This window comes from Tasmannia lanceolata, unplaced genomic scaffold (genome assembly GCF_043159265.1).
Source record: "Tasmannia lanceolata isolate RefF3 unplaced genomic scaffold, GAP_Taslan_0.1 ptg000007l, whole genome shotgun sequence".
NCBI lineage: Eukaryota > Viridiplantae > Streptophyta > Magnoliopsida > Canellales > Winteraceae > Tasmannia > Tasmannia lanceolata.
The window spans coordinates 25,712,087-25,784,175 of record NW_027518684.1 but is presented as its reverse complement, the minus strand read 5'-3'; the positions used below and the strand labels follow the sequence as shown (position 1 = coordinate 25,784,175).

At 39.7% G+C, this 72,089-nt stretch overlaps 2 protein-coding genes across 3 annotated transcripts; one reads left to right on the top strand and one right to left on the bottom strand.

Moving 5' to 3' along the window:
• Nucleotides 1–28,854: 28,854 nt before the first annotated feature.
• On the top strand, nt 28,855–39,943 carry LOC143882330 (plant/protein (DUF668)). Of its 2 annotated transcripts, none has more exons than XM_077385870.1 (2): nt 28,855–31,631; nt 39,739–39,943. In XM_077385870.1, the coding sequence occupies exon 1, from the start codon at nt 29,699–29,701 to the stop codon at nt 31,478–31,480; it is 1,782 nt and encodes a 593-aa protein (XP_077241985.1). In that variant the 5' UTR covers nt 28,855–29,698; the 3' UTR covers nt 31,481–31,631; nt 39,739–39,943. The 2 variants fall into 2 exon arrangements, with proteins under 2 accessions (XP_077241985.1, XP_077241984.1); XM_077385869.1 differs by having other exon boundaries at nt 39,726–39,943.
• Nucleotides 39,944–43,099: 3,156 nt separating this feature from the next.
• Nucleotides 43,100–68,876, bottom strand: LOC143881180 (ARM repeat superfamily protein). The gene is made up of 7 exons (XM_077384165.1): nt 68,549–68,876; nt 51,032–51,165; nt 50,694–50,929; nt 50,419–50,557; nt 44,112–44,238; nt 43,507–43,625; nt 43,100–43,419 (listed from the first exon to the last, which is right to left on the bottom strand). The coding sequence occupies exons 1-7, from the start codon at nt 68,703–68,705 to the stop codon at nt 43,390–43,392; spliced, it is 942 nt and encodes a 313-aa protein (XP_077240280.1). The 5' UTR covers nt 68,706–68,876; the 3' UTR covers nt 43,100–43,389.
• Between the last annotated feature and the right edge of the window lie 3,213 nt (nt 68,877–72,089).

Below are 72,089 nucleotides of genomic sequence, written 5' to 3'. Positions count from 1 at the left end.
AGGTGGTTGTGGAGAGGCTCGGTGGTGGTGGTGGTGGAGAAAATGGGTGTGGTGGCTGATGGTGGTGGAGAAAATGGGTGCGGTGGCTGATGGTGGTGGTGGGTTTGGTGGATTTGGGGATTTTGGGTGGCTGCGATGGTGGAAGTTGCGGCAGGTGGAAGTGGTGGCTCGGTGGAGTGGGTTCGATGGCTGTGAAATGGGTTTGATGTGGTGGAGATGATGGTGGTTGAGAAGAGGGTTTAATGGAGGAGTGGCCGGAGGTGGAAGAAGGTGGTGGTTGTGGGTTTCCCTCTCCTCTGCTTCTCTCTCTCTGTTTTCTTTCCAACGAAAATGCCCTCCTCCCTATTTTCTTTTTTTGTTTGGGTTTTTTATAACTAGGGTTAGGGACCTAGTTCTAATCCTCAGCATCCATTTCACTTTTGATCCCATGGTCTCTGTTCGATGCTTGCAAGACAAGCCAAAATGATAAATTCGGCCCCCCTCTTCTTGCCCTGGACAGACCTATCTAGTATTTATGTCTATTCTCAAACCCCACAAGGGGGTGGTCCAAGTACAAACCAGGGGAGGATAAAAAGGTGTTATATTTGCCTTCTTTTTTATTCTTTTGGGAAATTGGGGCTAGGTCAAAATGGGGTGTCTACAGATGCCCCTCTTTGGCAGAGTGTGCATCGCACGAATGCCAAAGCCGAGCAGACAACACATTTTGACTGGCCCAATGCTTTAAACAAAAGGGATGCAAGGGGGTGACGAGATGGATTGATGAGACAGATTCTCATCAAGAAGGAATGATGAGGTGAATTGACGAGACAGATTCTCGAAAAGAAAACTGAGATGGGCTCTCGAGGGATAGTGAGAATATAAAGCGGAATGATTAGACAGTCATCATGATCAAACCTAATTTAGGATCTAAGAAGACAGCATCTTGACAGATCAACAAAGCGGAATGATTAGACAGTTATCATGATCATTCCTAAATTGGGATCTGAGAAGACAGCCTCTTGACATATGAACAAAGCAGAATGATTAGACAGCATCATGATCAAACCTAAATTGGGATCTGAGAAGACAGCATCTTGACAGATGAACAAAGCGGAATGATTAGACAGCATCATGATCAAACCTAAATTGGGATCTGAGAAGACAGCATCTTGACAGATCAACAAAGCGGAATGATTAGACAGCATCATGATCAAACCTAAATTGGGATCTGAGAAGACAGCATCTTGACAGATGAACAAAGCAGAATGATTAGACAGCATCATGATCAAACCTAAATTGGGATCTGAGAAGACAGCATCTTGACAGATGAACAAAACGGAATGATTAGACAGCATCATGATCAAACCTAAATTGGGATCTGGGAAGACAGCATCTTGACAGATGAACGAAGCGGAATGATTAGACAGCATCATGATCAAACCTAAATTGGGATCTGGGAAGACAGTATCTTGACAGATGAACAAAGCGGAATGATTAGACAGCATCATGATCAAACCTAAATTGGGATCTGAGAAGACAGCATCTTGACTGATGAACAAAGCGGAATGATTAGACAGCATCATGATCAAACCTAAATTGGGATCTGAGAAGATAACATCTTGACAGATGAACAAAGCGGAATGATTAGATAACATCATGATCAAACCTAAATTGGGATCTGAGAAGACAGCATCTTGACAGATGAACAAAGCGGAATGATTAGACAGCATCATGATCAAACCTAAATTGGGATATGAGAAGACAGCATCTTGACAGATGAACAAAGCGGAATGATAAGACAGTTATCCTGATCAAACCACTCTAGGAATCAAGAACACGAAACTCAAGAAGGAACAATTTTGATTCAAGAAATCGAGATTTTGATCGATTCCATTACAGGATTGACTGTCTCTTGCCAAGAACTTTAGGAGTGCGCGATCTCTGTTGAGAACCAGACACAGGTAACTTGCTGAGGTTTTGAGTATTGACCATTTTTTCTGAGAGAGCTGAATTTTGCCGGGGATTGAAGGCTGCGCGAGCAAATTCTAGACTCCGTTAGGGAAACTGATTTTCTTGGAGACTTGACTCTTCTGAAGAGTGGACTCGACTGAGGAGTTTAGAGGTTTGGCTTGAGATGCGCTCGTACCCTTCTTATCTTAACTTGTTGGAGATATTGTTACTGATTGCCTTTGTGTGCTTGACATCTTTTATGACGCAAGTCATACAAGATGCCCCTAGTATATTGTGTTTTCATGACAGGAGTTTTAAGGAGGCAGGACAATGATGGTTGAAGAGAAGATGAATCGCTTCATGAAGGCTTAAGGTTGCACATTTTTTTTGTGGAGAGAGTAGGACAATCACCATGATGGCTGAGTCTGAGAATCCCTTCTTTCGCATTGCTCACTTTTGGAGGCTTAAGGTCTCTGGTAGGTTTGAACAAGATGTCTCTCGCCCCTTCTGATACCTAAACCAGGATTTACTTTGAATTTTCTTCGTATTTCAAAGGACACACTCCCATTCTTCCAGCACCCGACAATTTGGACTTTGCAAGGAAAGAGAACACAAATATTAAGGAGGAACATATTTCCAATGACTCAATCAAAGAAGATTCTTATTGTTCGAAGGACTCGACTCACTTTCGACTCATTCTTGGATCTGATGTGTCATTTTTTAAGGGTATGGCTTAGCCACTCTTAGAGTATTTCGAAGACCGTGTCAAGAGGCACTACTCTCCTCTTTCGGTGTTTATGTCATGATTATTATCCCTTTTCGGATTGCTCGGTTTCAATGCCCCTAGTTTAGAGGAATGTTAAAGTAAGCTTGTTGGCACTACTTAGACTCCAAGATTTTACCCTGGTTGAAGACTGTTTCTCCATCTCAATGATTCGCTTTTTGTTGGAAGTCATTGCCATTGACCAGATTGCCTTTCCAGGTTTTCAATCGGCGGACCGCTTGCCCTAACTTTTGCCTGGTTCGCCCTTTCGGGTTTTCAATCCAGCGGGCTTGATACCCTAACTTTTGCCTAAGCCGACTTTTCAGCTGTCAACTTAGCGGGTGAATGACCCTAAATTTTGCCTAGACCGCCCTCTCGGGTTTTCAGCCTAGCGGGTCTTCAGACTCCATCGTTTTTTCTTCTTGACTTTGAACCTCTGCTTGTTCTCCAGAAGGACTTTCTAGGCGGGCTTGGGTTCAAATTGGTTGAATATTTCTTTTGGATTTCAAAGTTTCGACCGAACCTGGATTGGCCAGGTTGCCTAAGTACTCCAAAAATGGAGGATCAGGTCTGCGTAGTTCGCTGGGGTTTGGAACAGAATGATTTGGCTTTAAGCTCAAAGGTTGAAAGGGAATAATTTGACTTTTATTTCAATGGTTGACCAAACCTGAATTGATCAGGTTGCCTACGTACCCTGTAGAAAGGGATCAGGTCAGACGTAGTTCGGACAAAATGCCCTTGGTTTGGTCGATACAGATTAGTTGGAAGGCCTTCCGAGGCAGTCAAGGGAGAGAAGCACTTGTTCGGGCCAATAGGTTTGTGGGGGTTTGAAAAGAATGTTTGATTTTGTTGAGGCTCGAAGGTGTTTGCAAAAGGATTTTTTTAAACTTGGAATTTTGGCATTTAAGGCTCAGGCGTCCAAGGATGGCCTTCTGATGTTTTGGCATACAAGCTTCTTGAATGGCTAAGGTTCAATGGCTTTGAACTTTTTCTCTTTCGCTCCCCCTTTTTTTTTTTTGAGGAGTCTGGCGACATTTCCTGGCAAGACTTAATCTGCACTGTACAAGCTTGACTGATTGAATTCCCACTTTGTCTTTGGGATCTTGCACTGATATTCGGGATTCTACGACTCTGGGTCTTCTCTGAATGCTGAAGATTTTGAAAATTTTCAATCTATTTATCGACTCTGCTTCCTGCGATTCTGACGTTCTTGAGGAGCTGACGTGGGCATGCTCCCTTCTCCTTTCTTCTCTGGATTCTATATCTTTTTTTTTCTTTTGTTCATTCTTCTTCTTTTTCACTTGAAATGCGGGAATGTCCCTACTCCTTGATTACTTTGACTTAAAATTCCATTGGAATGTATAGCCCAAGTATATTTTTTTTGGGGTTCATGTTCTATACTCATGACTTTGTTGTCCGAAAGTCTTCTCTCAATTTTTCATCAACTTCACTCGATGTCTGGTATTCTTCGTTTGAAATTTTTGCTTTTTCGATCTGATGTCTGAAGCTGAGGGTGACTCACGTTGAACAGTGCCAAGGCACGCTTCCGGTTTATCCTCATAGGAACAAGCAACACTTCTTTGAACCCTCTAAATAGGTTTATCGATTCTTTGCGCTCTTAGGGAGATAAAATTTTACCAATCCTTATTTCTCGAGTTTTGGATTTCGATATCACTATCCACGGTATCGATTTCATCTTCAAGTGGCTTTCCTCGACGGTCCTCCTCTCGTTTGATCATCTTTCAAATCTCGGGGAGAATTTCATCGACATCCTCGTCCGAGGAGGGTGTCTTAATTTGTTTATTAACATTAGATCCAAGAGTGAACATATACAAGAATATTGACGACACTGGAATCAAATGCTCATTGCATTGAATGTTTGAAGTACATACAATGATTTTTGACGCGCCACGATAGGCTCTCCATCAAATTCAACAAAAGATTGGACATTGGCTCACAATGAGAGAGACCAATAAACACAACATACTTAGAATTGATATTGACATGGTTAGACTTACCAACTTTGACAGGAGGGTTGGTATACACACTTCAAAACAAATTTCAAAGATGCGACACTACATCTGAGGCAACGGATTGGCGCTGAAAGTTCAAGGGCAACGTGCCTTCCTTAATGATGATAATGATTGGGGAGATCGACCCTGGAGTAAGAATCTCAGAAGGGGCAATCCTATAATGTCCTATCAACTTGGCTCAAACTGATCCGTTGGCATTGGTAGGATTTTCTCTGGCATGGTGATATCTCCTGAATTTCAAGCTCCGACATCTTTCATTTTCCCTATGCAATCGATCTACTTCCTACCCCAGAGTGGTACAGGTAAAGGTGGTAAGATATATGAAGGGTTGAATGGGTGAAATGGTTCCCATGGTGGGTGAAAGAGGTGCAACACAGTTAGGTGCAGGGTTCTTGGAAGCACTTGAGTTCAAGAATAATGAGGGGATCTCTGTCTATCAGGTCATGGATATCATCATCATCTCTCTCATTTCTGTCAAGACGAGATTTTCAGTATACTCAGCCATCTGGGCAATGTGAGAGGAAATAGGTACAACGGACTAGCTAGACCAAGCGAGTTCAGAGATGAAAGCTCCTTTGAGGTTGATGGTAGACAAGTGACTAAGACTCCCGTCATGGGCACCATAAACACTAGGCTCAATGAGAATTTATTTAATCATATGGCAATGTAATGTGCAAGTTGAAACAAAAGGTAGCACAAACACATCCTTCCCTTGGATGAAATCCGACAGCATAACAGATGTACATGAAGATGTGGTACGGCAAGTACATGGTTTGTCAACAAGCCTAAAAGGATGATGATTACGCTCAAGGGTTCTAAAAAAAATCGACAGCATGACTGCTATACTAGGAGGGTCTCAGCAACTAAACATGAAGGGTATGCCTTCATGGTCAAGATAAAGCAGGGCTCTCAGCAAGAACACACACTCCGGTAATGATAATGGCAAGATAGACTCATAATCGTCACGCAGAGTACATCTAATCAGGATCAATCAAATGATCAAGCTCATGGGAGACAGATCATGACTAAAAGAGCAGAGAATCTGATGATAATCCACATATTGGATAGATGGGGAAAAATTGATTAGATTAGAAGGAAACCTAGCTAAGAAGCAAGCCCTAATCTAATAATAAATATATACATCCTAACCATGAGCACCAACCCTAGTCTAATCTAGCGGAGCCAAGGAGGTCTCGACTCGTGACAGACTGATGAGTGTACTAGGACCGCGCTGTAGCCACGCAAGGTGAGCTACCCTAGTCTACAAATGGGACAAGGCTCCTAACTCTAGGCTTCACATGTGTAAGCAACACATGTTCGTCCTTATATGAATGCAATATATATACATATATAAACACGGGTACTTCCTAGTGGAATTTCACTAAGTCAGTAAGTATATACATAATATATAAAACAAAGTAGGGCTCCGGACTCAATCTATCGGGTACTATGCCTATGAACCATACTTAATATGTATAACTCAAATGCATCGAGTGTTATACATAGTATGCTTCATTGCTCATCGGCTGCTGTAAACACAAGTGCACCGAGTGTTTACGGCTGCAGCGCTGGCGCATAGCTTGGAAATAGATTCAACAGCACCATCATGGTGTAGTAACATCCCAGTCGGACACGCATTGAATCTATCCCGTGGAGCCAATAATGAAAACAATGAAAGAAATAAAAAATATGACAATGCATACTGTGCAGTGTGTGAATCCCTTGTTTTAATTACGCTCCTACTTGGTGCCCTTGGATTTCTAACGATAAAGTTCCCATTTAACTTGGTTTTGACCCAAATTTCTTCAAAATTAATTAAAAGGGCATTTTTACAGAGTTAGGCAATGTTTTAAAAACTCCCCAGCAGAGTCGCCATCCTGTGGACCCCGATCCGAGAGAGGCGAGGGGACGTGCCCCCACGCGAGTCTCAGGATCATCCACGTGAAGGAGAGCTCCACCAAGGAACTCTCGAAAGAGTGCCCCTCACAGCATGAGTGGCGATGTAAAGTGAGATACCTCTCGACTGGGAGACTGGCCCGGATTCGAGGCGTACCTTGAACAAAGAACGAGTCGCCATCCAAGGAAGTAGGCCCTGGATCCCATGCTGTGCTCTGCCGTAACAGAATAACCAGAGATACAAAAGGTCCGTGCCTGATGACGAATGGGGAAGGGGTTAGGCGCCCCCAATTCGCCCAAGTGCAAGCACCTGGTCTCTTATGCCATTTATTATTAACTTTGAAGAGTTTTGGGCAAAAATCATGTGAAATGGGAACAATCAATCCCGAGAAAACGTCTATCTAAGCCTGCATGACCCGGGGATGGGCAAAGAAAGTGAACATCCAAATCCTAACTTATCGCATCTAATCCTAACTCATCACATCTAAGAAAGCAATAAACAATCGCATGCATAGTTACAACTAAGCAGATAATGACAGATATAATGAGATAAGGAGAGCAACTATCTAAGTTTAGACAGATAATCAAGCTAAGGCGAATGGATAAATGCTATAGCTAAGCAACCAAAGCAGTAAAGTAAGCACACTAGCATGCGAGCCTATGCAAGAGATAAGACTAAGAAAATGGCAATCGATCGCACGCTAGAAGAACAAACAAACTAGAATGCATGAGAAATCTAAGATAAGCACACAGCAAGCTAAAAGGTGTAAGAAAAGAAAGAAATCGGAAAATCAACGGCATGTGAGAACCAAAAATGCCAGGGGAAAGAAGATGGAACACACGATAGGCTCAGAGGGCGATTCAAAAGGAATCAAGCCCAGCGATCCTAATCTGCTGAAGATCGGACAAGTCTCGCGATCGTCATGACCTATCGTTGGGTTCAGCAAGGACAATCCCTGTAAAGGGCCACGCTACGTCGTCGCCCGTCCCAAAACCCGATAAAACGTCAGAAAACCGATGGAAACCGGAAAATCACGATGAAAACCGGAAATGGAATGAAAAGAGGGCTCCGAGTGACCTGGCAATCACCATCCTTGCCCATTTTTGCTTTTGTTTTGAAATGTTTGAAAATATTTATTAAAAAGGTTTGACTTAACTTGGGTGGACCCAAGCTACCTACCTACCCTGCGGAGAGGGATCAAGCCAACATAGTTCGGACGAAAAGGTGAGAAATATTTTTAAATTGGTGTAAAAAAAAGGTGATGAAAAAAAGGGTGATTGGACTCAGGATGCCAGTTGCACGCCTGAGCTGCCTACGTACCCCTTAGCTAGGGATCAAGCCATTCGTAGTTCGGACTAGAATTTCCTAACTACTCCTAATGACTCTTGATTTTTGAGATTTTTGATGTTTTGAAGATGTTTTTGGAATTTTTAAATTTTTGACACAAGAGGACAAAATCCTATCATAAGGGTAGGATAGACTCCTGATGTCCCGCAAAGGTTGGACAGCATCCTATGCTTTGCGGGGGAATTGAACAGAATCACGACTCTGCAAGGGTTGGACAGCATCATATACCTTGCAAGAGCGGATAAAAATCACGCGACTTGATGAGAGGATGGACAGAATCCTAAACCCTATGATGATAGGACAGACTCCTGAAAGACTGAAGGACTGACTCCTATGCTGAAGACGGACTCTGGAAGATGGAAAGGCGGAATCCCAAACTTTATGAAGGGATAGGACAGAATCCTAAACTTTACAAGGGTAGGACAGACTCCCAAACCCTAGGACGGTAGGACAGACCCCTAAACTCTCTACGACTGACTCTATAGAGGAAGAAATCCCTTAATCTGCGAAGACTCTAAGGCAGGAAGGGAAGGGGTTGGCTCAAGATACATTCCGTCATAGCCAGAACCTGGCAAAGGCGCTTCCAAAATCGATGGAATCTTAAAACACAAGAAGAGTTCTAAGGAACGGTGGAGAAAATAAACCTGATAAAAAAAGGGGAGACTTCTAAACCCTATAGGAAAGGATAACCTTGAAAAGAAAGGGTCATCTAGCACCGGATGAAACGACGATCCACAAAAGGGGAAGAACCTTTTGATATAACACATCCAACTTGGGTAGTCAAAGTTCGCATCGTATTTAAAGAAATCCACACAAAGAAACTGCGATAAAGAAACCAAATCATTCCATCATCGAGAGAAAACTCATATTTTTCAAGAGAAACAATGAAGACTGATGAGTAACCTCCAAAGAAGATAATCAATAGATACATGGAAACACCAATTTTGAGAAAACTACAGGTACTTCGGAAATATTCAAAGGAAATGAGATCAAGCAATTCACACTATCAAACCCTCGTCGTGGGGTCTCCTGTGAAATCAGATGATACTAGTGCCCACGACATGGAGCAGAGTAATCATCTAATTTCCTACATCAGTTAAACATATATAACTCCACCATCCATTCGTCACAGCAAATTCGACCGCCACCTTGCACTCGAGGATCGAATTAAAATCCAAAACCCACGAATAAATTCTATAATCAGAAAGCTAGGCAAATAACCATATGAATTTCAGCAAGATAAGAAGGGTCAGAGATGTTACTCGGGTGAAGAGCAGATGGCGGATATGGGGTGTGAGCGAAATGGGGGGAGATGGGGCCTCGGTGGATGAAACGGGGTTGATCGGAGAGCGCCCGGAAAGTGGAGCTCGAGCTTCCCTTTCTGATTTTTTCTATATAAAAACAAATGAGAAACCCCTCATCTGCTCACAGCAATGGGGATCCTCCTCTCTCTCTCTCTCTCTCTCTCTCTCTCTCTCTCTCTCTCTCTCTCTCTGCTTTTCTAATAAAAAGAGGAGTCCCAAATCTGAGATGTAATAGAGATGGAGGCTCGAATTTGTGCCCGGATTGAGGAAAATGGATTAGAAGTGGAAACGGCAGAGAGGGGAGAGATGATCGAGCAGTGGTGGCTGTTAATGGTGGAGGTGGTCGGAGAGGATGGCCGTTGGGGGTTGGTGGAACCGGCTGCTGATGGAAGAGGGTTTGGTCTTGAAAAAATGGGTTTTGGGGTGGGTTGCGAAATGGGTTTTGGGTGGAGATGGGTAGAAAATGGGGTTCAAGAGGAGAGGAAGATGGGTTTCAAGGGGATGGCTGAGAGAAGTGAAGAGGGTTTGAAGATAAAAATCGAAGTGGGTTTTGATGAAATGGGGACGTGGGTTTTGGTTTTGCAAAAATCTGTTTGGAGGTTGAAGATGGGGTTAGGATGAAGGGAGAAGAAATGGGGTTGGGGATGAGGGCTCGGTGGAGGTTGCAGAGAAAGGGGAAGATGGAGGAGGAGGTGGTTGTGGGTGGATTGGAGGTGGAAATTGCAGAAAATGGGTTTGATGTGGTGGGTTTTTCGAACATGGGTTTTGGGTTTGCAGAAAAAATAAAAAATGGTAGAGGTGGTGGTGGTGATGGGCGGTTTTAATGGAGGTTGGGGTAGGTTTTCGAGATGGTGATGGGTGGCTACGGAAGCGGGTTTGATGGTGGTGGTAGCAGGGGAGGTTTGCCGGAGAAGATGGAGGAGGAGGTGGTGGGGCGAAAGTAAAAGGGGAGGTGGAGGTGGCCGGCCGGAGATGCTTGGGCTGGCCGGTGGGGAAGATGGTGGGTAGCGGCTGGGCTCCCTCTGCTCCTCCCTTACTCTTTGATTTCTCCCTCCTCTGTTTTCTCGATCCCTTTTTTTTATGGGTTGTTTTTTTTTTTGGGTGATAGAGGAGGTGGATGCGGAGAGGCTCGGTGGTGGTGGTGGTGGAGAAAATGGGTGTGGTGGCTGATGGTGGTGGAGAAAATGGGTGCGGTGGCTGATGGTGGTAGTGGGTTTGGTGGATTTGGGGATTTTGGGTGGCTGCGATGGTGGAAGTTGCGGCCGGTGGAGGTGGTGGCTCGGTGGAGTGGGTTCGATGGCTATGAAATGGGTTTGATGTGGTGGAGATGATGGTGGTTGAGAAGAGGGTTTAATGGAGGAGTGGCCGGAGGTGGAAGAAGGTGGTGGTTGTGGGTTTTCCTCTCCTCTGCTTCTCTCTCTCTGTTTTCTTTCCAACGAAAATGCCCTCCTCCCTATTTTCTTTTTTTGTTTGGGTTTTTTATAACTAGGGTTAGGGACCTAGTTCTAATCCTCACCATCCATTTCACTTTTGATCCTATGGTCTCTGTTTGATGCTTGCAAGACAAGCCAAAATGATAAATTCGGCCCCCTTCTTTTTGCCCTGGACAGACCTATCTAGTATTTATGTCTATTCTCAAACCCCACAAGGGGGTGGTCCAAGTACAAACCAGGAGAGGATAAAAAGGTGTTATATTTGCCTTCTTTTTTTTTCTTTTGGGAAATTGGGGCTAGGTCAAAATGGGGTGTCTACAAAAACACAGTGTTAGTCCCATGCACGGGTAAAGAGAATCAAAATTATCCATAAAGGCTTGACAAATATCCCCAACTCACTTTAGAGTTGTACCATTCATTGGATTAGTAGGACTATTGCTATTCATAACAACCATGAAAACATTCCATCCATCCAAGATAGAGAAATAGAACAACCATAATAACATATCATCCATTCATCCATCCATAATAACATATCAAACCCAAATATAACATACCATCCATCCATCCATCCATAATATCAACCATAATAACATATCACTTCATAACAACCATAATAACATACCATCCATATACATGCCAGAAACACTAAACCAAAAAGTAAATAACTGCATAGGGATCATGTACAGCTCTCATCGGCAGCAACAACTTAATGATCTGGGGGCAGCAGGCGGCGGACCAACTCGCTGAGTGAAGAAACCTGCTCAGTGAGGGAGGTGAATGACGTCCCATACTCCTGCCGGAGGGTGGAGACCTCGGTGCGTATGGCGCTCACAGCCTGTTGTGTCGCGACATGGTCCTCATGATGAGATGCAAGGAGCTGAGAAAGCGCAGTAAACTTCTCGTCAAAGTACTGACGATGTGCAACGAGCTCCTCTGCCGATACACGCTAAGCCTGCGGGCGAGGTGGTGGAGCGGGCCTCTGCTCATCAAGTCGCATTGCCTTTATAGTTGTACGATTCATTGGATTAGAAGGACGAACGCGTTCTTTGCTACCTTGGATCAGCTTCTCATGTTGGAAAATACGTGTCAGAAGCATCCCAAATGGTAGACTAGCCAAGGCCTTTGTCCTCGTATCCTCCATGAAGCTAAGTATGATATAGCCAAGGTGAAGGGGCTAGCCCTTTAGAAGTCGACACATAATAAACGCCTCAAAAGGCCGGACCATGTCACTATTGCCTCCGCGAGGCGTGATATTGCTGGTCAGAATCTTGTGTAGGACTTTGCACCTACGGCTAAGGGAATTGTAGGACACGTTGGTTGACCCGTCATTAGGTGGGGGTCTGCAACCAAGGTCCCCATAAGCGGTGACAGGATCAACCATATAACGATCAAAGTCATCCATGGTACCGGGCCAGAAGAAAATCTCGTCGCCTGTGGTGAGAAGAGAGGCGACTTCACAAAACTTCTCCATGGTCATGCGAAAGGTTTTATTATTGACTGTGGAGTGGAAGAACTTATAATCTTCGTCGACTCTATAATTGGCACATAATTGTTTGACAAGAGTTGGTATGAATCGCAGTGTACTCCGAGAAAATTGACCCATCCAAAGGCCACAAAAAGGGATCGAACATCATATGCGGCAAGATCTTCAAAGACGATTTTCCTACCTCGCAATATGCCCTTCCTTTCTATACGACGGACGGAGGATGCCGCCTTTACGGAGCCGACCTCGACATCCTCCTCTCCTTCGCCCATATATTCGGCTTCCTCGGAGGGAGGTGTGGGAGGGGAGGGCTCACAGACAGCCTTCCCATTCCGTTTGCGGCTGGAAGAGCCTTCGGGCACAGTGGCAGTCGTCTTCGCGTTCTTCGTGCGCGGCATGATCTCTATATGGGGTTTTGGCTTAGGTTTTTAGGGGGTTGCAAATACGAAAAAGGGAACCACTTCCACTTCTTATCTGCAGAAACCAGGACAAGATACTTGAACGAAAAGAAACTTCAAACACACTATTATTCCATTCACAAAACTACGATGCAGTATAACACACTTCAAACCACATTTAATTACTATTAGACACATGGAACACTATATAGATACTTGAATTTAAAAACATTTACAGACTTCAAACAAAACCACTCTTTACAGACTCCGAACCACTTCAAACCACTGTCACAAGATCCTCGGAACCACTAAAACAACATTTGGAATCACATATTACGAAATTGGAATTAGTATTTACTGCAGAGAGGATCCATTCATACCATTGAAACCACTCAAAACCATTGAAACCCCAAGTGAAAGCCTTCAAAGCATTGAATGAAACCCTTCTCACACCAAAAATGAAAAATGCTGAAATACCAAGTAAAATGAAACCCTTTGGAACAACAATTTTGACAGTTGGAACCACATATTAGACTGTTGGAACAGATTACTGATTAGAGGATCCAGGAAACCTTAAATTAGACAGTTGGAACCAATATTACTAGATAGAGGAACCACTGAATACTGCTTCCAACTTTCTAATATGTGGTTCCATGGATCCAACTTCCGTGGAATACTGGTTCCAATTTTCTAAGCCCTAAATGAAACCCTTTCAAACCCTAACAAACCAATGCAACCAATGAAACCCTAAACGAATCCTTCAAACCATTAAATCCATTAAAACCCTATATGAAACACTAAATGAAACCATAAATGCAACCATAAACCATTGAAACCTTTTCAAACCTTAAATGAAACCCTATGAACTAGAGTGAAATCCAACATGAAATATGCCGAAACCATTAAAAACCTAAATGAAACCTTTTGAAACCTTTGAAACCCATTGAAATCCTAACTGAAACCCCTTAAACCATTGCAACCATTGAAACCCTAAATGAAAGAATTGAAACCCCAACTAAAACCCTAACTGAAACCATTGATAACTATTGAAATCCTAAATAAACCCTAAATTAAACCCTAAACCATTGAAATACTTTGAAACCCTAAATGAAACCCTACATGAAACCCTTTCAATCCCAAAATGATGTTTCAAACCCTAAATAAAACTATTGAAACCCTAACTGAAACCCTTTCAAACCCTTTGAAACCATTGAAAACCAAACCCTAAATTAACCCATTCAAACCACTGAAACCATTGAAACCCTAAATTAAAGCATTGAAAAACCCTACATGAAACCCTAAACCATTCAAACCCATTGAAACCTTAAATGAGATCATTGAAACCATTTAAAGCCCTAAATGAAACCCTTTCAAATCAAAAATCAAAGCCCAACCATTGAAAACCTAGAAACCCTATATCAAAATATTTTGTTTCTAACAATTAATGGTTCCAGCCCATTGAAACCCTAAAAATTCGAAAACCATCCAAATGAAACCCCATCTAAAGCATTTTAAAGCCTTAAAAAATACATCTTAATGCAAATTCGTTGCACACACTAGTAAAGAGGCACGTAAAAGAGGTTCAGAGAGCAACAAACATTGTTGGACGTGTGTGAGATCCAACCCCTCAAGAAAAAAACCCAAAATAAACAAAATCCTAGGTGAAATGTTTCAAAATTACCTTCGTATAGGGGAGGAAACTGATTTCCGGCGAGAGGGTATGGTTTCCGCCGAGTAGGTCGTGCTTCCGGCGAGTAGAACGTGCTTCGGGAGCGACGTAGAAGGTCGACGGCGAGAAACTTCATTTTTCCGGCGAGATGAAACCCTCGTTTGGGAAGAGAGAATGGTAGAAGTGAGAAACGGTGAAAAATAATGGGTTAAAAGTTAAAAGTAAAAGTAAAAACTAAAGAGGGGTATTTTCGTCAAATTCACTGTCTGACCGTACCTGACAACCCCTCTTTTACAATTTCTCCAACTCTACCCTTACTTCACAATTCAACCAAAACTTTGCATTTTTCTAACAATTTTTCCTTTAATTAAAATCAGTCATTTAATAGCATTTATTTATGAATAATTATAACCCAATCAGTGGATAAATTGATAACATGTGCCCAGTGTTCTAAAAAGCGTTGAGCGGAGTTGGGTGGCTGACTGACCTCTCAGGGTGTTTTTTTATTTTTTTTAGAAATTAATATATTTTCATCATATTTTATATTTTTTTATATAAAATATAAATACTTGAATACATAACAATCCAAACCATTTTATGCATAAGCACTAAACATTAAATAATAACAAAAAGTCATAAACATAATAAGAAATTAAGCATAAAGTACTTAATAATTTAAGTATTTAACAATACAACACAAATCCATGACAAAAAAAAAAAAAAAATCCATCACTTTTTCAGTCTTCACCAATCATTGTCCTCTCCCTCCAAATCCAAGACTCTATCTTCATCTGAATCTTCAAACCCGCCCCGCCCAGGCCCATGCTCAGCGCCTAGGCGCCGCCTCATCGCCCAGGCGGTGAGACCGCTTTTTTAAACGCCCAGGGCCTGGGCGATGCGTTTTTCTGTGTCCAGCGCCTAGGCAGCTCCTAGGCGGCCTGGGCGGCCGCCTTTTAGAACAGAGCATGTGCCACTGTACTTAAAGCCTCACCCTAAAATGATTTTGGCAATTTGGCATCTCAAATCAGGCATCTAACTCTCTCAACCAATGTTCTATTCATTCTTTCTGCTATACCGTTCAACTGGGGTGTTTTAGGAGGTGTCTTCTGATGTCGAATACCCTGCTGTCTGCAGTACTCATCAAATGGTCTGATGTACTCACCATCATTGTCTGACCGGATGCATTTCAACTTCTTTCTTGTTTGTCTTTCTACTGAAGTCTGAAACTGCTTGAATACATCCAACACTTGGTCCTTTGACTTTAGGGCATAAACCCTAAGTTTCTTGGAATGGTTATCAATGAAGGTTTACAAAGTAAGAAGCACCACCAAGTGTTACCGGTTTTCTTGGACCACAAACATCTGAATGTACCAATTCTAATAAATTTGATTTTCTCGAAGGAGGGTGACTTTGAAATGAAACTCTTCTTTGTTTCCCAGCCAAGCAATGTGCACATTTCTCAAGTTTTACAATCTTCACTCCAGAGAGTAAATTCTCCTTAGCCAATAAGCCCATACCTTTCTCACTCATGTGACTTAGTCGCTTGTGCCACAACTCAGTTGCATTCTCATCTTCCATGACATTACAGATACCTTTAGAAATCTTGGCCTGCAACAAATATAAAGAAGACTACTCATTTCCTCTAGCCACAACTAATGAGCCTTTGGTGAGTTTCCACTGTCCATTATCAAAGGTATTGCAAAACCCTTCATCATCGATTTTTCAATTGAAATCAAATTCCAACGAATATCTGGTTCATGTCTGACATCTCTGAGAACCAGCTTTATTCCATTATTTGCCTCCAAACACACATCTCACACACCTACAAGTTTGGCCAAGCCATCATTGCCCGTCTTTAGTGTGCCAAAGTTCCCTGGTGTGTAGGAAGTAAATAACTCATTCTTTGATGTGATATGAAGTGAAGCTCCACTATCAATGACCCAACTCGTCTCATTGCATGCAAAATTCACATGGTTTTTATAACACACAATGACAAGTTCCTCAATGGCGGTGGCGACCCGATCATCATCATTATGATCCTTCTTTTCATTTTTGTCACTACCATTTTTCTTCTCTTTTTTCAGCTGGAAACAATTTTTCTTAATATGGCCCTTATTACCATACTCATAGCACTCTACATTCTTTTTCCATGACCGTGACTTACTTCGGCTCTTGTGTTTACCTTTTGGACCTCTACTTTAACTTCTCCCATACTTTCGACAACCAAAGCTTCGGAGTGGGACGAAAAACCTCGAGTTTTTCTTCTCATTTTCTCATTCAAAATGCCACTCTTAACAAAGTCCATGGTGACAATACCATCAGGAGCAGAATTACTCAATGACATACGAAATGTCTCCCACGAGTCCGGTAGAGTACCAAACAACCAAAGCCCTTGTACTTCATCTTCAAATTTAATAATCATGGCTGAAAGTTGGTCTATCACTCTTATAAACTCATTCAAGTGATCGAATATAGATTGACCATCTCTATATTTCAACCCCATAAATTGTTTTATCAAGTACATTTTGTTGTTGTAGGTCTTTCGCGCATACAACGACTCGAGCTTGCTCCATAGAGTCCTGGCATGTAATTCTTTACTGATGTGATTCAAAACATTATCATCCACATATTGTCGAATGAACCCGCACACAATTTTATGCTTAAGAGTCCAATCGGCATCAGTCATGTTGTCAGGTTTTGTATCGCCGAACACCGGTAGATGCCAACGCTTCACATATAGAAGGTCTTCCATTTTACCCCTCTAAACATGATAATTCCTTCCATTCAAGCCGATCATTCTATTCAAATTCGCTTCCATCGTTCAATCAAAGTCAATAACAACCTTGCTTTTCTCAAGCAATATCACAAACACCATGTGTGCAAAAAACCCTGACACTCTGATACCACTATGTTGGGAAAAACCCCTTTCCCGCTTTGATCGAACCTGTGAGGAAACGATTGAACACAAACAATGGAAATATGCAAACCACAAATAAAGTATCAACAAACAACCACAATCAACGCAAGAGAATTTTTACGTGGAAAACTCCTTCAAGGTGAAGGATAAAAATCACGGGATCTTTCGCGGAGTCCATCCAAATCTCCACTATAATACTTTAGGTACAAAACTAACTTTTAACATCATCAATGGAATAAACATCCCCCATTCCAATAACAATGGAATCCACAGATATGAGTGAAGATAGAGCAACAATATTGACTCCAACAAAGAAGAAAAAGATGAAGAAAATTGTGAAGATCTCACCCAAAATCTGATATCTGTAAAAGACCCATAAACCTGATTTAGAGAACTCCAAATCACAATCCAACCGTTCAAAATGTAGATCAAAAAGTCACAAACCTACTATCCAAAAATCAGCTCAATCGGACTACGGATCGATTTCCGATCGTCAGTTTGATCACTACTATGCAGAAACCCCTATTTCCTGCGAATTTCTCCTCTTTTTTCCTCTGTTTTGTATTGTTCTATTGTTTCCAAAGATTAGGACTACACTTGGAGATATGCTTTAAGTATAGAAAGACCATAATGCCCCTCTTGCTCAAACAAATTCTAAGCAAACCCTTATTGGGCTGGACTTAAACCCAACACAATGATCAGGGTGCCTGACGATCAAGATGATCAAAGATACCACAAGAGAAAATGAAAGTAAAGAAAAGAGAGAAAAGAACAACCAGAGAACGAACACTTCAAAGGGGAAGAAGTCTGATACTTCCGAAAACCCCTCCCTGGCTAGCCTATCATTCCATTTATATCTTATTCTTTAGGTTAAGTTGATTGCAGTTTGATACATGGAGTAGATATGGTTCTCTTTTGCCATAAGATAGTAAGTGTGCTCTCTATTCTTCTTAGCAAGCTTGCTCCTTTCCTTTCTCGTTTGCCATCTAAGTTGTAACAAATCTAATTTTTCATGCTCGCACCAAATATATCAAGATTGATAAGGATTTGTTCAAGAAAAAAGTCAATATTTGGATATTTGTGGGACTCACTTAGCCCTTTTAAGTGAGATTTGTTTTCTCCCTACATATAAGGTTTGTATTTGAAACAGAGGGTTTGAAGATGAAGGGAAAATGTAGAGAGGAGAGGAGGAAAGGCTAGCCAAGAGAAGGGTTTTCTCTTGGGGGCCTTATGAGGGCTTTTATGGTGAAACAAAAGTAAGGTTCTTCATATACTCAAGATTGAAGAGAAGATTTAAGACAAAAAGTGGGGTTTTCTCTTGGACTCTTGGAAGGTTTTTGTGGTGAAGCAAAAATGTTTTTTCCCCCTTCTTCTTGTTTATCAAGGTGTTTTCTTCTTCTATTGTTCTTCTCCATATAATTTTGTCTATTGTAGCACAAGCATTGTGTTGAAGGATTTTCCAACTACTTCTCAAATAAGGGTTTTTCCATGTACTCGGTGTAGAGTCTTGGGAGCTATTTTTGTGGCTACATAGAAAATTGGAGAGGAGGATTTTATTGGTGGCTTTTACTGGAGGTAGCGTTATACTATTTTGGTTCTAAATAGTGGATTGCGTGTTGTCTTATTCGTGGAGTAGCATATTGTGGTGAACCACTTATGTTCTTTTTTTCTTGTAGTTGCTTGTGATTTGCTCCCTTTAGTGGTTGTGGCTTCTTGGCACATTTTTCTCCATCTTGTTAGTGCAAGATCTTGGATATTTTCGTGTGTTCACCATTATCAAAACATGAAATACTAGTCCCCAAAATTAAAATATTTTAAGACATATACAAGTACCAGAGGGTGTTTACATGATACCCAAAAAAAAGAACATTATTTTTGTGGTTCATATATGAACCACTTGGAGTTTATTACCATGCACTCAAGTTACATTATTTATTTGAGGAATGATAGATACAAAGGAGCCCTCGCATAAAGAGCTAAAAAAGGGCTCTTGATTGGATCCACATCATCAAATGTAACTGATTTTACTTTTTCAACCAATTTTAAAATGGGACTGAAATTGAAGTGGATCCAATGAAGAGCCATTTTGCTGCTCTTTATGCAAGGGCTCCCTTGTATCTATCATTGCTTTATTTACCATGTACTAATTTAGTTAATCTAACAATGTATGTTTTCTACATCCAACTCGATGTCCTCTCTCTCTCTCTCTAAAGCCATAGCTTTAAAATCCCCCACCTCTCTTTCTCATGGCCTCCTTCAATGATGATTTGGAACCCCTTAGGGTGACAAAAATCAATCCTAATCTTTGGATCAACTCTCTTCAACCGAGCCCATATATGTCAAGTCCTTATTTAGTTCCATCATACTAATATTATTAAAGTAGAAATATGATTGGAACCTATCGGGATTATTGAGACTCTACTAGCTCAATGGTCAAGGCGTTGTTCTTCGGAAGTCGGAGGTTTAATCCCAGCTTAGCTACCAAAAAATGATTGGAAGATATCAACTACTAGGAGAATTGTATGTGGGCCACCACCCCAAAAAATGTTATCAATCAGAAGATTATTATGAAAATTTCCTTGGAAAATACTGTAAATTTTTTGTCACTTTTATGCTGATCCATGCTATGAAGAACCATGAAGTTCATTTTCATTTTGATGAATATCCTGTTAAAAAGTGAATACTTGATCAAGGTTTCATTTATTGACTTAAGATCACCTGATCAGATTCAGCCCAAAGTTAATGACTTTGAATGAGGAAATGACACTCCCACACCCTTGATTCAACAGTGGAACTCTATGAGCATTTTAAATTGGTTGTTGAGAGCATTTTGGGAATTGTAACAACCTCTAATAGCTAATTGGAAAAGTATAATTAAAGTACTTAGTGCCATTATTAAATCAATGGTGTGGGGATATCATTTTCCCTTGAAAAATTAGCGGTTCACTAGATTAACGGAGCCGATCACTACGATATGCAATGCATATGATGGGCTAGACGGGATCAGTCTCAAAAACATAATCAAATCGTTCTTCATTTTAATAAGATTTTGGACCATGGCGCATCCAAGTAGGCCATATTAGATGAACATTTCCAATCACCATACATGCGTCACGTACAAATGGAGATTAGGGCAAGAAATATTTAGAACATCAAACCCAATTTTATTTAGAGGGATTTGCTAGGCAATTTCGTGGAAAGTCATTTCACGGCTCTCTTTTGAAGGAGAGAACAGCCGCCTCGTATGAATTAAATGAATAAGACAAAATCTGTTAAAAAGTGACGCAGTGAGCCTCAAAATGGCTTTGTGCAAAATTGCCTAGTAAACCCTTTATTTATATTATTTATGAGCGAAGCCTCCTCCTACGTTTTAGTTGGGGTAAATAAAATTGATTTCCTAAGTTTGGGGTGGACCAACCAACCCTCTCACCTTACTAATAAAACATCGATCATTCTCTCTCTTTGTCACGTTCCATTTGCTAGTTAGAAAAGAAAAAAAACCACAACAACTACAACTAAAGCATGTTATGTAAGACTTTTATTAGTTTCTCAAAACCTCGAAAAGGTGAAATGGTAGACAAAACCGCCCAATTAAAAAAGAAAGAGAGAGAGAGAGATAGGAGAAAAACTAATATGTCAATAGACTAAAGAGGAAGACAAAACTGCTCAATTCAAAGAAAAAAAATAAAAGAAGGAAAGAAGAAAGAAGAGAAAAAGAAGAAAGAGGACAAAAGTCCTCAACTTTCCACACATGATAGGGTTAGTTAAACAACCATTGTATATTCTCTACAAGGAAGATTTCAAACACAAACCTCCATGGAAAAATGGGAACATGGTTGTAAGTTCAACCATGCTTTTGTTCTTCCTTTCTAACTTTTCTTCTTCTTCTTCCAATCTCTTATTTCTCTCACAAATTGAGTAGGTAAGTGGAAACACACATGTCACTTCCATCTTATTCCAATCCTCTGTCCAAATTGTTCCCGACACCCCACATTCAAATCCTACTTTCTATTGTTTTTAGTACGTAAGAACAAGGCTGAATGACTTCTTTCAGTGTTGCCAAGAACAGACACTCATTTAGTATGCATGATTAAATTAACCACCTAATTATTGATACCTACACCCTTTTGTTCTAATAATGACACTGATCTTTTTTTCTTTACACTTTTCTAAGAGAAGTGATATTTACGCCCTTTTGATTACTAAGGGACACCCAGCGCCAGTGTATCAATGACTAAAGGGTGGGGCAGTGTATCAATGACTAAAGGGGGGCTAATGTACTTTAGGTCAGAATAATCCAGTGGATTTGATTGCCACGTACACTGGCGCTGGGTGTCCCTGGTGATCGAAAGGGGCGTAAATATCACTTCCCTTTTCTAGTTGGTTGTAACTCCCAAATAGCTATCATCTGACAATCAAAGAAGTGCAAAGTAAAGCCATGTAAAGAAATCATGAAAATTAAAAATTCCAAGCAAAAAATCTTCCATGTAAAGAGATTTTGGGATCTAAGATTGGAATGACACTCTCCTAGTAAACAATGGATATATTGATTTTGGAATATATTTTTATGAAAATGTGTAAATAAAGTAAAAAAAAAAAAAAAAAACTCATTCATAGGGAAATATTTTTAAACATCTTGATTTCTTTATTTTCCTCTTAGGAGATCTCCATTCAACATGAGATTTTAGGTACATTGTGGTGGCCCACCAGACCAACATGCTGATTATAGACTTGCAGTGTGAGCCATCCCTTAAACATGTCTCTTTTAAATTATTTCCCCCCTCAAAAGCTATGCATATGACAATATATACAAAATGATGGGTCTACATCATGCTTAAATCATGCGTGATGATGCGTGTGGGCCTATATCAAGCTTCTCATAGAATTCTTATATGAGTTTTTATATGGTGGCCAACCCTCAAGTACCCGTCAAAATGGTACCGCCCTTGATATTTGATCCAACAGCAGCCCACTTTTTAAGATGCTGCTGTTGGATTAAATATCAAGTAACACCTTCACGTGACTTGACGGTCGGGCATCATATAATTTCTCTTCTTATATACGTAAGATATCTTTCTTTCTTTTTCCAATGAAAATATTTGTTAAGGCCCACCATCTCCACGCAAACCCATGCATAATTTGTGTGGGGCCTTCCATTTCACACCTTTTGTTTTGATGGGTGAGGTCTCACTATCTCCACCCAAATCCATGCATAAGGTGGGGACCACCATTTATACCTTAGGCTTTGATTTAGGACGGGTCCCACCATCTCCTTCCAAATCCAATGCATGGGCCCACCATCTCCACCCATACAGAATGGGGCCCACCATTTCACACTTATGTATGGTCCCACCAATGCTTTGTAAAGACATAAGGCCCTCTTTGTCAACTATTCTCAATCTGAAACAAGTGCCCTCTCTCTCATTTCTTGATTTCCGCCTTCAGTCTCGCTCGGGCCGTAATCTGCGAAATTGGGAATGCGACTTTTTTTGTTTGTTTTCTATAAAGAAAAAAGCGCAAAAGTGCTCCGGAGATAGCGGACAGACGCAGCCTAAAAGCTGAAAAAAATGAGCTAATGACTGTAACTTGTGTAGTGGTAAGTTACACCTGCTCCACTATACTGATGCTGATTTGTTAATGTTGACCTTATTGACCCCCAAGTAATTTCAAAAGGAAATCCTATTTTAATATGGAGATAACAAATTAATCTAAGGGCATGTTTGGCAACCATGCAAAATTTTTTTACCCTATTTGGATTACAAGGATAACATTTATTTGGGTAAATATTTTCTTGGGATTTTTTTTCTTTCCGTGATTTAGAGGGAAATGCTATGATTATGGTTAATTTGGAGAGATATAATCATAAATAAAAATCGAATAGGTTTGTTTTGTGTGTTTTTTTTTCTTCTAAACTTTCTAAACTTTCAAGAAAATTCCTGCAATCCAAACAAGGCCGATGTAAGGGAGGGTGGTGAGTGACAAGAGCACAGGATGAGGTTGAAAAAATGGGGAAAATAAAACAGGGATTTTTTTTTCTTAATTTACCAACCCCATCACCTTCACGGCCCTCTCAAATCTCGCCAAACATGTCCTAAATAATTAAAGATATAATATAGGTGCTTTCTAGATTAAACAAAGCTTAACCTAATGCACAAATCAGCTGTCATATTATATAATCTTTTTTAGAGGAAAGTGGGTGCGTAAAATCAACCGATACATCCCCATAGAATTCTTGTTGTTATTTTCTTGTAATTTTAGTTGAGGCCTCGGTCCCCTTCCTTTTTAATGAATTCATCTTGCCATTTCAAAAAAAAGAATTCTTGGTAAGACGAGACTAAGATTTTAGGAGGCAATAAAGTATTAAATAACATTTATTTAAAAAAAATCTAGTAAAGGCAAAGAAAGGCATCGGGAATGCTTCACTAGGGCATGGCCGCACTGTAAAATAGTGTAGTGCCCAGGGACCCGTTATTCAATGGTAAGGGCACCAGGCTCCGCATCGTATTTTTATAGGGGAGTGATAAATCGACCCCCATATCTTAAATCGACCCCATGTGTCTATCTCTCTCCTCTTTCTCTCTCTAAACCAGAGGAGAGAGAAAGACACATAGGGAGTCGGTTTAGGATATTTGGGGGTCGATTTATCACTGCCTTTTTATATTGTATTTGACTTGAATCATTGAATGAATATAGTTTTTTGGTCGTCCCTTCAATCACAAAAATATTAGATGTTAGAATTAGACCGTTAACCTGATTTTTGGGCCATAGGAGATCCAAACCAAGTGTTATCATGTGAACGGTTGGGATCAATCAATGGTGGGACCCATTATGCTTCAGTTGGTGTGCCACATTGTATTACAAAGAGGTCACATGCCACCTAAGCCTTCCTCACCTTGCAAAAACGAGGGGCAAGAGTCCAATTGGACACATTAAAGGGTATCCCAGCCCCTGTGATTTTTAAAGGACGACTGACCCATTATGTGTTCGTATGCGCGCTTCTTCAAACCCTTGATTTGAAATATTAGGATAGTGCCAATCGTTTCAAATTAAAATTGAATTAGCTAAGCCTAAGGTTTTAAATATTGAATATAAACTGATATATCAGTTCTTATCTTGTAAAAAATTAACAATATTTTATATTATCACAATACATCAGGCAAAATCTACCACATTTGAATGCTCCATCTATAAGAAACGATATTTTAAAACTATGGATAAGTGTGCTTAGATTTGATGAGCCCAAGTGAAAACTACTACCATTGCTTATGGGATACATAAAGTCATCCTTGAGATTAGGTATACAAAATCCTTGTTTACTAAATGGTAGATGATATCCACACCCTTGCGCATTTGATATTGGCACGCTTTTCTTTATTTTATAATTCCTTTGTTGACTATTGATGGCTTATATATGGAGAATTAGGCCTATCAATGGACCCAAACAGTCCGACAAATCCATTGGATCCAACTTTAAATGGGTGGGACACAGAAAGATTATATAGGTCCTTTGGAGTTTGGAGTGTCTCATGTGGGACGTAGACACAACCCTTAATCGGATACACATTGTCGAAAAAAATATTATGGAGTCTCACATGTTCGAATATATTTAACTATAATATGAAAACATCTTTCATGTTTTTTAACTTACACGTGAAATAGAAGAAGGGCGGCCCAGTGCATGAGGCTCCCACCATTGCGGGGTCTAGGGAGGGCTAGATCTACGTAGCCTTACCCCTGCTTTGCAGAGACGCTGTTTCCGTGACTTGAACCCGTGACCACCAGGTTACAATGGAGCAACCTTACCGTTGCGCCAAGGCTCGCCCTATAACATTTAACATAATAAAACTAAAAAATCTCTGTCTCTCTCTGTCTCTCTCTCTTAAAATCATAAAACTGGTCGTTGTCTCCACTCAACAGTAGTTGTTAGTCCCCGATTGCCCTGGTGGACACGCTTTCTTGTTTCTATTCGCAAAAATCAGGGTACTAGTAAAATGTCAATGACCTACTGTATATATTCCCTTTGAAGGGACTAAATTTTGATTTTATAACCAAATTTTATTGGTTAGACAATAGTAGGACATTGGACACTCCAATGTACATTATGATTCTTAATTAGACCACGACAATAACACAAGTAGAATTCGTGAATCTAATCAAATAGGACCCAACCACCTGAGCTAGTCTCTGAATGAATCGAGACACAAACTGATGGGGACCTGGGTAGAACTCACACTCAAAAGCCATTTATTAAGGGGAGAGTGCCCAAGTCCTTATAAGCCCTCCACATCAAGCTCACCAACCAATGTGGGATTTTTGCTTCTGCGTCGAACCCCAACAATCACCCCTCTACGAAAAAGCAACGTGGGAACCGAGAGATCTTCCATGAGGGTAAACTGGAGTTACCATGCCCCTGTTCCGATACCACTGCTGGGACCGAGGTAGAATTCGCCCTTGAAAGGTAGGTATTAAGGGGAGGGTGACCAACTCTTTATAAGCCCTCCACATCAGTTGCTCACCAACCGATGTGGGATCGTTGCTTTTACATGGAGCCCTAATACATATATATGTGGATCTGATCCAAATTGGATCCGTTGACGGTCCTAGGAAGAATAATATTAGCACTCCTTGTTCTGTGATAATGACACATCAATGGCTGGGGAATTGTAGCAACATTCAAATCTAATTTTACAAAAAAGGAAAAACATCCTTGTACAAAATTTAAACTGCTTTATGCTGAATAATGTCAGTAACGTGGACTTTTGATTTTTAATCTCAAGATTCTCAACCCTTTTCAGAAAAATAAAGGGCTGATTTTAAGGCGATGATGTTTTGATAACCCATTTTTCATGTACAATTTTTTTAGGTAAAATTTTTCATCAGGCTCCATTTTTTTCGACGTAAAAATGGACGTAAAATTTGTTTCATGTTGTAAAATTGGCAAAAATTTCACGCCCATTTTTCCCACTAAAAATGGGTGTGAACTTTATTTAAAGCCCATTTTATGTCGAAAGAAAGGTAGCCTAATGAGCTAGTTTGCATCCATGAAACATATTTCATGAATAATTTTTAAGAGACAATGGGGTGCAGGAAAACCCTAGCCCTATAAACAACATGATATTTTCCCAGGGAAAAAAATTAGATAGAATTTTTTTCATGTTGTTTAGATAAAATTTACTTGGAAAAAATCCCTTAAAAAACATTAGCAAACCTTAATTTTTTAATATATTCCAAGGAAAAATTGTGTATCGCCAAACATTTAACAAATTATCTCACAGAAAATTTTTCATGGTAAAATAATTCCATAAAAACTTTGATCATAAAAAATTTTCCCACAAGAAAAATTGGTTAGTCAAGAATTCAACTTTTGAGTGGTGAGGAAAAGAAGTAAAGAACCTAATCTCTCTTCCTAAAGTCTTGAAACTTTAGACCTAATCTCTCTCTAATGTAAATTGGAGAAGAAAGATAATATGCAAGGGGAAGTGATATATTCACCCCTTTTCTTCCTCCGGCCACCCCACTCTAGTGTATTTATGAGTTATGACTACTCTTTTTACACTACAGGGAGTAGCCAAATTAGAGATAGAGAGAGCATTGAAGAAGGGCAGGTAAACTTCAATGTGGGGCAGGTAAACCTAAAATCATGTGGAGCTTACAAAGAAACTTTATCATCTAACAATAAAAAAAGGCTTAGATAAAAAAAGACCAATCGTACATTTTTTTCCCAACAATATTATCATAAACTACCATTAAAACATTTATTACCTGAAAGGGAACTCCAAAGCTTGAAAATATCTTTGTTTTGGAAGGCTACTTATATCCGCACGGCCATCTTTTGATAATGGCACCAACTCGCCTTGTTTCACATTTTTAATCAGCTGTCAAAGGCTATTATAATTCCTCAAAATGCTATTAAAAATGTAAGATATGGTTAGTTCGTGCCATTATCAAAATACTGTATGATGACAATCCCTTATGTTACTACCATTTTTTCTCATTTACAAAAGTTAGTATATATAAATTTTGAAAATGAGTATAGTGTTTATGAGCTCGAGCGTCAAAAACTCATCTGGGCCTATATTTTTGGGGTGATCTAATGCATTCATTTGAAAGACCCTTATATGGATAGGGTGTGTACCAAAAATCACGGCCATAGGATCAGCCTAACTCATCCAAAAGTGGAGAGAAAAATGGACATGTTTTTCCACAGATCTGCCTATTTTTTCCCTCCACAAATTGAAGGATTTGGATCCTGTGAACCTGATTTTTTGTATGCACCCTATCCATGTAAGAGACATATTTTTAAATAGGTTAATGATATTGGCCCTACCATGTTTTACTAATTGCACCACCTCAGTCTGTCTATTCTTTTTTAATTCGATTTTCTGAGTTTTTTGGGAAGTGTAATAATTTTTGACAGCGGTTTAAATAACAAAAGACAAGATGAGTTAGTGCAATTATCAAAACACATGAGTGCCAATATCAAGGGCTCCCTTCAATTTAGACTTCCTCTTATCAGCTTAGAAGTCCAGTAATTTTTTAATAAAGTACAGTGGGGCCCACTTCACAGGATGATCTAAACCGTTCATTTATTGGGCCAAAACGTAAATAAGCTGTACGAGGTAGATCATCTCCATCTCCAACTCCATAGGATAATCCTGACCCTCCGATCTGTAGAGGTAATGCACATTATAGAAACCTCTACATATCGGAGGGTTACGATCATCCTATGGTGATGATCTACGGGTACAAGCATATTTACATTTGGGCCCAACAAATGAACGGTTTAAATCATCCTGTGAAGTGGGCCCCACTAAAGTTTCTGAAAAACATTGGACTTCATCATGCGCACTCACTTCACGATATAAAATCTCGTTCAAAGTTCAAACATTGTTGACTGGTGGGCCCTCCAAGTGGACGGTTCACAACACTTTAATCCGACAATTTGGATCGTTAAGTCTAGGGCTGCAACTCGGGTCGGGCGGGTCGGGTTTTGGAGAACCCAACCCTACCCGAGAAATATCTCGGGTTGGGTTTTTTTCACGTTGACGCAATTTTTTAAGGAAAATTCTTGTTTGGCAAGGCAACTCAACTCATAGAAGTAGAAATTACACTCACAATACACTTGAATCAAACAATGATGTAATTACACTCACATTACACTTGAATCAAACAATGTTGTAATTACAATCAAACAATATATAACTTATGTAACTCGGGTCGGGTCGGGCCCCTTCAAACCCGGCTCGGCCCGAGATTCATGCAGGCTTTTGAATGCTCAACCCGGCTCGACCTGAAACCCATGAAACCTGAACCCAACCTAGGCTATTTTCGGGTCGGGTCGATGCGGGTCAGGTAAAACCCGGCTCGAGTTGCAGCATTAGTTAAGTCTGTTTGTCTTGCATCATCTTCCATTAAAGGTAGGGCCCACTGGTTGAACCTTCTCAATCACTTTGCACGAGAAACGTATACGATGTGAAAGCCCCCCTCCTTTTGATAACGACACTCTATGTATTTTAAACCATGGGAAAGTTGAGAGCATCTTGGAAATTGTAACAAAAGAGGAAAAGAGTGCCTTTATTAGGGAAACGATCAATTCACTAATCACATTCACTTTTCCCAAAAAAAGAAAGTGGGGCATGTCCGTAATATTATATAAAAGCTAGAGGTAATCTTAAATACTATTTCCCTTTTGAAAATCAACTAATGAGCGTCTCTGAAACGTTCCTGCAAATCTCTTTTTCCCTCCATTTAAACTCATCTCTCTCTCTCTCTAGATTTCGATCTCTTGATTCCTCGTTTTGAAGGCAGAATAAAAGAGATTCGTGAAAACGAGGCAGAGAACTGTAAATTTGATACTCGGAGCATCAGATCTACGGTTTCTACGGATTTTTTCACCTTAGTTTCAGCAAAAATCAAGGTGTAATGGAAAATGAGTGATTTTCCACTAGATTTGGATTCCAAAGATTCCTGTTTTCAAAGATTCCTGTTTTCTTCTTTGTAAGTCTTTGTTTACCAATTTTAGTAGAAGTTTATGCAAAATTCGAGCTTCAGATCGTTCAAATCCGTTGCAGATTTTCGTTTATTTTATTAGAAATGGAAAGGAAGTTACTGAGCTCAGATCTGTTGAGAATTGTGTTAATCGCAAGTTTTTGAGGGTCTGAAATGATTGAATCTTAAGAAGACTTTCGTTTCTCCATGATTTCGCAACGATTTTGTGTTTAATGACGGAAAAAGATGAGGTTCGAGATCAAGAAGGTCGGATTTGTGGAAAAAAATGTGATGAATCAGCTCTATTAGCTTCGGATTTTTTAAATCCGTTATAGATTCTTGTTTTTAGTATTTCTACTTAAAGTTCTGAGTGAAAGGAGCGATTTTCAGAGATCTCGAGTTTCAAAAATCGAAGAAAAAGACTTATAACTTTCAAATCTTTTGGATATTTAAGATTTCGAGCAAAAGCAGGAAGAAAAGGAGTTTTGCAGTTCTTCAGATCTGTGACAGTTCTCGAGGAGTGAAAAAGAAGCAATGGTTGCAGAGCCTTGGATCTTCAAGATGGGAAACCAGGTGAGTAACAATCTTAAGCATGCTTTTTTTCTCGATCTTTCAAAGAAAAAGAACACTAAAAAAACAGATCAAAAGGAGATGATAGGCATTCTTTCCTTTGAAGTTGCAAATGTTATGTCTAAAACTGTTCATCTCCACAAATCCCTTACTGATTATGAGATCTCTAGGCTTAGAAACGAGATCCTGAAATCGGAAGGCGTGAAAAACCTAGTTTCCGATGATGAATCTTACCTCCTCGAGCTTGCTCTCGCGGAGAAGCTCGATGACCTGAATCGCATCTCTACTGTTGTTTCTAGGTTAGGGAAAAAGTGTAGTGAACCTGCATTGCTAGGGTTTGAACATATTTATGCTGATATTCTTAATGGAAGGATTGATGTTAGAGAATTAGGGTTTCTGGTAAAGGATATGGAAGCGATGGTTAGGAAGATGGAGAGGTATGTGAATTCAACGTTGAATCTTTATAATGAATTGGAGGTTCTGAATGAGTTAGAGCAGGCGACGAAGAAGTTTCAGCAGAATCAACATGAGGAAAGCCGTCGGGCTTTTGAGCAGAAAGTGCTGTGGCAGAGGCAGGATGTTGGGCATCTCAAAGATGTTTCGTTGTGGAACCAGACGTATGATAAGATTGTAGGGTTGTTGGCGAGGACAATCTGTACGCTTTATGCTAGGGTTTGCTTTGTGTTTGGAGACTCTGTTTTGGGGTTAGGGTTTGGTCAGGGAGGAGAAAATTTAGCTCCCTGTCCTGATGAAAGTAGACAGTTTTCTGGTCAGATTGTTGTTGGTCGCCATCGTCTCATGGCATCTGGGTCGCTGCTGTCAGATTCAGGGGAGAGTATTGGTTATAATTCGGGGCCGATTGAGAGTGTTGCGGTGGAGAGAAGGGGAACAAGTGGAAGAATAGTGGGTTTTACGCCAAGAAGGGAGATAGAAAGCTTTCGCAGTGAAACGTTCACCTTTCCATGCGGGTCTAGTCCTGGACGGCTTTTCATGGAATGCCTTAGTTTGAGCAGTTCTGGTTCAACGAAGTTCGATGATGTCAATGAGAGCCGGAGCTGCACAAGTTCGAGACATTGTAATGCTCCGAATGGACTGAAGAGAGAGAATCCTTACCCATCTGGTTGTTTAAATCAGGTTGATATGGGTGTTCCTTTCAGCAGAGATCAAAGAAAATACAAATGCAGTAGCACTAGTAGATCGCAGTTTTGTCCAAAGAGTAGGTTAATGACGTATGCCCCTCCCTCCACTGTTGGTGGCTCTGCTCTTGCTTTGCATTATGCAAATGTCATAATTGTTATAGAGAAATTGCTTCGCTACCCGCATTTAGTTGGAGAGGAAGCTCGGGACGATTTGTATCAGATGTTACCCACAAGCTTAAGAATGTCTCTGAAGACGAATCTCAAGTCCTATTCTAAAACTCTGGCTATATATGATGCTCCTCTAGCTCATGACTGGAAAGACGTCCTTGATAAGATCTTGAGATGGCTCGCCCCACTGGCACATAACATGATCAGGTGGCAAACAGAACGTAATTTTGAGCAACAACAAATTGTTACAAGGACAAATGTTTTTCTGCTCCAGACATTGTATTTTGCGGATAGAGGAAAGATGGAGGATGCTATCTGCAAGCTTCTTGTTGGGTTGAATTACATATGCCGCTATGAGCATCAGCAAAATGCATTGTTGGATTGTACAAGTAGTGCAGATTTCGATGGCTGTACTATGGAATGGCAATTGCAATACTAAGCTTCTCTTCATCTTGCTATAACTTTTCTTGGGACTCAAAACACTTCAAGCATAGGGGACATACTCCAAATGATTGTCCAATGTTTGCTATTACCATGTTGAAGCAACCTGTTGATGTGGCGTACAGTTGGATTTTGTTCCTTCTTGTAAGGTATGTAAGGATTTTATTTGACTTCTGATGTACATAATTCCTTATTTTTCCTGTGTTAATGTACTTTGATTGATCTTTGTACTTAGCTTTTCCCTTTAAATAAGTTATGTTCTCATTAGTGATAGAAAAAAACTCATGAATTTTCTTTTGTAAAGACATAAATTATGAAAGAGGATTATCAGTGAACTCTTCCACTAAATTCTTTCATGTGCACTTGAAGAGTTCGATGAAAGACTGTTTAAGAGAAAACAATGCCTACTTTGGTTAAATATGTGAAGACAGTAAGACACCCGTAACTGTGTGTTTCATAGATATCCATGACTTTCTACTCTTCAGGTATCAATTCAAAAATTTACTTGAAAATTGACAACATGTAGGGATTGATAAGATTTGGGCATCCTTATTTCAGTGTTTGTGACTAATTATTTTCAAGTTGATGTCATGCGTCAGCATTCAGGTCATTTTGGTCTCACACACCAACTCATTCTCAATGCAAGATCAGAAAATAAAAAAAGAAAGAAAAAAGAACTGGAGCTTTGTGGTTTATTGGTTATTGGTGTTCCCATAAACAATGATTTTGGTGTGTGTGTGGGTTCGAGGCAACTTGTCCGTGCAAAAATATACAAAGAAAAACAAAACCTAAAAAGAAAAATAATTAAGTAGGACTAAATCTACAATATATGAGTATACATATGTGTTTGTGACTTTGTGTTATACCATTTTTTATTTTGCTTAAAATTAATTGAGCATATCTATGTATTGCATTTGTATCTAAAATTGAATCCAATTTTACAAATTTTTGCATTGTATTTATTTTAGTTTGAATACATGCATTGTACTTCAAAATAAATACTATACATGCAATTATTATACTTTACATACTTCTTTTATAATAGTAAACATAATTGTGAAAATATATGCGTTACGATAGTATAAGTTATATAAATTTAAATCTGCAATAAAATCATAAATAGATATTGGGACGGAGGGTGCCAACCCGGCTTTCATTATGTTGATACCTAAGAAAGAGGGTCTCATGGAAATCAAAGACTTCAGACCATACGTCTCATCTATAGCTTACATAAAAATATCTCCAAAGTATTAGCGAATCAACTCAAAGAAGTAATGGCCTACATTATATCCCCACAGGAAGGTTCTTTTGTACATGGAAGGCAAATCTTAGACAGAGTTTTTATTGCTAACGAAATCTTGGATACAAAAAAATAGAGATGGATTACCAAGCATTATCTAAAAAATAGACATGGAAAAGTCGTACGATCGTATGGGCTTGGATTTTTTCAACTTTGTGTTAGAGAAGATGGGTTTTGGAACCAACCAGATGGCGCTGGCGGATTAATGTAAGCTTATCGTCGACAACTTCTTTTATTCTAATAAATGCAAAACCATCTAGTTTCTTTGGTAGTTCCAGGGGATTAAGTCAAGGTGATTCTGTTTCGCCTTATCTCTTTTCATTATATTGGTGGAATCTTTAATCTGGATCATTAATCAGGGAGAAACCAGGGGAAGAGTCAACAATTTTCAAGTCGAGATACACAATCAATTCCACATCTACAATTTGTCAATGACATCCTCATTTTTTTTTTAATGTCAAAGAATTATATTAATAAAAAGAAGAAACATGGGGAGAACCCTAGCGATCGAGATGATCAAAGAAATACAAAAACGAAGAACCCAAGACAAGCCACGCTAACACTGTCTAGGGGGGAAAAAAATCAAAACACTTTCAATTCCGCACTTGAGGAGCCTTCCCTAGCTGATCTGTCGGTCTCTCTATTTGCCGATCTTCTTACATGATGAAAAGATATGGACACCTCATATGTTTGACATCCTCATATTTGTGGACACCAATTGCGGCAGATGAGGAACATCCGAGTAAGCTTTAGGTGATTTGAAGTCATTTCGGGACTAAAGATTAGCCTTGGGAAAAGCTTGGTGGATGAAATAAATGTTGACATTGAGAACTTATCGACGATTTTTGCCCCTACTTTTGGACAAGGTTTTAAATTTCAGTTTCTGAATGTGTTTCGGTCCTCACCAGTTGAAATTTCGGTTCGAAATTTCGGACGAAATCTATCGAAATCAAATAAAGTAATATTTTATCCCGTACGAAATGTTGGCGAAATTATTGAAATTTCGGTCGAAATTTAAAAAAATGAATAAAATCCAGATTTTTTGGTGATATTCCTTAAATTTCGGACCTAAATTTCCGGGAAAATGAAAATTTGAAATTTCGGTCGAAATTTTGTAACGTTTCGAGTTTACCCAATTTTGGTTTCGGTCTCGACTGAAACCCGAAATTTCGGATTTCGGTCGAAATTTAAAACCTTGCTTTTAGCATGCAAGGAGTACTCTCAATTAAGTATCCTTGGCCTCCCAATGGGCATGGGCATACCGTCTCCCATGCTTTGGGACCCAGTGATTGAAAAAGTGGAATGGACGCTTGCTTCTTGGAAGAAGAACCATCTATTTTTTTGGAGGAAGGATCACCCTCATAAAAGCGACACTTTCGAACTTACTGGTATATTTCATGCCAATCTTGAAGTTTAACATTCGGGTCCATAGGAGTAGTTGCAGGCTTCACCCCCATTGATCCAGTCTCCTCTGAAATGTCTAACACATATTTCCTTTGCAACAAGGAGAGCCCATAACGAGAGTGTGCTACCTCAATTCCAAGGAAATACTTGAGAAGGCCCAAATCTTTAGTAGAAAATTCTCCATGGAGGAAGGTCTTCAACCTTTGTATGCCAGCTTTGTCATTTCTTGTGATTACAATGTCATCCACATACACTATCAAAAGGATATATCCAGCAGTGGACTTGTAGCTGAAGCCTGAATGATTGACGTCACACTGCTTCAGACCAAAGTGCAAAACGGCATCACTGAATCGTACAAACCACGCCTTAGGGGATTGCTTCAGACCATAAACAACTTTACGAAGGCGACATATTAAGGAGCACATCTCCCCATGAGCAACATACCTTGTAGGTTGCTTCATATACACCTCCTCAACAAGATCGCCATGAAGGAAAGCATTTTTAATATCTAGTTGATATAGCGGCCATCCACGATTAACAGCTATAGAGATCAAAACACGAACGAATGGTATTTTGTCCACATTGGAGAAAGTCTTCTGATAGTCGACTCCAAACTTCTGAGTGTACCCTTTTGCAACAAGGTGAGCTTTCAGACGTTCAGTGGACTCATCTGGATGATACTTAATAGTGAAGGCCCAACGACATGCAATAGGTCGAGCTCCAAATTGAAGGGGAACCAACTACCATGTTTTATTGGAGTGAAGTGTAGCCATCTCAGCATCCATGGCAACCCGCCATCCAGGATGAGATAGAGCATCTGTAATTGACTTAGGCACTGTAATCAAGGACATACTAGAAACAAATGAGCGAAATGAAGGTGAGAGATGCTCATAAGAAACAAACTGTGAGATAGGAAGTGCAACTGTGTGAGAACAAGTGCGAGAAGCAGTAGAGGAATCAGATAAAGGAGAGAAAGTAGCTGAAGGGGGTTCGTTCGACTGTGGAAGAGGATCAACGGGTGGAGATGATGCCTCGGTAGTAGGATGAACAATCTGTCGAGGGCCACGAGTATAAATTTTCAGCTCAGAAGTAGTAGTCTATGGAATAGTTGTAGAAGGTGGTGCTAGAGGACTCAACAGAAGCGGAAGGCGCATATTAAGCATCTCCACAGGAGCAGGAGGAGGATTAGAAGAATAAGGTGTGCTCTCAAAGAAGGTGACATCCGCAGACACAAAGGTTTTACGCAGCCTAGGACTATAACACTTATAGCCTTTATGGGTATGAGAGTAACCCAAAAAGATACACTTCTCCGCTCTAGGATCCAACTTGTCAAGACCGGGAGTCAACTTCTTAACAAAGCAAGTGCATCCAAAGACACATGGTACTAATGGAAAAGGATCACCCAAAGGATAGAGGATAGAAAATGGTGTTTTACCAGACAAAACCGAGGAAGGGAGACGATTCCCTAAGAAGCAAGCTGTGAGATCCACATCACCCCAATGAATTTTGGGAACTCTCATTTGAAACATGAGTTAGAGTCATACCAAGCAAGTATCGAATCTTCCTCTCAACAACTCCATTCTTCTATGACATATATGCACATGAGGATTGATGAATGATGCCACGAGAATCAAGAAAATGATGAAATCCATTATCCACAGAAAATATTCCTTTACATTATCGGTACGCAAACAATTAATAGAACATTTAAATTGGTTAGCCACCTCAAAATAAAAAGTACGAAAGGCACTAAAAACTTGAGAACAATCTTTAAGCAAAAATAACCAAGTTGCCCGTGAATAATCATCAACAAATATGACAAAGTATCTAAAACCATGTAATGAAGTAGTGTGAGATGGACCCCATACATTAAAATGAATAAGTTCAAAAGAATGCGACACACGATTACTAACATGAGAAGGGAAAGACACACGATGATGCTTTCCCAACTCACAAGACTCGCAAGTAAAAGACGGGACATGACTCGACACAAAGGAGGATGTCTGAAGCTTGTCAGCAGGTGGGTCGCCCAAATGATATTGCCACTGATAGGCATCAACAGAGGTACTGAGTGCAACACCAGCACCGGTCTGACTACTTCTCTTTGTCCCGTAGACACACAAGTTCATCGTATTCCGCACGAGGGACAACCAAGGAGTCAGTAGAAACAGATGGAGCTGGAGCAGAAGAACCATCAGAAGTGGCTGAAGCACTCACAAGCCTGTAGGGATGAAGCTCTGGATGTAAATCATAGCAATAGTCAACATTTTGGCCTTCCATACGACAATGAGTACAATAGCGAGACCCACGTCCATTGTCTCTTGAATCACGGTCACCACTATTGCAGCTACGCCCAAACCGACCACCACCACGACCCCGATCACTCCCAACATATGTCGCCGGCAGATCCATCCACAATAGGGTCACAATGCGCATAAAATATACTCAAGAGAAGGTGTCTGCAAAAGTGGGAATGGACACAGAACTAACAATCTGTTGTTGGAGTTGGAGATAATCAGGGCCAATGAATCAAGAAAACGAACAACTCGCAACTCCTCCTGACGCTTTTTTAAGAATTGCAAGGTCAACAGTGAAGGGCATCAGTATGTCAAGCTACTGACAAAGGGCGATATAATCACTGTAATGAGCTCCCCACCGACTTGTCCCCTCTCTGGAGACTAAACCACTCAGATGAAAGATCACAAATATGTGTAAGATTATCGGCCCCGGAATACATCGCCGCCGCGTCCTCCCATATTTCCTTAGATAACTGAGGATACATCATGGAGGCAATAATTGGGGGGTTCCATGCAACCCCAGAGGAATGATCGGACCACAACATCATCTTGGCAGCACTTATCATATGACAGATCAGTGGTAGCTGGAGGTGAGCGCTCAATAAAACTAACTTTGCCACACCCGAGGAGATAGGTGTGTACCGCCATCCTCCAAGGTGGGTAATGTGTCCCATCTAGCGCATGCATTTGAAGGGGAGCCTCCACATGAGAATAACTAGCGGATGGGTTCTAGGAAGCAAGGGAAGCCTCATCAACTTTGAGAGAGGCTATTTGCTGAGAGGATGGCTCCATAGTATCTAAATAGATAAGAACCAACACTAGCAAAAGCACGAACACTGGCAAACGCCACGAATAGCCAACAACCACGACGGAGAACCAAGAACCAAGAACCAACAAATAGCAAACAACCAGTCAACCAAGAACCACCTCCAACAAGTTAAGTAACAACCAAGTCAATCACCACTACGACACCAACAACAACCACCAACAAAGCAACTAACAACAACCAACAACACATCCATCAACAAGTCAACCAACAACAAAGTCAATCACCACAATAATACCAATAACAACCATCAACAATGGAGCCACAACTCATGTAGCAAACCATCTTGAGTTAGGGATATGATTTTAACACAAATCGAGGTTGTAGGTGTAGGGATTGATTGGTCTAGGGTTAGAGTTATGCAAAAAAATCACATATAGAGGATCTAGGGTTAGCGTTCGAAACTAAAGAGGATGTAGTTTTAGGGTTTTAGAATGACAAACAGTGGGGGAAGAGAGAAGGGGCGAGGGGGGGCGAAAATGATTATGGGGGCCAAGAGAAGGTGCGTCTAGGGTTAGGGTTGAAAACCCCCAAAAAAAAAAGGTTTACGGTGGGTTGGAAGGGACGGTTAGACCTAGGGAAGGGTTTAGTGTTAGTTGATGGTAGAGAATTAGGGTTAAGGATTTGGGGTTAGGGATTGTGAAAAAACCCAAAAAAAAAGATGAAAAAGAGAAGGAAAGGGATCAGCTAGGGTTGAATGATTAAGAAGAAAAAAAAAAAAGAGGTGTGGAATATGGTAACTTCAAGGAGGGATGATCACTTCCACCTTTAGCTCTGATACGATGTTATCTATATGGAAGATTACAGGAAAGAGAGATGGAGAAGAGAGAAAATGGAAAAAGAGTGCATGAGAGATATTCCCCCTCGCACACGATTATTTTTATATATGTGAGAAAAACATTAAGATTACAAAATTGCCTTTTTAATTGAATACGTTCAACAATTTTCAAGTCGAAAATGTTGAATTTTAAATTATTTTCTAACTTCCATATATTGTGGTTCAGAATAATCAATTCTCACAATCTTTTCCAACTCCTAGGGATACTTTTATGTGATAATTTCAGTTTCTATTGATATTTCACATTTTTATCATTTTACAAAGATCTTATGACATTCTTGCATGCGTTCTTTTGAAAATCTTATGATTTACAACTCTAATCTTACGATTCAAATCAAATCTTATGGATTATGATTTGAATCCCATGATTGAATCTTAATTTATACGAATCTTGCAATTTTTGAATGAATTTTACGACTCGATCGTAAATCGTACAATTTATACGATTCATGCAATTTATCCTAATTAAGTTTTGTAATAGGATTTTCTTTCAAAAGACCTCCTTTCCCTTTTGAATTAGAAGAAGCATTCAAAAACCCTCTTGTGAGAATGAAGACAAAGAAGGAGAAGTTCGAATGAATCGAATAAATTTGAACCAGTTAAATATGGTAGAGGTGCCTGAGGATATTACTTACATTTAGGAGGGGGACAACTAGAATAAGGACATCATTTTTTTATAATTGATATTTGTCATTTGATGTTTGAGACTTTAAGAATTAATATGATCACGCGTCTTTTATTATTTTAAGATTATTATCCAATATGCATAGGTTTGGATGAGAAATAGATTATTTGCACGTGACAAATTTGTTAGCAAACAATTCGTATTGTGATATTGAATAACTAATCATAGTAGTTTCTATTTAAAATAATAGATGTAGATGAAAAGTGAATTATTGGTTAGCTTATTATTCTCTGATTTATTTGTGATTTTGAATTTTTTTGACACGCGCGCGCGCACAGACACACACACACACACAAAACTATGAATGTACCTTACGATTTATGATACGATTCGACCCTTATTACGAATTACGATTCGATTCCGATTTTCAAAGTATCGCCTTCAGGAGAAATTGAAAGTATCGGCAACATGTGTTGGCGTTGGTACCAGCTATAATGCAATTCTCCGCCATCTTTCTGTCTTTTTTGCTGTTTTTTCCTGTCTTGAATCTATCATGTCCATGACTCCATATGCAACTCTGTAACATCGGCTTAGCAGGATAAATTTGTTCACCATTACCATTTGTATAGCACACAGAGAACCAGAAATATTTGCCTTGCTAGTTGAAAATGCCTTCACCATTTCAGTGAACTTCCTTTTCAGATTTCATCAGAATGTGACCCTTCTAGTTGTAAAACTGAAAATTGCAACGAGTGTTGCTCATTTTCAAGATGATTTTTCTTGTCAAAACTAATACAATATAGCATAGCATAACTACACCAAGTTGTTTTGACCTCTTTTTAAAGGCTTCTTGTTTCGCTGTACATAGTATTTCTTCTTTGAATGTTTCTACATAAGGTTTTCTGTTCAGGAGGAAGCTTATTTATGATGCTAAGATCTTATTATAACTGCAGATATGATTTCTAGGATCACATTCAATATCAAAACCTGGAAGTTGGTCTTTCATATTTCAAACAAGGGGCTTGGTGCTTGTATCTTGTAAAGAGGAGGGGCTCAGCAGTAATGGAAATTATTTTCTACTTCTGTATCTATATTAAAGCAATCAAATCTTGGCTCCCATACCGTGAATATTGAAGAAGATGATGGTGAGGTAACTCCCATCTTCCTTGTACCACTGTATTACTGATCTTCAACTGCAGCAACTAAACTCCAACACAAGTATTAAAATTTAAGAGATTTTATATGGTGAGTGCGCGTGAAGTCCAGTATTTTTCGAATAGTACAATGGGGCCCACTCCAAAGGATGATCCAAAACCATTCATTTATTGGGCCACAATGATGGACTTGTGGAAAAATTTTGAACTGTTACCTTTCTTTTATGGGTAGTGTTGGGTATTTTCTCAAGTCAGAAATCATGTTTGTTTTAGATTTTGAGAACCGATTGTGAGTCAAAAACTGATTATTGGATTCAAAATTAAATGTAAATTTGAGTCTAATGATAAGTTTTGGACTCACAATCAGTTCTCAAAATCCAAAGGCCCTGTTTGTTTTGGGTTTTGAGAACCGATTGTGAGTCCAAAACTAATTACTAGACATGAATGCCCTCTTTTGTTTTGGATTTTGAGAACCTATTGTGCGTCCAAAATTAATTATTAGACATGAATTTACATTTAGGCCCTGTTTGTTTTGAATTTTGGTAACTTGCTAAACTGATTTGGACCCACAATGTGTTATCAAAGTCAAAACAAAGAGGGCATTAATTTTGAGTCCTATAATCAGTTTTGGACAACAATCGGTTCTAAAAATCCAAAAATAAAAGGGCCCAAGCCACTGCAAATATATGTACCTCCTATATTGGAGGGCTAGGATCATCCTAGAGAAGACTTTAGTAGCACGGCCTATCTAGGTTGGGGCCCAACAAATGTATGGTTTAGATCACCCAGTGATATTGCCCCATTTGTATGCTTTCTTTTTTAGGTGAACTTGCCTGGATGGCCCATCGACCGTATAAACAGAGGTGACGACTTGAATTTTGACAAGAAGACAAGGGGCCCAGATGAAGGGCTTATTCCCTGTTTGTTTTGGATTTTGAGAACCGATTGTGAGTCCAAAATTGATTATATTGGGCTCAAAATTAAACGTAAATTTAAGCCCACGTATCAGTTTTGGGCTCACAATCGGTTCTTAAAATCTAAAACAAACAGGGCCTTTAAAGAATAAAGAGATATGTATAGCGTACAGGTAGGGGAGTGGTGGTCGGTAGCCAATTAGGGGTGTAAATGGACCTAGACGGTCCAATGGATTGGGCATAATAGCTGGATCCAACTGTAAATTGGATCCATATCCTAAGTTCCCAAACTTGTGTTCTAGATCCGAATAGAGGGTGCTAATGTGTGAAAATACCCTTTATATTTTCATTGATTTATGTATATATTCATTAGGTTGTTTTTCCTAACATTTCAAAGCCCTCAAAACTACCAAAACATTTCATTTCCTTACTTTAATCTCCCTAGCGAGTTTCTCCCCTCTTTCCTAACCCTAAGCTCCAAACGTGTATTATAATGTAAGTAGGACCAATTCGAAATGGATCGTGGCCCACATTTTGGAGTTGGCATGTGATGCACACATTCTAAGGCCCTATTTTGATTGCAGGAATTTTGTGGAAAAGTTTGGAAAGGAAAAATATTTCTAAAATTTCATGCTTACAAAAAAGATAATTGAAACCAGCCCTATTTAATTTTTATTTAGAGGGACCTTCAATTTATAATGATATCACTCTAATTTTACCACAATCACATCGTTTTCCTCTAAATCATGGAAATAAACAAATTCTCGTGGGAAAATATGGGTAACGGTTTTACTTAGGCCGTGGATTGCAAAAAAAAAAAAACATTTCTGATGGAAAAATTTGCAACCCCTCTTTTTAGACTGGACAGCCCCATTTTCGACCCCACTTTACTCATCTTGAGTTTTTATATGATGAAAGGCTATAGAGTCCATTATTTTTCAAAAAGTACCATACAGCCCACACCATAGGATGATCCTAACCGTCCATAAGAGTGCGTCCCAAAAGTCATTTACATAGGTTGATCGTAACCATCCGATCTATAGAGGGACTGCACATAAGCAAAGGGGGGGTCGAAAACGGGGCTATCAAGTCTAAAAAGGGGTTATCAAGTACATAAACAGTGAAAACCTAACCAAAATGCCCCAAGGGGTTATCAAGTCTAAAAAGGGATTATCAAGTTCATAAAAACTTGATAACCCCTTGTGAGACTCAATAACCCTTTTGAACCTGACAAACCCAACTAGACTAGGTCAATTTGAGCCAAGTAGATCCTTTTATTTTTTGAAGGATTCATTGGCCGACACCAACTAGATCGGGACAAAGGCTTAGTTGAGTTGATTATATTATTTCCCTCTAAATTATGGAAATAAGAAAAATCTCCTAAGAAAAAATTTTCCATCATAAATGTTTTTCTTGCAATCCAAACAGGGCCTTAGTTCCTACATCCGCATCGTGGATGTATGGATTTAAGTCTAGGCTGGCTAGACGCTCACAATCGGGCCAACAGCACAAAAAATGCAGTGCAAAAGAGCATGTGCTCGGCAGCCTTTAGGGGGGCCCTAGTGGCAGCAGCTTTTTTTTTTTTTTTTTAAATTGATTTTGACTCCATAACCATTTCATGAAAAAATTGGATGTTTTGTTCGCAACGAAAAAATGATTTTGGACAGATCAATTTTACACAACAATACGTGTGGATAGCTCATGAATTTGTATTTTGATTTGGATTTTAAGAGAGAGAGAGAGAGAGAGAGAGAGAGGGGGGGGGGGGGGGGGGGGGGAGGGAGGGAGGGATGTCTCGCTGCTGCCAGAGCAACGTCGAGGAGCAGCGACGGTGAAGGAAGTTGCCACTAATATTGATTTCTAAATAATGTCTCACACAACAGATTTGAAAATCGGAATTGTAGCTGATTTGGAAATCTAAGGATCTGATCCAGTTCAAAATATGAACTAAATCCAAATCTAAATCTTGTTGATATCCAAACGTGGCCTATATGTTTTTTGTTGGGATGTAGAATCTATTTGAGTCTAAAATCAATTCTACATCTAAAAACCAAAAGCACAGTTTTGCCAAGAATCAGTTTTGGACTCAAAATTGATTTATCACAATGCAAAACAAACACGTCCTTAGCCATATAACAAACTTGTGGATAAATTCCTCTTGATTGAGTTCAAGGCAGTGCCAACAACACTACAAATTCCTCTTGATTGAGCTCAGATAACATCTTTGGCAAAACCACCTAATCTCATATAATGCATGCATTTTCAAGCAACAAAAATACTAGTCATTCTTCCACTGCCAAAAAAATGTGGTAAAAATACACTCCATTTGGGGCTTAATTCCCTCGTTTTTCATTGTAACATAGAATCCTTATCGTCTGGTTAGTCATGTACAAAACAATGCATCAACTACATCATGGTTAAATTAATGTAGAATGACTGATAGCTTGTGTTTCAACTGATAGATTACACAACTTTTTAAGTAAATTCTGTGGTGGTTTGTATAAAGTATAAACCACCTTGAAAAGGAGAAACTGAAGCAGAATAGAGTACTACATTTGTGGTGATTGCATGAAGAGATACTGCATAGAGAATGGTAGACAGATTAAAATCATTTTTTTTCTGAAATTAAATGGAAATTTCTAGTAATTTGGTTTTGAGTTGTTTACCTCAAAGGACTTTCCGGATCTTTCGAACTCGAGCATGCTGAGAGCAACTTCGCAGCTCTGTGATACGATAGGCTCAGGATCCTTTGCAAATTCCTCAAGAAGCTCTATGCTTTCTTTATCTATAAGATGAATGGAATGGGAGTGTGGGTAGTTGCATTAAATTTGGAAGATGAATTTCATACTTTTAAGGGCATGGTTGGCAATCATGAAAAATATACCATGGAACATTAGTGGGGCCAGTTATGAGTGCTGATGGGCTGAGACGGAGAGACTTGAGATGGAAGAAGTGAAGGGAGCACTGAAGATAGGGAAAAAAAATATTAAGTAGGGTATTTTTTTCACTGTTTCTGTGCGCACCCTCTCAAGTCTCTCCCCAATCCTTCTTCTCAACTACTCTTTCACAATTGGGCCCACCAATATTCCATGGAGTAATTTTTCATTGGTGCCAAACATGCCCTAAATGTTGTGAAAATGATAAAGGGCTAACAGAAAAATGGAGCTCTGGCCATTGAATTGATACTGATTTCTCATCTTCCCTCAAGCAAAACGATCTAGCTATCAAAAGAATCACAAAATGAGAAAAATTAAGAACAATTATAATTTACCTGCAATGGAACCAAGAGCTTCAGCAGCTTCATGTCTCACCATAGGGTGCTCATTCACATTCCTAAGTACTTCAGAAAGGGCAGCAGAAGCTGCTTTATTTTGCAGTTGACCCAATACGTATGCAACCTATAAAGTGGTGGAAAATACATGTAAAAATTCAAATCCCCGTACATCACTGATTGGAAGCTGTGTGAAATAAAAACAAACTATATATATATATATATATATATATATATATATATATATATATATACAGCCATTGTAAATACAATGTAGCTTGGTGTTGAAGCGAAATCTGCAAAATGTTTGGTTGGTTTGTTTCAACAGTAAGTGCTTTTTATTAATAGATGAAAATCACCAAGTACAATGGGAGGAGGTGTCCCTGAAATCGAGACCACGCTGCTCATAAAACCGACCCAAATAACAAAACAACAAGCCATAAGCATCAACTGCTGCACTATTTAGCCTAGATGAGGGGGATGCCCACATCAGCCTATGACTCCCCCCCCCCCCCCCCCCCCCCCCCCCCCACCCCCGCACCACACACACACACACCTTTTGACCTAAAAAGAGACTCAACTTTGGAAAACGTGAAGGAATCCCCCTCCCTTTGGGTCAACATCTCCCTTTCTCCCCCTTATCACCCCATCGATTTCCCACTTTCTTTCCCATCTCACCCCATATCTCTCACTTCCCTTTCCCACCTTTCCCTCCTCCCATTACCCCTTTTAGCCTAAAAAGAGACTCAACTTTGGAAAGTGAAGAAACTCCCCTCCCTTTGGGTCAACATCTCCCTTTCTCCCCCTTCTCACCCCATCGATCTCCCGCTTTCTTTCCCATCTCACCCCATATCTCTCACTTCCCTTTGCCACCTTTCCCTCCTCCCATCCCCCATTCATCTATTCATTTTTTAATTTCACATTTCTACTTCCTTGCATTGTTCCTTTCCTTTCTTTCTCCCCTCCTCTTATATCCCAACATCCTTCTCTTTTCCTTTCTCCCTCCCCCCATGTGGACTCATAAATCGCTTTTCTTTTCTACCCATATCTCCCCTCTTTCTTGATCTTGATATTTTCTTATCTCTCTTTATCTTGACTGAGATCAACCCTTAGCTCTCTACTCTAGCTATCTCTCTTCCCTCTTTTGGAGACCACGTGCATCATGATGATGCCTGACGCCCGGTACGCCATCCCATGGATGGATTCACATTTTCTTTTCGTATAATCCCATCAATATTTTTCACTATGGAACCTATCTTGTTTACCCCGTACATACCCTAACCTACCCAACCTCACCACCCTCAACCTGATACCCTGAACTTAACACCCATCCATCCCCCTCACTATATTAGATTCCATGTGGCCATAGTTGGGGATTTATTCAGTAGATCTGATTTCTGGACATGTTTTTTTTTTTTTTTTTTGGTTATCCTTGCTGATTTTTTTTCTAGTTAGAACTATTTGTGTGGAACCTTCTTGGATGAATTAATTTCTATTGATGAGAATCTTTTAAAAGCTTTAATTTTTATGATAACCTAGCAGTTTTTTTTTTAACACTACTTGCTATTTTTTGTTTCTTGGGAACAAATGATGGTACTTTAATGAGCAATAACCTATTTCGTGCTCCAAAATAACCTGCAAACCCTAGGTTCAAACCAGTTCCCACTCTCCCAATTCCCCCATTCCTTCCCCTATCTGTCCACAATAATTAAGGCATCTTTTTTTCTCCAAATCTCCATAGCATTTTCCTAGAAGGGCTTTATTCCTCAATCTAATCTTTCCAATTCAAAGTCTGCCTTGTTTTTGTGATGTACATTTTACACACTTCCATTTCATTAGGTGCTTGATTTTTTGTTTCCTTACCCTTCTTCCCCAAGAAAGTCATGTCGTAGCTTCTCGATTTTGCTAGTACCTTTGATGGTAATATTTTGAATAGGGAAGAGATTCGCCAATGACGCTTTGATGAGTGTGTATTTCCCCCAAAGGAAAGAAATTTCTTCTTACACGAGGATAGTTGTCTTTCCATTCTTTCAATGACAACACCTGGTCCCAAATGGCAGGAACCAGCATCCACACACAAAGTGATAGTCCAAGCAAAGTAATGGGTAACTCATGTTTTCTACATTCCATGATGTTGGCAAGAGATTGTTGTTGCAAGAGATGGAGAAAGAGAATAGTGAGAGTTAGGGCTGGGCTCCCCCTCACTTAAGTATTTATATACATTAAGAGAATATACAATGACGATAATATCCCTAGGCTTATTCTAACAATTGTAATTATTCATCATGCAAATTCACGCTCGTTAAACTCATGTTTTCTACATTCCATTATGTTGGCAAGATATTATAATACTTCATCTTGCAAATTTACCCTTGTTGTCATACTTTTCCCAAAATTGATTTGCAAGCCCTATACCACTGCAAACCACCTAAATGTTCTTTTTAGGTTTCTCACTTTCGCTTCGTTCTTGTTCATAAGGATGAGAATGTCATCTGCAAATTGTAGATGTGAAATTGTATGAGTATCTACTTGCTTTAAATTCACCCACTGGACCCCCTTTTTGTCACCTTTTTTTTATTATAAGGCAAAGAGTCTCCACCACCATAATGAACAAAAACGAGGATAATGGGTCACCTTGTTGAATTCCCCTAGAGCTTCCAAAAAAGAAAAAACTAAAGGAGATATATTAATAATGAAAGAAAATTTTGTCGATAGAGATGCCTTAATCCGGTTCTTCCATCTCTCCCCAAACCCCATCTTTTTGCATTAAGTCTATAAAATCCCATTACACATGATCATGCACTTTATCCGAATCAATTTTGCACGTAACTCCAGTTTTCTTCTCCCTTTTTCTTGAGTCAAGGCATTCATTTACTATAAGTATGTCATCTAATATTTGTTTTCCTTCCACAAAAGCTCCTTCATATGGAGATATAATCTCATTCGTGACTTCTTTTATCCTTCAGCTTCGAGCTGATAACTTGGCTAAAACATTATAGGCACTACGTAATAAGCTTATTGATCTATAATCATTCAACTCAATTGCTCATTCCAACCGACTAAGGTAATAAAAGTGGTAATGTTTTCTTTTCCCAATCGACTTCTCTCGTGAAATCAATTAAAGAAAGCCATTAATTCACTTTTAATATACAACCAAAATATTTAATAAAACACCATTGAAAAACCATTCAATCCAGCTGCCTTGTCTCTATTCATACTAAAGATGGTCTTCCTAACTTCTTCCTCAAACATCCTTTCCAACCATGTATACTCTTCTTGATTGATCCTCTATGTACCAATCTTTCTAGTTTGGGCCTCCAAAGATGCTCCTTATCATAAATCTTAGAGAAATTTTGTACGCCTAAATTCTTGATGCCCTTTTTTCGTCAATTATCTCTTTCCCATGTACAAGAAATTAATGGCTTTTGCTAGCCTTCTTGCATTTTACTTCTGACAGAAGAAAGCGGCATTTTTATCTCCTTTAACAAAATTGCTCTTGATTTTCTTCGCCAAAAATTTCCTCTCTACTCAATATTCTCATATTCTACTTTAAGATTTCTTCTTTCCTCCTCCAAAGCCTCAATAGGAAACTCCTCTTCTAAGTGATCAATGCTTTCAATTTAATATAAAGGCTCCTTCTTAGTATATTTGTTCTTCTCATCAAAAGCCTTTTCCTATCCCTATATTATTATTCTTAAAAGCTTACACTTTTGAAGATAAACATAAATTTTCCACCCTTGGATATTCATCTCATTCCGCCATTCTTCTTCTTGTCTAAACATGGTATCTCTAAAAGCGCTAAATCCATTCTGAAAGGACATGAATACCGCTCTCAACTCTTCAATTCTAAAACAACAAGGACATGGTCCAAGGTTGGCCTTGGAAGTGCTCTTTGAAAAACATGTGGATAGGGTTCTCCCATTCTTTTGAGATAAGCACCCTATCAAGCCCATTTATAAAAAGGTTGGGTTGATTATTTGTCCATGTAAATCTAGCGCCTTCCAATGGTAAATCCACCAACTCAGACCTTTGAATGAACTCTGAGAAATTCTGCATGATTGTTATGATTCTTTGAATAATACTCTTTCCATGAGATCTTATGGTGTTAAATCTCCACCTAACATCCATGGGCCATCCCATTGATTTTTTTTAATTTCCATTAATTTAACCCAAAAGTGACTTCTCAAACTTGCAGATGTTGAACCATAAACCGTCGTATACCTCCATTTGATATTACTATCCACAAGTCCAATGATAGTGATAAGTGAATGCTCTCTTCTTTTGTCTTCTATTCAAAATTTAGACTTCCTCAAGATTACTATATATAATGCCGCCAATTGTTCCTATCACAGGCAAGCATCTCAAATATTTGTTACCTCTACCTCATATATCATTTGTTAAGAGATCAGTGACAAGTTCCTCCTTGGATTCAAAGATTGTAATGATATCCACTCTATGCCATGCCATCAAATCTTTGATTGCCCGCTTTTTCTCATTGGGTCCTAACCCCTTGATATTCCAAAAGATTACTTGTAACATAGATAATAAGCTCCCCCCTTCCCGTTTTGGCTCTCCTCCCACCCCCTTGACATAGACTTTGATCCTTTGAAGCCCTCTCATTGATCAAACCTTTTAAACAACTGCACCCTTTTCTTTTCAGTTTGCTCACAGGTAAAGCATTTTTCTTAATTTGATCTCTGTTTCAATGTCTAATCATACGCCATGTCCTGTCCTCGTTCTCTTCACATGAAATATCCAAATTCTTCCAGAGTTCAACTACAGTATCCTTTTCTTTTCATATATCAAGACCCTGATCAGGACATCTTGTCTGACCCTCTTGAAATAGCTGGCCAATATCCTCTATCATTTCCCATGATTCTGATTGACGAGGATAGGTCTGATGGATCCTTCAGATCAGGTTCAACCATGCCCCGATTTGACAGCTCCACTAAACCAGTTCGCGACAGCTCTTCATAATCCACATCTTTCGGGATGTTCTTCAACGAATTTGGGAACGAGTCCGAAGATGGTTGAGGATCAAGCCTTGCACTAGCGGTTGGGTCAGCGTATGGTCCACCAACATCAATCGGATGCTCAGAAGTTTGCTCAACTTCTGGCTAGATCACAGGTTTGGGTATTACCCTTGATTTTCCTTTGTTGGCCGATTCCACAGTTGGTCAACCACAATATCTAAATCTTCGTCTAATGTATGGGTCTAAGATTTCTGATTAGGATTAAACTGATTTTTTCTGCTGTCTATACAATCTCACCAGGCTTCTTCCAAACCAACGACCCATAGATCTTCCTCCCCTCCCTTTTCCTCATACGACATCCCATTAGATCGTGCTTCCTCCAATGCTTTCTCTCATAAGATGTCCAACATAACTTTAGATTCATTGACTGAGATGTTAATCTCACCTCTTAAGAGTTTCGTGCCTAATAAATTGGCATTAATATTCCTAAAATTCTCCTTCAATCTCTCTTCTCGGTTCAATGTATTTGTCTCAGAATTTGATTATGTACGATAGCTATAGTTTGTGCGTGCGTGCGAGTGACTGTGCGTGTTTTATTCGCCCTATCATGTTACCTGTCCATCTCAGTTAATTGGTGGGGAACATGCAACATGCTATGAAGGACACATGTTTCACTAGTAGTTGCTCCCATTGAAGCTTTTCTCGATTTAAGAGAATTAGTGGGGAAGGAAGATACCTGGCCAAAATACTTAGGTGGCATTGAAACTTGACAAATCATTCGAACTGAACTTCTACAAAGCGCAAACACAATGCGACTAAAAGCAACTCCTAGTCCATTTAGAGAATAGCAGATGAAAATTTGCAGGACTCCAAGAAGTCATGCCGCCAAATAAGTAGTATGACCAAAAAATAAGAAAGGAAGCAACAAAAAAACTGACCATTCAATACTATCACGGTCCTAGAATCTAGAATTAAATTAAAATTAAAAACATCGTTTTTGGGGCAAGGCATGTGTACAGTTTGAAATTTTTTATTTCTCATGAACCACGTTTTATTTCCACTTTCCAATTCAAAAATGTCAAAGTTACAATTGTCCCAGTTTATAAATGAATTGATACAAAAGCTTGTAAGCCCTACAACATGATAAGTGGTACCATGGGTTGAAAGACTTCTAATTGGATTGTTTACCCAGAAAATGATAAATCAAATCTATGCCCAGTCTTATCAGAAAACAATAGAATGATTGAATTACATAAGAAAACAGAATATTAAATTCTCAACAACAAATAATGGATTAACTTAAGATAATCAGAATTTAAAGAGATTTAACAAACCTCATGCCGCAAGAGAGCACTTTTAGCATCCAAAGATGCAATTACGGCACTTACAGCTCCATCCCCTCCATGGTTTCGAAGTGCAAAAAGTGCTGCATATCGCTCATACATGCCTTTTTCTTCATTCAGAAGAGCTTCCCTTAACAAAAAAAGACCAGAACTAATCACCAAACAGAGAAATATCCCATAAGAAGCGAAAGGCCCAGAATCTCTTTCACGTAAAGGTGCCTTAGTTTTGTTTTGTTTTGTTTTGTTTTGAATTGCTGTAAAGGTACCTTAGTTGATCTATTGAAAAACTGAAAGAAGCGGGTTTGGCTGGATCAACCGATAGGAAAGGCGATGCAACAACTGGCGATATTTCATCAGTATACCCAGAATTCTTCTGTTCCTCTATTCGTCTAAGAGCTAATTCACAGGTTTCTTGCACCTCCTGTGCAGGATCTGACTCCAAACTCTTCCTCAGTAAAGGAACATTACTCTCCAAACCAATAGCTCCAAGAGCTTCAGCTGCCTGGTCATTTAATCACACATTCGCATTCGTGAGAAAAACAAAGAAGCAATAAGAAAAATTACAAAATCATAAATAAGGAAAGAAAGGAATAAGAAATAGAACCTCATGACGAACAATGGGATGGAGAGAAAGATCCTCAAGAACATCCTTTAACGCAGGAACAGCCTCAACTGCTTGCATTTGACCCAGTGCAAATGCGGCCTCATGCGCGAGCAGATTTGATGAATCCCTTGTTGCTGCAAAAAGACAAACAGAAAAAGTAACCCATCGAGCACTAGGTAAATAATCCAGATCTTCAATTAAGCTCCTCAAAATATCGTAAAGTGATCCCCCAATCATTAGTTTAGGCTATGTTTCGATACTGAATATATTGTGATAATATCACAATAAATAAGCAGACTGGCAGGATCAAGTCAGTTTGACCAAAATGCAAGCTAATAATTTTTTACTTGCGAAATCCACCTAAAGCAAGTTATATTAGTTTCCATTTTCCATTTCCAATGCTAAAAGCTGCAAATAAAAGCTTTAATCATTCTGAAACAAACCATGTTTATTTCTTGGTCTTTCCAACTTTCTAATTTTTTTATTTAATGATGATTATCAAACTTAATAAATGATGCATCATAGAGTTGGTAATTTATAGATACTGAAACAATTCACAATTTTAAATTTGTGGTAGTCAATTCAAAAAATATTTTAATAACAAGAGTTTTCATCATTTATCTGTTGAATTTTTTATTTTTTATATTCTTTTAAACAGTCAGAGGACCTGATGAAGTTCATGATGATAGAGAACTATTGAGACCCGGGATCACACATTTTGCCACTTACTCGTGGTCGTGGGAGTGCTTCAACGAAAATGTTTGCCTCTTAAATTTACAAAAATATTTGTAGAAAAGTGTGTTCAACATTGCCATGTGGAAGAAGGCCAAATGATTATGAAAGTGCTTGAGGTGCCAATTCTTATTGATGGTGATGAGAAACCATTGATTTAAATGTTGCCGTAAATCGAGCAAACCTTTCAATCAAATTATAAGACCGACCAGAAAACTGCTAGAGCCATTAGATAAGGTATTAATTCTAAATGGGGATGTTATATGATGGATCCGCATATTTTTCCAAGGAAAAAATTAGAGGGTAGAAGTAAAAATGGAGGCAGTTGTTCTATGATCCAAGCAATTCATATGTTACGCACTTCTATGGATGGGCCATACATCAAACTCCATTCCCACAATATGATTCCAACCCTCCAATTTGCAACCGTTGCTTGTTTGTTTTCTCGCTGTCCATTCAACGGATGACCATTGCTTTTTTTGTTTTCTCACTATCATTCAATGGCTAATTAATTCAGAGAAAAAATCTAAGAAATTCTTATACAAGTTCAAAAATGTTCCTGGCATATCGAAAATTTTAATACACTGAACATCCAGGATCAGAACTATCAGAAAAGGCATGCACTAATCACCAAATGCTGATACAAGTAGAATATTTACCTCCTTGTAATTAAACTTCGGGAAAAAAAAAACTCACTTGTATTGGGCAGCAAAAGAAGCAAAAGACATAAATCAAGTTGTCCAAGTCAGGCAACACTGGATAAATTCAAAATTTAGTCAACACTAACGAGTTTCGAAAAAATCAGCGGAATTCAACGTTATGCTGGAATATGAAACTAAGCAGAGTTAAGGAAGATACTAATGAAGAATAAGAACAAAAGTTCTATACAAACGAAGGAGATCATGCTAAGTCCTTACACAAATTCCACAAAACAAAATTTTCATCAGATCAAGTAATCAGAAATTCGACTGAAATTAAAATAGTCTGATTACATTATATAAAAAAAATGTTACAAATAAGATCAAGGCCAGGGTTTTGAATTTAGGAATTAGGATTAAGTTCTATGCAAACGAAGGACGTCATGTCGAGTCCATACACGAATTCCACAAAACAAAAATTCAATCAGAACAAGTAATGAAATATTCGATTGAAATCAAAACAATCTGATTACATTATAAAGCAGATTTACACAAAAAATCATAGCCAAGGGTTTTGAATTTAAGAATTAGGGTTTTAGAGTTCCAATCAGATTCCAATCCGATGAGATAAAAAAAACAAAACAAAACTCTCTAAAGTTAATCAATAAATCAGGTCAGCTCTCTAAGGACCAAGGGTTTTCAGTTTAGGAATTAGGGTTTTGAATTTAGGAACTTGAAGCAAGATTCGAAATTTTATGCGATGAAACTCATCGTCTTTGATAAAATGACATTTTTCTCGTAAGCATTCAATGGATGCTACTCAGATTTGCATTGACTACCAGCCTCCGGGCAGGTGATGCAAGTTTTGATGAGCTCACAGGTCCCACAAGCTCCACCATTCCTTCCAGCTCCCTTAAAGTAGAGGGTGATAGAAAGGAGAGGGGTCCTGATTTTGCAGGCCTTACTTTGCAAGCCTTACTGATGACATCACACTGATGCTCTCTCTCTCTCTCTCTCTCTCTCTCTCTCTCTCTCTCTCTCTCTCTCTCTCTCTCTCTCTCTCTCTCTCTCTCGGTTGACTGAGATGATCAACAAACATACATAATAACAACAAGTGCATGAGTGCTTAAAAAACTTTATTTATACTGGGGGAAACTTCCTTTACATTGATCGATTAGGAAAACCACAAACAGAAACCAACAAACAGAAAGCACACGACAAACCACAAATAGAAGAAACCAACATTAGGAGGAATCAGAGAAGCCGGATTCGCACCTGGGGTTGGGGATTCGCGATTCCTCGAATCGCGATTCGGAATCGTAATTCGATTCGATTCCCCGATTCTGGGGAATCCCGAATCCATTCCATCAGAATCGCGAATCGTAATTTGGGAATCGCGATTCTGTTTCCACCGGAATCGCGATTCGGGAATGGTAAATACGCGTTTTATGGAAATAAAATCCGCGGTTTTTAGTTATTTGGATTCGGGAATCACAAAATTTAAAACCGCGATTCCCATAAGATCAAATCCGGTCTTTTAGTGATGGGAATCACGAATCCCAACTTTTTGACGTGAAATTACATTTATAGCCTATTTTTAACAGTAAGGGTGATATTTTGAGTGGGGTTATTTTTGTAATTTCATTTTAAAACCTATAAAAGCTAATAAAACCCTAAAAAACGAAAAAATAAAAAAGCCCTCTTCTTCTCCTCCTCACAGTCGCCCCTCTCCCCCTTTCCTCTCTCACTGCCGCCCCTCTCTCTCACCGCGATTCCCGCCGGCAAGAAGAAGAAGAAAAAGAAGAAGAAGAAGAAGGTATGTATTATATATTTTTTTCTATTTTTTTTGAAAAAACTAAAAAAAGAGATGGGTTTTCTGTGTGGATGGTTTCTGTGAGAAACCATTTTCTCACAGTTTCTGTGAAATGGTCCGTTGACTCATGTATAATTTTTTATGAGGGCACTCCTCACGGCATGGCCCGCACCACAGGATAATCCAAACTGTGGATAATCCTCACGGTTTGGAACTTTGGATAATCCATGATTTTTGAATTTTTGTATTTTTATTAAAAAGTATGGCATGGCCCGCACCACAGAATAATCCAAACCGTCCATTAGATGGGCCACGGCCTAAAAAAGTTTTTTTGCCCCAAAAATCATTTCCATAGGTTGATCCTAGCCCTCTATAGATTAGAGGGTTAGGATCAACTCTCGAACCCTCCGATCTGAATGTTTGAGAGTTGATCCTAACCCTCTATAGATCGGAGGGTTAGGATCAACCTATGGAAATGATTTTTGGGGCCCAACCTATTTAGGCCGTGGCCCATCTAATGGACGGTTTGGATCATCCTGTAGTGCAGGCCATACCATACTTTTAAACTTTTAATAAAGTGAGGACTGAGGACTGAGGAGTGCCCGCATCAAAATACAGTAGTGCTGATAACTTTGAGTTTGGCAGTGCCTTTGGCTACTAATGTTAGCAGTTTAGCACTACCATGTTTTAATATTGCACAACTAAGTGATTTTTCAAAAGTACAGTGGAGCCCACTTGATAGGATGATCCAAACCATTCATTTGGTTTGGACTTTGGACTTTGGACTTTGCAACTTTGGTCTTTGGATCATCCTTAGAAGTTGCCCCACTGTCCTTTTTGAAACCTTTTTGACAAAAACTATACTTGGCTAAATAGGGGGCTGATGGATGATCTTGTTAGTGGCACCAAAGGTGTTGCAAATTGATATTCCTTAGATGAGATGTGAATTTTGATTCCAAAAGTGTTCACTAATTCAAATTACATTTAGGCCCAATTAATTTTAGAATTTGAGAATTGAGTTTGAGTTCAAAATTGAATATTATTTAGATTGAATGAGCTGATTGTAGCATTGTGCAAAAATATTTTTATCAAATATTGTTTGTGATTGAATGTGCTGAATTGTTGATTTTTTGTGTCCGACTCAAATTGAATGTGCTGAATTGCTGATTGTCGCATTGTAGTTGTAGTTGTACAAACTCAATTTCTCTCTGACTTACGGTGGGCCTATCTTATTAGCCTATCTTTTGAGATAATAAGATATTGTTTATCATTTGTCATTCGATAATAGTACGAGACTACATAACGAGCCTACGTGGGTCCTTTATGAGTGATGGCGAGCGGAATGGCTGAAGTCTCCAACAATGGTTTACTGGCATGGATCAATGGGTTGCATCAAGTGGAAGGAGTTAATCTTGGCACGGTGGGCCTCTGCAGCTTACGCAATATTGCCACTGTCTGTGTTGATTGGGGTTTGATTCGTGCCGCAATCAGTTGTTGGGATCCAGATTTGCATGTGTTTCATTTTGGAATGCAAGAGCTTTGTCCGACTCATGAAGATATTTGCATGATGCTCCGCATTTCCCCTGATGGTCCCATGTTCAAGCCTTCCTTTAAAGAAGGATATGATAAGGCATTGAGCCGTCTGATTGGCGTGCCACATAAGTCCCTAGGTCACTACCGTCAGGCAAGTAGTATCTTCGTGCATAAGCTAGTACAAGTCTTTTCACCAAGTAGAGAACTGGATATGGAGTATCGTCGTTGCCGTGAAAATGCATTAGCATTATGTGCTTATCCAATGTTTCTCTTTCCGGGCCGATCAGAGTCATCAGACTTGATTCCATTATATTTTGTAGACTTGGTTGATCAAGTTCGCCAAGGTACAAATCTAGGTCCTACTGTCTTAGCAAAACTTTTTGATAGCCTAGATAGTGCTCGCCGATCTACTGGATCTGATTTCTTGGGAAGTTCCGTCATTCTTTATGTAAGTATTGGATGGTTTATTAAAAATGCTTGAATGATGTACTTGGTTATGGATAATTATTGTTTCTAACTTTTTTTTATTTAGGTTTGGCTAGTGGAGAGATTACGAATTTTGGCTCCACCACCTTTGCCAAGACGAGCCTGGACGAGGAGTTTTAATACTCGGGAGGTGTTTGTTTCATTCGATGATCACGACAGTTGGGCTATATGGCTTAAGGGTCGCGAAAGTAAGGACATTGAGTGGACTCTCCCATGGGCTCCCATTTCCTCTGCAGTCCTAGAGACTTTTGGTCAGAAGTGCGTTCGGATAATGGGTTTCCAGAGCACTTCCTTTTACTTGCCTCTTCGGATCCTCCGACAGTACTTTGGAGCCCAACATCACATAGCGATGATGGATGTTTCGGTACCAGACTCCATTCGCCCTCAATCCTTGAATAAGAGGACAGTGAATGCGATTGATAGAGACTGGAATCGGTGAACCATCGTTGTCGTTCAGAACAACCCCACCCTTGGAGAGGTGAACAACTATTTTTGGGAATGGTATGGGACTGGTGAGGCACAGTCAAGTGCTGCTTCTATGACTGGTGAGGCAAGGGGGTGATTTATTTGTATTTTGATGATGTATTTTGCTGAACGGGTATCAGATATTCAGATCTATGTAATAGTTAATTAGTTTATTACTATTTTGTATTCTCAAACAGGGCTTATGTAATGGTAGTTGGATATAAATCCAATGGATTCGACACTGCGCCACGGGAAACCCAACACTCACCCTACCCCTGCAAAATAGTGAATATCCTCGGGAATTCCCACGTAAGACGGTCTGTTGGATATAAATCCAATGGATTCAACACTGCGCCACGAGAAACCCAACCCTCACCCTACCCCTGCAAAATAGTGAATACCCTCGGAAATTCCCACGTAAGACGGTCTGTTGGATATAAATCCAATGGATTCGACACTGCGCCACGGGAAACCCAACCCTCACCCTACGCCTGCAAAATAGTGAATACCCTCGGGAATTCCCATGGAAACCCAACCCTGAGCCTACCGCTGCATACCCTTGCATGCATGCATGTAAGACACTCACAGTAGAAAATATCTATCATACTATTCAAATATTTTACAATTTGATTTTGTCAGGAGGCAATTGAGGAAAGATGGACGAGACTGTCGACCAAGAATTTCAAGGCCAAGGTATAGGTGATGATGACGTAGTTTTTGAAGAGGACCTAGAAGGCTAGAATACAACTATGATGAAGAATATGTGGAAGAAGATTATGACGAGGACAGTGTTGACTCCGAACGCAAGGTCAGCGACAGTTTTATGGTCACACGTAATCAAAGGAAAGCAAGCTGGCGAAGGACATGGGGGAACCAAAAAGTGGAAATGTAAGCACTGTAAGAAGGTTTACACTGGGACTTATACAATGGTGCACGCACACCTTGTGAAAGCACTAAGAGGTCAAGGTTAAGGAATAGCATATTGCAATGCAGTTGCAAAAGACAAACAATTACAAGAGCACATCAGAAGCAAAGTCCAAAGAGCAGAGAATTTACCTGGGAGACTGCCACTGAAGAAATCACGGTTAGACATGCTTGGCAAGTCTTCCAGCTCCGGTACGACTTCTTCAAGTAAGGTTGGTGAATCACCACTTGGCAAGTCATTTAGAGCAAAGGATAGATACGATGTTGATCATAAAGTGCTGCGATTTCTGGCCGCCAATGGGATTCCCTTTAACGTCCCGATCTCTATATTTTCAAGAGATGATAACTGCCGCCAATTTTGTGCCTGGATACAAGTTGCCTTCTTATGAGAAAGCAAGAACAACTTTATTGGACCATGAGAAAGATAATGTAACAAAAGATCTAGGTGTTGTGAGAGAAAAATGGCCTGAACATGGGCTTTCTATTGTCTCTGATGGATGGACAAACGTGAAGAACAAAGCCCTGATTAATGTACCGGCATCGAATATGTTCGGTTCAATGTTTCTCTATGCGCACGACTTCTCTGCCGTGGAGAAATCAGGGAAAAACATTGCAAAGTTTTTGTTGGATGCTATTGAAGAAGTAGGGCCTTTTAATGTTGTGCAAGTGCTGATAGATAATGCAGCCAATTGCAAGCTTGCTGGGACAGAGGTTAATAAAGTTTATCCCCACATATTTTGGTCTCCTTGTGTGGTTCACACATTAAATCTGATATTCAAAGACTTGACCAAGCATAAACACCTAGGTTGGATTGGAGAGACTTACCGCTCCTGCAAGGATGTCGTCAAATATATTACCAATCATTCGCAGGCTCTTGCTATATTTAGAAGCAATTCGAAGTTTGAGTTGCTGAAAGTTGCGAAGACTAGATTTGCAACGCATTATACTACACTTAAGAGACTTCTTGATGTAAGGGAGGCGTTGCAGATGACAGTATTAACAGATGCTTGAAAGATTGGTTGAATGCTTGCACCGACAAAGTGATGATAGAGAGGGGCGAGATGATAACTACTTGTGTAGTCTCTGATGAATTTTGGACGAACATAAAATTGGCATTATTAATTACGAAGCCCGTCTATAAAATGATTAAGTTCACTGACCAGGAAGGCTGTCTGATATCAGAAGTGTACGAAGGCATGGACAATATGTTAGGACAAATAAAAGATAACTTGAAAGATGTGCCTGACATGTACAATCATATTCATGGTATTGTGGTGGGACGATGGGGGAAGATGAATGTTCGAATGCATGCCTTGGCTCATGTACTCACTCCAAAATATTATGACCCTGCATATCTCAATATTCCAGCACTAGGCGGTGGTAAACGAGTCACCCCAGGTATGTAATTGTTTCTCATATTGCGAATTTTCATAATGTAATTGTATTTATCTTCATTTATGTTATCGACTGATCGATTATTCAATTTTATTTTCAGATAAAGACCCTGAAATCATGGATGTTGTATATGAAGCCATTATGGATCTCTTCCCTGATGATGAGATGAGTGGTATGATTAGACGTCAGTTATATGATTTCATAGGAAGGGTTGGAAGGTTTTCCAGTAAATTTGCCAGGGATGATGCGAAAGATCCCAATGTGTGTGTGACCAAATGGTGGAACTTTCATGGAAGTCATGTACCAGAGTTACAGTCAGTGGCCATCAAAATTCTCTCACAGCCTATCAGCACATCTTCTGCAGAGAGAGTATGGAGCACGTATGGCTTCATTCACAATGTAAAGCGTAATCGCTTAAATTCACATCGTGCTGATACTCTTATGTACATCCACTCAAATCTTCGACTCCTATCCAGGTTTAAAGTTTGTTTCGTTTTTGCATACAATAATTGTTTTTTATTATTTATGTCAGATTATTTATTTAATTTCGAATCTATTATTTAGATTTAATGCGGCTGCATACAAAGAAGGACCAAATAGAAAATGGGACATCAACCCAGAGCTCCCACTTATGGATGACTCCTCTATCAGAATGGAGGATATGCAATGGCAGGATCTCGATGATGATTTCCTTAGACCCTCTACATTTCGTGCGTCATCTCAGTCATTACTTTCAAGTCCTTCACTCACTATTCGTGACTTAGATGACAATGACGAAGCTGCAGGATCTGGGACTCCAAGAGTGGTCAGTAGCTCAGAACTTGAAATTGGACGACCATCCAACACTCAAGGTCGGATTACTAGTTTCCTGGGGCATGGAGAACGTACAAGGGGAGGTACAAAATCTTTAACACTTGCAATTTCCCAGTGAAGATATTAGTCTTATAAATATTAATTCATTTATTTAAACTTTTCCTTTACAGAAAATGTAGAAGGAAGAGGAGAAGGAAGAGGACGAGCTGATCATGCTTATTCGAAGGGAAAGAGAAAAGCCTAACTTTATTTCTTTTCTTTTTTAAATACTGGAGAAATTCTGTAATAATTTTGATATTTCGCTTTTTGGAAACTGAATTTTTTGTTTAATGGTGGAGTCCTGGACTCCTGGCCTCCTGGCTCCTGAATGAAAAACTATTATAATTTCAGTATTTGGAGAATCATGTTTATGTTTAATGGTGTACAGTTGAATGCTTAGATTTTGATTTTCAGGCATTTTTCCTTAAATTTTATCTTTTATTAATTTTTTATCGCTCTCCGACGGCTCTCCGGCGACTCCCCGGCGATTCCCCGGCGAAAAATCGAATCCCGCTCCCAACCATCTCCGGAACCTTCGAATCCCGCTTTCGATTCCCGAATCGAATCCCGCCCTGGCAACCTTGGGAGGAATACACCAACAGAAAGCCAAATAAAGCAGACAACAAGCACACAGCAAGCAACATAGGAAAACAGAAAGGAATCACACGAAAGGAACCCCCCAACACCCACCCAGCAGAGGCCGACTAATGCTTCTTTTTCTTCGTCAGGCATTCGGCTGCGTCCTTAAGGAGGACCATTGCTTCGGTGTTGCATGCGTTTGCCGCAGTGATGCTCTTGAAGACTTCTTCATTGCGAGCTTCTTTCTTAGCCAGTGTGTTGGCCTCATGCAGCTTCTCACAAGCTCTCTTGATGAGTGCTTCAGCATGCCCGATGAGCGATGCCGGTTTCTTGGTGTCCGACTGTGCCTTGCAATCAGCATGCGAGTGGGTTTCATCGAAGCGGACGTCAGACATGCACGAAAGGCACAAGTAGGTATCGCCTCCAACCTTCTTTCCTTTGTCTATCTGTCCCAAAAAAACCAACAGAATATTGCATCGTACAAGGGACATAGACCAAATAAACAGACCAAAACAAACTGAAAAAAAAAAAAAAAAAACTGGGATTTGCTAGCGTCCATCTCATAAAAGCATTCATCAGATGCAACAGAACCATCTGCGAAATGCCTTCTTCGATGGACGCTAGCAAATCCCCTAAACAAAATTAAATACTTGGACGTTGAGATGAAGATGGAAGCTAAAAAATCAACAGAATATTACATCGTACAAGGGGCGTAGACCAAATAAACAGACCAAAACAAACTGAAAAAAAAAAAAAAAAAACAGAGATTTGCTAGCGTCCATCTCATAAAGGCATTCGTCAGATGCAACAGAACCATCTGCGAAATGCCTTCTTCGATAGACGCTAGCAAATCCCCTAAACAAAATTAAATACTTTAACGTTGAGATGAAGATGGAAGCTAAAAAATCGTGTTAAACCTTACAACGATCGATTCCTTCCTTCTTTTTTCTGAGCTCTGATTTTCTTGTAATTTCTTTGACTGAAGCTCCTCAATATTTATAAGAGCCTTTTATTTCTTCATCACACGCTAATACCATATCCATCTGAATGAAGGGTTCTGTGGACCCCAATCCCGAGGACGGACGATGAGGATACGAGATCCACGTCAATCCTCTAAGATCTCCACAATGTGAAGGAGAGCTCTACCAAGGAACTCTCGAAATGATGCCACTCACAGCATGGGTAGCGATATAAATAAGATACCTCTTGATTCGGGGACTAGCCCATAACCAAGACGTACCTAAAACAAAGAAGAGTCGTCATCCAAGGAAGTCGGCCCTGGATCCTATGAAATACTCTGCTGCAACGGATAACCAGAGATACAAAAGTCCGTGCCTGGTGACGAATGAGGAAGATCCGAAGAGCACCCTCAATTCGCCCAAGTGCAAGTACTTGGTCTCTTATGCCATTTATTATTAAGTTTGAAGAGTTTTGGGCGAAAATCAGATGAAATGGGAACGAATATTCCCGAGAAAACGTATATCCAAGCATGCATGACCCGGGAATGGGCAAAAGAAAATAAACATCCAAATCCTAACTCATCGCATCTAGTCTTAACTCATCACATCTAGAAAAGTAGAAACATGCGCATGCGCATGCACAGCTAAGCTAGTAATATAGCAGATATGATAAGCAGGAAACCAGTAAATAACTACAGCTAAGCATGTAAATAAGCATGTGAAACTGTACAAAAGACGAGCTAAAAGATGCTAGAAAATAGTAATCAATCACATGCTAACAAAGTAAGTAACCTAAAAGTCACACATAATAAACCAAAGACAAACACACGATAAGCTAAAAGATGCAAGGAAAGAAAGGAATAAAAAAATCGACGGTATGCAAGAACCAAAAATACCAGGGGAAAGAAAAGGGGACATACGATAGACTTAGGGAGCGATTCTAAAGGAATCGGGCTCAGTGATCCTGATCCGCTAAAGATCGGATCAGTCTCGCGATCATCATAGCCTATCGTTGGGCTTAGCAAGGACAATCCCTGTGAAGGGACCACGCTACGTCGTCACCCGTCCCAAAACCCGATAAAACGTCAGAAAATCGATGAAAACCGAAAAACCACGATCAAGATCGGAAATAGAATGAAAAGAGGGCTCCGAATGACCTAACAATCACCATCCTTGCCCATTTTTGTTTTTGTTTCGAAAGTTTTGAAAGGGTTTGAAAATATTTATTGAAAAGGTTTGAAAGATTTTTGGATGTTTAAATGATTTTTTGAAGGGTTTAAATGATTTTATTGAAAAGTTTGACTGGACTTGGGATGAAGATCCCAAGCTGCCTACGTACCCTGTGGAAAGGGATCAAGCCAACGTAGTTCGAAATAACTTTTTCGAAAAATGTTTTTTAGATTTTTTTAAGTTTTTTATTGTTTTTGGATTTTTGGTTATTTGATTTTTATGTGTTTTTGTTTATCCCTTTTGATTGAAGGGGGTTTTGGCTCAAGAGGTTGCCGTCCGTCCTCGCCTAACCCGACAAAGTGTTCTCATGATCGATGGAATCCCGAAACTCGAAAAGGATCCCGAAGAACGTGAAGGATGAACCTGAAAGAGAAGAGGGGAATAAACCCAAAACCCTGAAGAAAGTGATAATGCCAGAGAAGATGGAACCCCTAAGCTCTATAAAAAAATCCTAAGGTGAGAAGGGGGCATGGAAGAGAAAGGGGTTAAGATGCTTTGTCAAGCAAGCTTACTGGTAAAAGGTCTAAATGGAATTTGGGTATCTACCATGACCGCACATGTTGCACTGATGACGCAAGGGAAGGACTAGACAAAACTTTCATCTGGGGTCTACAGCACTATGATAAGAAACTGTAGAAGAACAAGACGTCTTACAAGCGGATTAGATGCCTCATGAGAATTTGGGTTTTTAACTACGAAGTAATCAGAGGAGTTTCATTCGAAGGTGCAAGACCCAATTTTCATCGAAGAAGCTCAACATGGTTTTACTTCTACACCTCGATACTCTGTGATACTTGCCCTCACATTGAAGAATTTCAAACCTGCTTGTTTGGGGTGCGAAACTTTATTTCTACAGTTGCTTGCGAAACACAATTAAAAATTACACCTAAAACATCTAATTTCATCAAAATGATCAGTAGATGCCTCTAGAACCGCAAGCTAAATCACATAATTGAAACGCCCTTTTGCATCAGTTCAAAGCAAGTAGATGCACACGCAAGACCTCATGAATAAGCTAAGGTGGGTGACGACATACAACCTACCAACTCCCAAAGGCGAAAAAATCCTTAAACCCTTAAGTCTTAGCAATGAGAAAACCCCTTTCAAAGGAAGACCTTAATGGCTTTTAGAGCATGAATTAACTGGTAACAGGGGATTAAAAAAATAGAATGATTTTGAACAGTTAACTAGGCATAATTGCGTTGGTATCAATTCTAAAAGAAATATCATACCATAATAGAGAGAGAAATTGACCTAAATTCTTTACAAAACCTGTACTAGCTAGACAAAACTTTTTACTCTCATGAAGGTTAGATAGAATTCGTTCCATTCCTCAACATGACCGACCAAAATGATCCCCCTTACTGCTCATGTTTTAAACTCAATCCAAGGAACATATATGATTTGTACAAGCACTGTTTACATGCTGCTTCGACTAAGAGCAAACGAGTTCACATTGTTTGCCTTGAGCTAATTAAGGTATTTGAACCGACTGGTCTCAAGATGAATGAGCCACATGGGTCTTGATTTTTGCATGAAATGGCATATGGTAGGGACATCAAAGCTGTTAATGACAAGACCGCGACTAATCCCAAGACAAATGACAAAGATTATAACCCAAAACACACGCTTAAATGGGACAGAGAAAAGATCGCAAAAATCTCAGGGAATTAAAATAAACTCAGCCTGTAAACACAATATAACCAAATCAGTTTATAAGCCAAAACTATTTAGTAATCACAAATCGCTACCTAATCAATTTAAAATCACAGATCTCAAGATTAGAACCTTGTCTGATATTAAAATCCAGTAGTGACCAAATTCAACTCTCAAAGATTAAATTCATAAGGGTATTCAATAATCAGAGCATGGAGACACAACAAGAAACAACAAGAAACGATTCATTTTGGGTTACCTGTGTCAAATCCATTCAGAAGCGAGGGAATTCCCGGAGAAAGCTTGGAAACGGCAATTAGATCTTCCTCGCCTCCTCAGCTCCACCTTGTTATGGAGAGAAATAAAATGATTGGGGCTTGTGATGATCGGAGAGGAAGAAATGGGTTTGATGAGAAAATGAGATTGGGCTAGAGGAGATGGGGGTCTGATCGTAAGGATAATTGAGGTTGCTGGTATGGCTGAGGTAGAGATAGTGGCGGGGTCGAAGAAAATGAACGGCTAGGGTTTTGAAGGTAGGTGATGAATAAAGAGATGTAGAAGAGGGTCGGATTCAATGGCGATTGGTCGGATTCCGGAGAGACTGTCGGAATCAATGGAGAAGGTTTAAAAGAAAAAAGGGTTTGGGCATTGAAGAAGAGTGGTGGCTGATGGTGGTCGTTTGGAGGTAGGTGGTAGCGATGGAGATGGACGGCCAAGATGGTGGAGATGGGTAGATGAAACGACTATTGCCGGATTTGGTTGGATAAGTGTGGTGGTGATTGGGTATGGGCGTGTGGATTTCGGATCCAAAACAGAGAACAAAATGGTGAAATAAATGGTGGAAATGAAGGTTGAACAAAGGAAGAAGATGAGGCTATGGTGGCCAGTGGTGGCTGGTGGTGGCAAGGTGGAGATGGAGGCCGGAATCGGGTAGGATTGGTGGTGACCGAGCTCCTCTCCTCTCTTCCCTCTCTCAAACCCTCTCTCTATTGAAGCTGCAAATAGGCTCTCCCCCTTTGCTTTCTTGCTCATGAAGAAAACTCCTCTTCTCAAGAGCCCTAATCGGCTAGCTTTGAAGGGAAGTGATATATTCGTAACCCCTTTTTGTTCCATGGGCAGCCCCCATCTTATGTATTTATGACTACTCCTTTACTCTAAAGGGGTGTCTCAGTGAAGTAGAGATCCAACACACACAAAAAAACAATGATAAATCTCACCCCTTTCTCTTACTTGGACAGCCCCCTGCTAGTGTATTTGAGACTACTTTTTTCACAGCCAAGGGGTGGCTCGGTAAAAAAAATAAAAATAAAAAATGGAAATGATATATTTGACCCCCTTCTACTTCCTTAAACAAACCCCTCTAATGTATCTTGAGTCTTGACCATTCATTTGCATTTTCAAGGGTAGCTTGGGCAAGAGGAAACCTTAAAGAAAATGATGTCTGCACAATTATGTCTTGATAAACACACCAACTCTTCTTGTCGTTTCTTCATTTTCTTATCCGTCTTACCTAAGATTTTAAAGGGGTGCACTTTGGATGGTAGCATCGCCGTGGTAATGCTTTGCTCACAAAAATAGAAGACTAGTTAGAGAAAATATCAGAACAAGGTTGCGATCAAGCATTGGAACTTAGGGGTGCAAATAAAAGAGGTGCCAATACCAAGAACTCTGGGGTATTTTGTTGGTCTTACCTAAGATTTTAAAGGGGTGCACTTTGGATGGTAGCATCGCCGTGGTAATGCTTTGCTCACAAAAATAGAAGACTAGTTAGAGAAAATATCAGAACAAGGTTGCGATCAAGCATTGGAACTTAGGGGTGCAAATAAAAGAGGTGCCAATACCAAGAACTCTGGGGTATTTTGTTGGTTTTTCTATTTTTTTGCGAAAATGAAAAAAAAAAGATCAAGAACTCAAGGCAATTGACCGGAGGATGTCAATGGGGTTCAGAGATCACCTAGGCTTTCAAAAGACTTCAAAAATATCTGGAAATGGGCATTTTTCGGGTTTTCAAATTCGGTTTTTCAGGATTTTTTGGGATTAATTCGGGACTTTTATTCGATTTCGGGATTTAGGGTCCGGTCAAAATGGGGTGTCTACAGGTTCAGATTTTTTACACGGTTTTTTATGATTCAATTTTTTCTCCTTTCAAACATCCTAAACCCTAATAGTAGTTGACCCATTCCCATGGCGAGTTGTTAAAACCAGCATAGAAATAATCTCACATGTAGGCAACTTCCCCGAACTTTCCTCAAGTACCACAAAAAAAAAACATACTAGTAAGAAAAATCAGCTATATTTTTTATACGGTTGAAGCCCGTATATTCCTTTATTTTCCCTAAAGTACTGTACGGTCAAGAGAGAGATATTGAAAGATAAGTTCGTGGGAAGCTTTTCTATTTCATGCAAAAACAAAGAAGAAAAGAGGCATTTCGTAGATAATAAGAAAATCAAAGACTTTCTTACAAAATCAAAGACCTTTCGTAGACTCACATGCAAAAGCCAGCAAAGCCTTTTGCATGTGACATTCTCTCCAACAAAGCCTTTTGCATGTGACTCTCCCCCCCCCCCCCCGTCCCCGTCCCTCCTTGGTAGGCCCAACAGATGTCCAATGATATATGCATAAGGCCAACACACTGGCTAAGAAAGAAGCTCGCAATGAAGAAGTCTGCAAGAGCATCACTGCGGCGAACACATGCAACACTGAAGCAATGGTCCTCCTTAAAGACGCAGCCGAATGCCTAACGAAGAAAAAGAAGCATTAGTTAGCCTCTGCTGGGTGGGTGTTGGGGGGTTCCTTTCGTGTGGTTCCTTTCTGTTTTCCTATGTTGCTTGTTGTGTGCTTGTTGTCTGCTTTATTTGGCTTTCTGTTGGTGTGTTCCTCCAAGTGTTGGTTTCTTCTGTTTGTGGTTTGTCGTGTGCTTTCTGTTTGTTGGTTTATGTTTGTGGTTTTCCTAATCAATCAATGTAAATGAAGTTTCCCCCAGTATAACTAAAGTTTTTTAAGCACTCATGCACTTGTTGTTATTATGTGTGTTTGTTGATCATCTCAGTCAACCGCGAGAGAGAGAGAGAGCATAGTGTGATGTTATCAGTAAGGCCTGCAAAATCAGGTCCCCTCTCGTTTCTATCAACCTCTACTTTAAGGGAGCTGAAAGGAATGATGGAGCTTGTGGGGGACCTGTGAGCTCATCTAAAATTGCATCACCTGCCCGGAGGCTGGTAGTCAATGCAAATCTGAGTAGCATCCATTGAATGCTTACGGAAAAATGTCATTTTATCAAAGACGATGGGTACTTTTGTCATACTTTTGTTATGAAAAGAAACTTTTACTGATTAACATGCGAAATATACAACCATTCAAAAAAAAAAAAAAAAACATGCGAAATATACTTGGTTTTAGGGCACCGACTCTAACATCAATATGCTAACATCCAGGATCAGAACTATCAGAAAAGGCATGCACTAATCACCGAATGCTGATACAAGTAGAATATTTACCCCCTCGTAATTAAACTTCAGGAAAAATAGTCACTTGTGCTGGACAACTAAAGAAGCAAAAGACATAAATCAAGCTGTCCAAGTCAGGCAACACAGGATAAATTCAAATTTTAGTCAGCACTATCGAGTTCCGAAAAAATCAGGAGAATTACATATGATGTTATCCTGGAATATGAAACTCTGCAGAGTTAAGGTAGATTCTAATGAAGAGTCAAACAAAAATTCTACACAAACGAAGGAGGCCATGCTGAGTCCATACACGAATTCCCCACAACAAAAATTCAATCAGATCAAGTAATCAGAAATTCGACTGAAATTAAAATAATCTGATTACATTATAAAAAAAAATGTTACAAATAAGATCAAGGCAAAGGGTTTTGAATTTAGGAAGTTGGATTAAGTTCTATACAAACGAAGGACGTCATGTCGAGTCCATACACGAATTCCACAAAACAAAAATTCAATCAGACCAAGTAATGAGAAATTCGATTGCAATCAAAACAATCAGATAACATTATAAAGCAGATTTACACAAAAAATCAAGGCCAAGGGTATTGAATTCAGGAATTAGGGTTTTAGAGTTCCAATCAGATTCCAATCCGACGAGATTAAGAAAAAAAAAAAACTCAAAACTCTCTAAAGTTAATCAATAAATCAGGACAACTCTCTAAGGAGCAAGGGTTTTCAGTTTAGGAATTAGGGTTTTGAATTTACGAAATTGAAGAAAGATTCCGAAATTTTACGCGATGAAACTGACCGAGAACGAGAGCATCACGAGGACCAGAGCCACTGAGATTTCGGAGCGAGAAGAGAGCTCTGAAACGCTCTGAGATGGGTTGGTTTTGGTCGAGCAATCTCTCGCACAGGAATTTCTCGGTTTCGTGAGAGGATTTAAACGAATTCCCAAATGCCATGGGTTTTGCAGAGGGGTAGAGCGAACGCTCGAGCTGCTTGTGAAGCACGCGCACTGTTTCCCTTAATATTAAGGAAAACCCTAGCTTTTTGTGTGAGGACGGAAGGACAGAGGTTCGCGCCACTATAAATCGCCCCTGGTGGCTATTATGGGAAAATTAAACAGAGTCCTTTTGAATGAAGAGACTTTATAATTTATATAGGGGAGTGATAAATCGACTCCCCAAATTGATAAATCGACTCCCCATGTGTCTTTCTCTCTCCTCTAGGTTAGAGAGAGAAAGAGGAGAGAGATAGACACACGGGGAGTCGATTCATCCATTTGGGGAGTCGATTTATCACTGCCCTTTATATATTACAAAATTACTGTACGGACCACACTATAGGATGGTGTAAGAGTAAGTAGGGGTGAGCATTATTCGGTTAAAACCGGAATAACCAACCGAATTTCGGTTCGGTTCCAAGGTATTTCGGTTCGGTTTCTGTTTTCGGCAAATCATATATCGGTGTTCAGGTTCGGGTTCGGGTTCGGTTTTCAACAAAAAAATTTTGGTTCAACCGAAAAACCGAAAGTATAGAAATGAGAGGGTACTTTAGGATTCATGAGTGAAATATGCTATAAGGTATCTTCTGTCAGATGTCAATTCTGCCACAGATTCTTTTAAAATAGCCTAAAATAAAGTAACCATTATTTTTAGGAAAAATTAGTTAAAAAACGCAAAGTTTTTGTTAAATTGTGAATGAAGGGTAGACATTTCAAAATAATGAAAGAGGGGCTGTCAGGTCTTGTCAGGGACGGAGAATGACAAGAATACCCTTCTTTTTTAAAAACCATCTTTTTACCCATCTTTCTCTCCTGTCGGGTCTTGTCATGGACGAAAAATGACAAGAATACCCTTGTCTTTTAAAAACCTTCTTTTTACCCATCTCTCTCTCTCTCTCTCTCTCTCTCTCTCTCTCTCTCTCTCTCTCTCTCTCTCTCTCTGTGCAGGAATTTTATATGCTGCAAACAGTGTAGCTCACTTCAAAGGATGATCCAAACTGTTCATTTGTTGGACCATGACGTATATAGGATGTACCCGCATATCTCCGCATGAAGATCCTAACCCTCCATTTTGTACAAGGACTGTACACATCCAACTTAACCCCTAATGTTTAAAAAGTTACAAGTAAACCCCTTGTGGTTCAATTTGTATAAGGTAGACCCCCTCTTTTGAAACATTGTCAATGCTAATGAAGACCCCATACAACCCTCCAAACCCCATACAACCCACCAAACCCCATACCCGAATCCAAACACTACCGAAAACACAGTGGGCCCACATTGTTTGGATCATCCAAAGCGTTCATTTGATGGGCCCTCACATATATAGAATGCCCATTCTACTGGACTCCATTCGGAAGTCCGAAAAAAGTTTCAAACTTCCGAATGGAGTCCAGTAGAACGGGCATTGTACTGGACTCTATTCGGAAATCCAAAAATTTGTTCGGACTTTCGAGTACGGCTAGGAGTTGATGGTACGTCCTCAAATTGAAGGGTAAGGATGATCCGATGGAGCTGATTTTTTCGGCACACCCTATATATGTGAGGGCCCATCAAATTAACGCCTTGGATGATCCAAACAATGTGGGCCCACTGTGTATCTCGCAACCACTAAGGAACCACATTTTCTACCACATTTTGAGGGGTTAGGATGATCCGATGGAGCTGATTTTTTCGGCACACCCTATATATGTGAGGGCCCATCAAATGAACGCCTTGGATGATCCAAACAATGTGGGCCCACTGTGGACCTCAGAACCACTAGGGAACCACATTTTATACCTCGAAACCACTAGGGAACCACATTTTATACCCCGGAACCACTACGGAACCACATTTTATACCTCGAAACCACTACGGAACCACATTTTATACCCCGGAATCACTCTTGAAAACCACATTCTATACCTCAGAACCACTAGGGAACCACATTTTATACACCGGAAACACTACGGAACCACATTTTATACCTCGGAACCACTACGGAACCACATTTTATACCCCGGAACCACATTTTATACCTCGGAACCACTAGGGAACCACATTTTATACCTCGAAACCACATTGTATACCCCGAAACCACTCGGGAACCACATTCTATACTCGGAACCACTAGAGAACCACATTTTATATACCGAAACCACCAGGGAACCACATTTTATACCTTGGAACCACTAGGGAACCACATTTTCTACCCCGGAACCAATATGAAACAAAATTTTATACCCCAGAACCACTACAGAACCACATTTTATACCCCAGAACCATTATGGAACCATATTTTATACCTCAGAACCACTATGGAACCACATTTTCTACCTCGGAACTACTAGGGAACCAAATTTTATACTCCGGAACCACTAAAGAACCTCATTTTATACCCCGGAACCACTATGGAACCACATTTTATACCCCGGAACAACTCGGGAACCACATTCTATACCTCGGAACCACTAGGGAACCACATTTTATACACCGGAACAACTAGGAAACCACATTTTATACCTCAGAACCACTATTGAACCATATTTTATACCTCGGAACCACTAGGGAACCACATTTTATACATCAGAACTACTAGGGAACCACATTTTATACCCGAGAACCACTACGGAACCACATTTTATACCACGGAACGACTACGGAACCACATTCTATATCCAGGAACCACTCGGGAACCACATTTTATACCTCGAAACCACTATGAGGTATAAAATGTGGTTCCGTAGTGGTTCCGGGGTATAAAATGTGGTTCCCTAGTGGTTTCGAGGTATAAAATGTGGTTCCCGAGTGGTTGCGGGGTATAAAATGTGGTTCCGAGGTATCAAATGTGGTTCTCGAGTGGTTCCGAGGTATAAAATGTGGTTTCGTAGTGGTTCTCAGGTATAAAATGTGGTTCCGTAGTGGTTCCGGGGTATAAAATTTTGTTCCCTAGTGGTTCCGGGGTAGAAAATGTGGTTCGGTAGTGGTTCCGAGGTATAAAATGTGGTTCCCTAGTGGTTCTGGTGTATAAAATGTGGATCCCTAGTGGTTCCAAGGTATAGAATGTGGTTCCCGAGTTGTTCCGGGGTATAAAATGTGGTTCCATAGTGGTTCCGGCGTATAAAATGAGGTTCCTTAGTGGTTCCGGAGTATAAAATTTGGTTCCCTAGTGGTTCCGAGGTAGAAAATGTGGTTCCATAGTGGTTCTGAGGTATAAAATGTAGTTCCGTAATGGTTCTGGGGTATAAAATGTGGTTCCGTAGTGGTTCCTAGGTATAAAATGTGGTTCCTTAGTGGTTTCGTCGTATAAAATGTGGTTCCCTACTGGTTCCGGGGTATAAAATGTGGTTCCCTAGTTGTT

Excerpts from the sequence above, each read along its gene's own strand:
- LOC143882330 (XM_077385870.1), top strand. The coding sequence starts at position 29,699 with ATGGTTGCAGAGCCTTGGATCTTCAAGATGGGAAACCAGGTGAGTAAC.
- LOC143881180 (XM_077384165.1), bottom strand. The coding sequence starts at position 68,705 with ATGGCATTTGGGAATTCGTTTAAATCCTCTCACGAAACCGAGAAATTC. Across the intron at positions 44,239-50,418 it reads GTGCTCTCTTGCGGCATGAG|GTTGCATACGTATTGGGTCA; the intron begins GTTTGTTAAATC and ends ACCACTTTATAG. Across the intron at positions 43,420-43,506 it reads GATCCGGAAAGTCCTTTGAG|TATCTCTTCATGCAATCACC; the intron begins GTAAACAACTCA and ends TTCTCTATGCAG.